Source organism: Urocitellus parryii, chromosome 7 (genome assembly GCF_045843805.1).
Source record: "Urocitellus parryii isolate mUroPar1 chromosome 7, mUroPar1.hap1, whole genome shotgun sequence".
Taxonomy (NCBI): domain Eukaryota; kingdom Metazoa; phylum Chordata; class Mammalia; order Rodentia; family Sciuridae; genus Urocitellus; species Urocitellus parryii.
In genome coordinates this window covers 154,120,221-154,184,609 of record NC_135537.1, presented here as the reverse complement: position 1 = coordinate 154,184,609, position 64,389 = coordinate 154,120,221, and the positions used below count along the sequence as shown (strand labels likewise).

The 64,389-nt window shown below is 39.9% G+C and overlaps 1 protein-coding gene across 3 annotated transcripts; it reads right to left on the bottom strand.

Moving 5' to 3' along the window:
• Positions 1-13,180: 13,180 nt before the first annotated feature.
• On the bottom strand, positions 13,181-42,982 carry Mmd (monocyte to macrophage differentiation associated). 3 transcript variants are annotated; one of them, XM_026407807.2, is made up of 7 exons: positions 42,720-42,982; positions 35,845-35,926; positions 33,105-33,265; positions 29,958-30,032; positions 28,274-28,375; positions 26,470-26,539; positions 13,181-15,057 (listed from the first exon to the last, which is right to left on the bottom strand). In XM_026407807.2, exons 1-7 carry the CDS (start codon positions 42,743-42,745, stop codon positions 14,857-14,859), a joined length of 717 nt encoding a protein of 238 aa, XP_026263592.1. In that variant the 5' UTR covers positions 42,746-42,982; the 3' UTR covers positions 13,181-14,856. The 3 variants fall into 3 exon arrangements, with proteins under 3 accessions (XP_026263592.1, XP_026263593.1, XP_026263594.1); XM_026407808.2 differs by lacking the exon at positions 42,720-42,982 and adding an exon at positions 41,994-42,092; XM_026407809.2 differs by lacking the exon at positions 29,958-30,032.
• Between the last annotated feature and the right edge of the window lie 21,407 nt (positions 42,983-64,389).

Below are 64,389 nucleotides of genomic sequence, written 5' to 3'. Positions count from 1 at the left end.
TAATTCTCAAAATAAATTTGGCTAAAAGCTGCCAGCATTATCCATGTCACCACCTGAATGCTATGCTGTCTAGAAATATCTTCTGCCAGATCAAGAAGTTCATCACTTTTTTGCGGGGGTGGGATACTGGGGATTGAACTGAGGGGCACTCAGCCACTAAGCCACATTCCCATCACTATTTTTTTGTGTGTGTATTTTATTTAAAGACAAGGTCTCACTGAGATGCTTAGTGCCTTGCTTTTTGCTGAGGCTGGCCTTGAAATTTTGATCCTTCTTATTCCATCTCCCCAACCACTGGGATTGCAGGTGTGCACCACCGCACCTGGCCAAGAAGTCCATCACTTTTAAAATCAAAGAAAGTCTCAAGACATGGGTAAAATGCAGACAACTTCTGAGCCAGAACATAATACAAATGGTCTCTAATCCAATTATCAATAGCGTCCTCTTTTCCTCTAAATCCTCTTGAGCCCTGCCTTCACTGTCCATGGTCCTGTTGTCATTCTGGTCTTCTGAACTCGCACCAGAATCGGCCATAAGCTCTACTGACAACAATATAAAGCATTTCCAACTTGCACTGCCAAACATCTCAAAATTTCTCCAGCCAATTCCAAAAAGCTCCAAATGCTGATGAACCACATGGTCAGGTGGGTCACAGTAACAACCCCACTCATGGTACCAATTTCTGTTTTAGTAAGCTTTTTCACTGCTGTGGCTAAAAGATCTGACCAGAACAATTGTAGAGAAGGAAAAGTTTATTTGAGGGCTCATAGTTTCAGAGGTCTCTGTCCATAGGCAGCTAGCTCCATTCCTCAGACTTGAGGTGAGACTGAACATCATGGCAGAAGAGTATGGTGGAGGGAAATAGTTTACATAATGATCAGAAAGCAGACACAGAAAGAGAGAGAGACTCCACTTGCCAGACACCAAATATATATCCTTCAAAGCCATGACCCCACTGACCCACCTCCTGAAGCCACACCCTACCCACCTTCAGCCACCACCCAGTTAATCCCATCATGGGATTAATTCACTGATTGGGTTAAGGCTCTCATAACCAGATAATTTCTCCTCTAAACATCTTGCATTCTCACACATGTGCTTTTTGGAGGACACCTCACATGCAAACTATAACATTTGCTCACCTAACAATAAGATCTATAAGTTAGGTGAGCTTCACATTTCAATAGTATACATTGGCTTATCCATAGCTCGAAGGACTCAATTTTTCATTCTTTTGTTCTCTTTTCTGCATTGATGGTTTTAACGTAAAAGTAACTACTCTCAGAGTATTGAGATGGCTGCCAGCAGCAAGGAGGGCTCTTGCCTCCTTGTTCACAATGTTTATTATGGGGAGGGCACTGACAAAACCAAAGTCACAACCCATGACCTTGACCACACCTACCTCTAGTCTCTTGCCAGTCCCTAAGTCTGAATTATTCCTTTTAACATTTGAAATGTTTATTAGTACTTTGTGTTATTTATTTTTTATGTTTATTTGTTTATAGTCAGTTCCACCTCTGAAATATAAGTTCCATTAGATCATGGGTTTCATCTTGGTCACCATAGGTCCCTAAGTCACTCTTTCTAAGGAAACTAAGTCCCTTCCTCAGTCCATAAGAATGAATCTGCTGCAAAGATTCCTCCATTTCTGCCTCCTTTCTATGCCCATACTGCCTCCTGCCTGAGTCCTGACAATTAGGCAGGGGTGCTGCCAATCAGGGTTTTCCTGGAATAAGAAAACCATAGGTGTCCCTGGGGGAGTGTCAATTGAAAACAGTCTGAGTTGGTATAGTCTGGGTGGCAAACAGGACTGGTGACTAGAAAAGCCTGGGTAGAGATGGAGACAAGACTGATGCAAGAATTGTTCTTTAAGTAAGGAGGAAGAGTGGTGGTAATAGCAAGGTTAGTAGACAAATAGGTGAAAAACAAGAAGGTATGAGGAGAACAGTTCAGGATTAAATTTGAATAGGAGACAGGCATAGCAGAGCTCCTTCTGTCAACATTCCTGAGCAGAGTAACCATGCTTTTACATGTTGATGTTCCATGAGTACTGTAAAACAATAGTCCTTCATATTTCAAGAGCATTTTATAACTTATAGAACTTGCTCTCAGATATTATCTCCTCTCACTGTCACAGCCATTCCATGGTGGTTGGCTTGAGTATTCCCATTCTATAACTGGGAAAACCAAGTTTCAGAGCAACTACCCAAACAACACACAGCTAAGAATATCTGGATGCAGGTATTCCCCTACAAATCCTGAGCTCATTTTCCCTCAGTTGAATTGGAAATTGGGCTAATGTCCTGAGATGGCAATAAATTTAAATCCCTTTAGGCTATGTTTTCTGGTTCTTTCTTTCTTTCTTTCTTTCTTTCTTTCTTTCTTTCTTTCTTTCTTTCTTTCTTTCTTTTTTTGCTGTTGTTTAGAGTTGGGCTGCTGTAAACTTTTATATACATGTGAAATTTTCCATGATAAAAAGGTTTTGCAATTTAAAAGACCAGAGTTAAGTTGCTTGGTCAGCTCCTGGCTCTGCAAAGAGGAGGTCAGGCCCCAAGGAAGTCAGTTGCTGAAAGGTTTGAGCTTCAGAGCTTGAAGATTTGACTTTAAAAAAAGAAGAAGGAACATGTGGGAATAAGGAATACAGAAAATCATATGAATGCTCAAACAGCTAAAAAAATAAAAATAAAATAAAGGCACCAAGAAATGATTTGTTCCCTCCGGGTTTTATATTCTCTTGCCAGGTCTTTTAATTATGTTCCTATTCTTTTTTCCCAAATTTAATTTTCCCCCAGACTTAAATAAAGAACAGATGATGCCTCACAGAGGACTTGGTAAAATAGCCTTTCCAAGTTATTCTGCCTGAATTCAGGTCCTGGCTTGTTCTACAATTCACTGTGTGATCTTGGGTTATTAACCTCGTAGGAGGTTCTTTCTCTCAACTGTATCATAGGATTTAGAACATTTGCCACCCAATGGTCTCCCAAGAAAACTGAGAGAAGGCAGAAAGACAGCCATGAAGGTGCTTGGAAAATTTCCAAAGAGGATGCCTGAGGTTGGGTCCCTATAGGCCAATGCCCTGGCTGATCTAAGCTGACAGAGCCTCAGTGATCCAGGTAGCTGAGAAACAACCTCAGATCTTCTGAATCCCATCATCTTTCTGTTCATCTAAGATGTCTCCTGGTTTGCCTGGTTGTTTTGACACAATTTTCATCTCAAAAAGTGTTGCCAGTTTGCTCTAGTGCATCAGGAAAGAGTATTCTGGAAAGAGATGTGTTCAAGTCCTTGATTGTCCAAGCTAAGGGGCAGAACGCAATCTGAGAGAGCAGATAATCTCAAGGACTGTGAATCATTTTACTTCTGCAATGTGATGATGATAATAAAGCTTTACCTTCTTAATTTTGTCCTGCTCAGGCTCAGCTTTGCAAGATGGAAGGAAGAGGTGGACGTTCTATGGTGGAAAGAAGGTCAGCTGAAGTTAAGCCTGCCTCAAGATTTTCCTCTTTACTGTCATTTTGAAGAACTTCAGTACACATGCTGATGGCTCATTTACAGCCTGGTGTCCCTGTTTCTTGTCTTCTCAGTGCCACTGCGACTGTTGACCACCAAGTCTTCCCTCATTCAAGAATTGAGTCCTACAGGTCAAGAACTTCTAAAGGATCAGCAGTACAAAAATCAGAACTCTTCCTTCACCTTGAGGTCCACTGAGGGAAAGAGGGGAGTAAACTACAGTGTAATTGGTGACTAGCAACATGGGATGTATGAGGAAGAGCCTGTTCTAAGTTTAGGGTGGCCAGAAAAGAGTTTGGGGAGGTAACACTTGAAGTTGAACTTGAAGAATAAGTAGGAACATTTAGGTGGGTGGATAAAGGTGAAAAATGAGCAAAGTCAGGCAGGCAAGGGAAAATATTGGAATATTTGAGGAACAGCAAACAGTTTGATGGGCTATTGAGCAATAAGAGATGAATCCAAACAGGTCATCTGGGGTCAGATCCAGCACTAAGCTTAGCCTGAAGGAGAAAGGGAGCCACTTCAGAGAACTGAATCAGATTCTCATTTTAGAAAGCATGCCCTGGCAGACATGTTCCATAAAAGGTGTGTGAGTATGAAGGAGTGGGGTGGACAGAAGCAGAGACCTGTTGGGACCATCACAATAAACCAACTGAGAATGGTTCAGGACCTTAACCAAGGCAGTGTCCACGGAGAAGGTGAAGATCTAGAGAGAGAACTGAACTGAGAGTACAAGGGACTTGGGGGCTATGGAATGTGGGGAATGCATGTGAGGGAGAGGAAAAGTCTAGAATAAGTTTCGGTTTAGGTGATTGCATGGATATTCAGGCTGTTGGTTTACATAGGCTACATAGCAGGAAGATCAGGTTTGGGGAAAAGAGTGATATATTAGCTTGGAAAATACTGACTTTGAGGTGGAAATGGTGGGACATCTATGTGGAAAAAGTCTGAAAGTAAATGACTTGAAGGATGTGGAAGTCAGAGGAGAGGCTGGGGCTGCAGACCCTCACCATAAATGTCAATGAGATTGCCAAAGGAGATTGGGAGGGGGAGAAGAAGAGAGTACAGGAGAGACACCAATCTGTGTCTCTGTGCAGAAGGAACCAGGTAAGAAGACTGAGGAAGAGGCTAGAAATATACTAGGAAAACCAGAAGGCAGTGGTGTCAGGGAGACCTGGGATGAGGGGAGGTTTAAGAAAGGTGAGGAGACAATGTCATCTAGTTCTTCAGTGGGATACGTATGATGAAGACCAAAGCTGGGGACAAGAGAGAGATGCTGGAGTAAGTCCCAAGCAGCTGATGTGCTGAAGGGAGAGCCTTAGATAGCAGAGTTGTTTTTTCCTGCCCACGTTCCCCGTGGGCAGTGGGAATGGGGTTCCCCTGGGTGGAATGGGCTGGCTGAGAAATAAAACTGCAGAAAAAACCCCACAGAACACACACAAAAAAAATAGTTTCAAAAGCAGGGGCAGGACAGGCAAGCTGAGGGATAGAGCTTCTAGACAAAATGGAGCCCGTGCCTGTTTTTATTTATATCAGAAAACATCCAAGAGGTTCTATAGAATCTTCTTTTCCAGAAAAGGTTAAAGGTGGGCTGCTCAGTTCCAAATAGTTATGCCCAACTCCGGAGCGACTATGAGGGACCTTCCTAGAAGAGTGGACATCACTGTGGGACAGCCACAGAAAGTTCCCAATGCCAGGCCTGTCTCTCCCTGGCTACCATGCCCAGAGGAGATCCTCCTGTATTTCAAAGATGGCTTCCCGCAGTCTTTCTTTCACTAATATAAGATGAAAGGAAGTGTGTATGAGGGCAAACTGCCTGGGACCCCTGGTCCTAACCTCTAGCCAAGGACTGTTTCAAATTCATCAGAGCACCTCTGTGTCAGTCAGCTTTTCAGTGCTGTGGCAAAAGCACCTGACATTAACAACTTAGGGGTGGAAAAGTTTATTTTAGCTCAGTCTATGGTCAGCCTGATCCATTTCTCTGGGCCTCAGGTGAGGCAGAACATCATGAAAGTAAGGTATGGAGGACGAAAGCTGCTTGGCTTGTGGGGGGGGGGAGGGAGGAGGGGCCAGGGATAAGACACAGTCTCCTAGGGCACACCCCAAGTGACCTACTTCCTCCAACTATGGTCTGCCTGTCTGTAGTTTCCACTACCTCCAATAATAGTCCATTTAAATTATTAACCCATCAAATGGATTCATCTACTGATGAGGTTAGGGCTTTCATGAGCCAATCTTTTCCTAAGGGCCCCACCTCTGGACATTACTGCATTGGGCCCAGCCTTCAACACATGAGCCTCGGAGGAATATTCCAGATCCCAACCATCATAACCTCTGATGAAAATATAATTGTGACTAATTGACACACATTCGCTTTCAGGTCCGATGCTAGAGAGAGAGTTTATGCAAATAATCTCACTGCCGCCCTTTGAGCCGGAAACCTAAATGTTACACTCAAGAAGAGGAAGTCAAGGCTCAGCAGGACCAAGGCACCCTCTTGTCTCTTTTCTCTCCTTGTCACCAGATCACACTCCCTAAGACAAATCTGTAGAGAGCCTTTGAGCTCCTCACACTAAACAGAAACAAAGAAGGCATAGGATGCTATCTGCCACCAAGGGAGCTACTCAACAGTTACATCAACAGTCTAGAGACAGGACTCTGCACAAAGATGCTTTCTTTCAAAGAGCAAAGGATAGCCAGGGGGATGGTATAGGGAGGGAGGGAGGTCAGCCAGAAGGACTGCAGTTTCTGCCCCTGTAACTGAGTGGCAAATCTTCCCCACCCCATCCCCCCACAATGACTAGACTGTCCAAGGTTCTTGGGAACACACTGGTTCACTCTGACCTTTAAGATGGATTATCATTTTTAAATGAACACTTTCATAGTATTTTCCTATCCTAGGAGGTTCATGTCTGATTGCTGTCATCTGCATTTTAATAATAAATGAAGAGGCTCAAACATTTGTCATGGACTCTCAGCTATTTAGGAGCTAGGCCTCAATTTGGTGTTCTGAACGGAGATGCTGAGGTCTTTATAATACCTGGGCATGGACGACTCCACAAGAACTCCCACTAATAACTGGCTCCCATGTGAGCCGGCGGGCTCACAGTGGCTTATGAGGCCCTAGGCACTCGGTCATTCAGTACCAAGAAAAATTCAGTTAAAGGAAAAATAACTTGTGCCACTTGTTAAGAGCGGAAAGGCAGACTTTATTCAGGGAGATTCCTGCAACGAATGCTGAAGGCAACAAGGAAAAGTGGGGAAGGATAACCAAGGAGCAGTAGCTGGGTCAGAGGAAAATGACTGTGAAGAGCCAGCAAGGCCAGCACTTCTTGCTGAAGGCAGGCAGGGTGATATTAAGGGGAAGGTGTAGGAATTGGATCCACCATCAAGGGTGGGAAGTTTTCACTAAAATGACCAAGTAGGAGACTTGCTAAAACTGAAATAAACAGATAACAGAGCCAAAGGTCAGGGACTAGGCAGAAAGACTTAGAGAAGCCTGACTCAACTCTGATCAAGGGAGGGAGCTTAATCACCTCCCTGACCTCAGTACTAAGAAGATTCTCCCCTTGCCCAAAATACTCACTTCAGGGCCTTGGCCCCAGGCTCTCTCTAGCTCAGGTCTGGTGTTCCCTGTGGCCTCTGCCTGGAGGCCTTTCCCAGTGGGCACCTGGGGGACCCAGGCCTTTGCCTCTCGCCTCTTTACTCAATACCCCCTTCTTCATGAGGCCGTCCACACACTGCTGCTCATGTGCACACACCTGCCCAGCCCTGGGCATTCTCTGTGCCTCTTTCCTGATTTGTTCTCCTCCCTGGTATTTAGCATTATCTAACACACTGTATATTTTACTTATTACCTGTTTCCTCCTCTCTAGAATGTCCAACCCATGAGACAAGCACTTGTGTCCCCTTTGTTCACCACCTTAACCCCAAAACCTGGAAAAGCATCTGGCACCTGGGAGGAGCACACCTGAACACATTGGTGGTCTGGATAAAGAGTTCCTTCCACAAATATCCTCAGATCTTGATCATCTATGTCAACAGCAAAGGATGATAACTCCCAGTGATAGATGACCCACTCATGATGTCTTGTATTTTCCCCCAATTTTAATACAGTAACACAAGATATTAACATATTAACATAGCTGTCCTTATGCATCATGAAGAAAGGGGTATTCAGAGTTCAGATGAGCCATAAAATATTGGCCTTCTATAAAAATTTTATGGAGGTCCAACGACTGTGAGAGGAAGAAAAAGGAAGTCCAGAAATATTGAGATGAAGAAACCCTTCTGAGATTCGGGTTGCTGCAAAAGAATGCACATGGATACAAGATCACCTTCCTTGCTCCCTAAAATAACAGATGAGTCAATATATGAAACATGAAGCATGGGCTGGGCCCTTAGTGGGAATGTAATCACTATTCACTCTCATTATCATCTCCCCTCCAGAAATCCTGTGCCGCATTCTTCCAAGTGCACCCCATGCCATTCCAGAACCCTGCTGCTTCCTATGCCTGAAACACCCTCTTTCCCCTACCCTGCCTCTGCATGCTGCGCCCTCACTTCTTGTCTCCCTGGCAATGGCTCACTCACCCTTCAAGTCTCAGCTGAAACACTGCTTCTGGAGGGAGAAGATCTACCTTATTCAGTACTGTACCCCCAAATCATAAATGCGACAGCATAGGACTGGGGTGAATGATGGAGGGACCATAGGCACCCCAGGCAACGTATGAAAGGAAGGAAAACATCTCAGCCTAGGCACGTGTTTCTCATTCATCATCCATCCTTTGCCTGGAACAAAAAAGTAAACCTCCTTCTGATGAACTTGACATACTTAAAAGTGCAGCTTCAGAAGAGGGTGAGTCATTCATGCATGAGGGTTATTCATTTGAGGGAAGAGATCACTATGGGTTCCTTTAAATAATAAGCCACTTTTTGCTCTCAGAAGTAAGAGCCAGCTGGCCAAGGTGGGATACATCTGTAATCCTAGCAGCTGAGGAGGAGGAGACAGGAGGATTTCAAGTTTGAGGCCAGCCTCAGCAACTTAGCAAGGCCCTAAGTAACATGGGGTGACTCTGTCTCAAAACAAAACAAAACAAAAAACGAAGTGCTGGAGATATAGCTCAGTCATAAAGCTCCCATGGGTTCAATCCCTGATATTTTTTTTTTTAAAAAAAGAGCAATTTTCAGATTGGTAACTCATTTCAGCAGATGCATCATCAATGCATTGCACAAAGTAAAGCTCCTGTGTTGAAAACCTGGGTGTCTGCAGCACTTTCTGCTTGCCTACACACGCTGCTGTGTTTGCTGGCCACAGGCATCTATGAGATGCCAACAGAGCTACAAAGTTTACAAAGGTATCTGATTCAGATTAAGGGATTGGGGCAGGTTAGCATGTAGGTTGAGCAACAGGCAGTTTTGTCTTTTCTTTCATTCTAGCATCCCCAATTCGTGGACCAGTCCCAGGCACCTAGTTGACACCCAACAAACCTTTGTTGAATGAATGTGTGAATCAGGGCCCCTACAACATCACCGGGAAAGAAACAAGGTATCATAGTACTGTAGTTGGAAAGAATTCTTTAATAAGTCACTAAAGGTCGGTTAGGTGGGTGACTAGCCCAAGAGGCATGCTCAGGTAATAACAGATGGTGACCAAATGGCCCAGAGTGTGGGTCTGGCTAACTGAAGGCCCCTTGTTTTTGTAAGTGGAATACACAGCTCCCATCTGGGCACAAAAGACTCGCTCCAGTTTCCTCTTTTCTCCTTGATATTCAGCTTCTAATCTAAGGAAATACTGAGGTCATTTGCTTGGATGTCAGAAAATTATGGGAAATCTGGGGTGACCACATGCTTCAGTTGCACTATGGCCATTGTTTGATCCAAGGCCATTTTTAAGAGCTAGAAAATGCAGATCTCTTCAGGTGTATCTACATGAAAAATCTCCCCAGGTGGGCTATAGCCCTAATTTTAAAAGCTTGGCCATATGCAAAGGAAGCACTTGAACATTTTCTCTATTGCCAGTCATATACCACAATGTAGAAACCAAACAGTTGTGGTCTATTTTTTAAACATAATGACAATGCTTGAGGAAGTTGGTATACCCCTTTTGCAGACAAGAACTGAGACTCAAAGGTAATACTTAAACTTGCCTAACTAAGCTCACCCAGCCAATTTGTTACAGATTGTCTGATTCTACACTGATTTGCAATGCAGCTCACTGATGGGATTCCAAAAATGATTTAAGAGAATCAAATACTTTTGCTGAGAATGTCTTTCTGGTCTTTCCATTGGCCGACAGACTGCATGCATTAAGTATGGCCTGGAACAGGGCAGCAAATGACCTGTGGGCTCATCTAGGAGATTGGGTAGGCTCCAAAGTATTTTTCCCCACATTTTCTTCCATAAGTCTCACTAGTCTACTTTGACTTAATGACTTCTGACTGCAGCGAAAGTCTGAGTGATAATGAGCTGTGTAGCAGAGTGAGAAAGTGCTCTGTTGTGCTGAGCTGGCTCCTGATGAGAACAGCTTAACTCCCCTTGCAAAGCAGCTCGGGTGCACAATGGCACCGCTTCTTGGAAAAATACCATCACTGATGTATTACAGGGATGTAGGTGGGAATGGCACAGAATGTAAGAACATATTGGCACTGTCTATTTCAAACAGCAAAAGCAGCAGAAAGACATAAATGCAGTAATTCTAACCTTGTTAAAACTGAAAACATTCCCCAGGTCTTCTTGGGAAACTTTATTTTACTTCATGAGGAGGGAGTTGAACCAGCTTCTTTGAGGTCAGGTTTCATTTGGAGATTTTCCTCTTCCACTCTCCATCTAATTGGGCATGTGGTGCCATAACCCAAAGATGCAAAAAAAAAAAAAAAAAAAAAAGGATGTTTGGCATGAGCTATATTTTTAGGTCTTTCTCTGGGTGAATCCATTAATGAACCTTTGACCCAGGAACTGAACTCTTGAGAAGGAAAACAGAACTCAAGGCCTCCTTAGTTTATTTGGGCTTTGCCATTTACCTTGGGCAAAGAACCCAATCTCTGTGCTTGCTTTCTCATCTGTAAAATGGGGATAGGAAAAATCATCTATCTATAATGTTTTTTTGTACTGATTAAACGAGACAGAACCCAATTCATAAGTAATACTCAATTTTTTATTATTATCTTTAAACCCCAATCATAAATATGGTCCCTGTAGCATTATTCATAATAAAAAAACTGAAAAAAATCTAAAATTCCAAATTTAAGTGGAGGATTAAGCAAAACAGTCTGCATATTCAGTTCTGAAAAGTGATGGAGCCATTGAAAATTCTGGCTATGTTGCCTAGAGTGTGAAAGGCTCGGGTCTAATCCTCAGCACAGTACATAAAGGAAAAAGACAATTCTAGGTATAAAACTCTATACAGTATTTTTAAATGCTTATAATAAGTGGGGATAATTAGTACTATGAATTCTATGAATAGGTGGGAAAGGTTGAGAAAACATGTTAGGATGAATGGATTCAGTAATTTTTAATTTTCTTGTCTCTATTTTCCAAAGAATTTCATATAGTTATATGATTTTTTTAGGGTAGAAATATATGATTTAAAGTTATTACTTTTTTACTATAATCTTCACTAAGGCTCAAGGGTTGCAGAACTAAGTGCTATTTCTGTTTATTTTATTATTATGTTCAGAAAAGAAGGAACGAGGGGAAATAGAGTAGGTGAAATAATTTTCCAAGCTTATGAACTGTTGATAGTAGGTTTGATGAAACCTTCAATAAACAAGCTTGACTCTTGCTTATTCAGAGCACACTAATATTCACACCCCAGTTTCCAGTTTCTCATTAGCTTTCCTGTGGTTGCTCCAAATGTTCTGAAAAAGCTGAAGGTCAGGTCCCAGACAGTCAGTTAGAGCCCAGCTCATGATGGACGAGATGAACTTGCTAAAAACCAAAATCTGTCTTTCTCAGTCTCTGTCCTCCACAACACCATGCCTAACCACCCTCCATTCTCTCTCTTTTCATTCAACAAACTGTCCTTACGGTGAGCCCAGCGCTACACTCCAACCTGGAAATGGAGGTGGATGAGACTCAGCCCTGCCTCCCAAGAGTTTGGTTTCAGGACCACAAAAAAAAAAAAAAAAAAGGAAAGACAGTAAACACCATCAATGTAATATTACAGGGGCCATGAAGGAGTATCAGGGCTGTAGAATCAAAGAGGAGGACTAATAACCATGTGTGGGGCTGGGGTCAACAGCACAGCAGAGAGATTTGGCCAAGCAACAGCAGGCGCAAAAGCATGGTTACCAAAGGAAAAAAAAAAAAAAAAAAAAAAAAAAGAGAGGCTGTGAAGTTCACCAGCAGCACTGGTGTCGAGAGGGGTTCAGCTGGGGGAGAGGGCAGTCCACAAGGAATCAGCATGTGAAGAGCAGGCTAAGGCATTCGGCATGAGACTTACAGGCTAACAACAATGGAAGTTCTGAAGCTGGGGAGACACATGCTCAGGTTTTATTTCAGGAAGAAAATGCTGGTGTCAGTGTGGAGGACGAGCTTGTTTGAGGGGTGGCAGGGATAGAAATGAGGGAGTAGCTGCAGTAGTCTGAGGACTGCTAGCCAGGGCTTCTTAAGGCCTTGCAGTGGGAAAGGAGGTGAGGAACCTGATCAGAGTGTGACTAAGGCAGAGGTGACAAGCTTGGTTTACTGCTTGGCTCCTGGGGTTGAGAGAAGAGAAACCAAGGATGGATGGATGGACAGACAGACAATGAACCATGGTGAGCATACATACCATCAACTAAGATGAGAAATTTCAGAGAGACATGTGTGACGGGGGATAAGGAAAGGTAATGACAGGGTAAGTGAGCATGCCTGGGGACACTTATGCAGTTGAGTAGAGAGGTCTGGTCCTTAGAAACAGTTTAGGCTGGACATGCTGATCAGGAAGGTGACAGGGCAGCAGTGTGCTCTAGAACTAGAGGAAGTGATCCTGGTGAACTAGAGGTTGGAGTTCATGGGGATAATATTGCTTCGGGGCATGCAATTCTCAAAATTAGATTGGATGGAGCACTGTCTGAGGGTTTATTGAGGCTCTATGCTATATGAATAGCGTCTTCTTTTCCAGGCCCACACTCAATCAATTTTCAGTTCAAAAGCTTTTTTGTTTTGTTTTGTTTTTTAATTTGTTCTTGCTGACTCTTTTCCAGAGTGATGTACGGTGAACGGGAGGCTCTGGAATGGGACAGACCTGGATTCCTGTCCCAGCTCCCTGATTAAGGATGAAGCCCTTACAATCTCTTTGATCCTAGTTTTTTGCACCAAACACCCAGAGTGGTTAGATTTACAGTATGATGTATGTATGGCTGGTAACAGAAAAGCTTGTGACCTTAGTACTGCAGTGTATCAGATAACTTCAACCAAAAGGCTGCTCTTGGTAAAGAGACATCATCTACAAAACTGTCTTCAGGCCACATTGATAAGAGTGTTGATTAATGTTTGAGCTGGCCCTGGAATTTCAATTATTAACAAGTAGACTAGAGAGTTCTAAATGGGAGGGCATATTCTTCTTTCCATTATGATTTTTAAAAAAGGAAATAGTACACAACTTGTAAATGCCAAGATGAACTGAAGATCTCAAATATGCATTATTATTTTCAGAGTCATCTGATTTAGAGACAGTGGAATAAATCCAAGTAACAATTTTATTCTAATCTACAGCACAATTTTTACATACATTTTAGTGGTTTTTGACAGTGTAACTTTTAAGCAGATTTTTAAATCAATCTACAAAACTTCATATGTTAAAATAAAATACACACAGTAAAACAACAGGCATCCAGATGTTCAGAATCATGCAGATAGAGGTGGTCTGGGTGGTGATGTCATGGGTACCTTGCCTAATTAAGAACTCATCGGCAAACATCAGTTCTATTCCCCAATAATTTACCAAAATCATAGAGTTCTAAACATACACACAAAATAAACTCTCTTTTAAAGCTACGTCAGTACAAAATTTGAATTAATAAGCTAATTACCAATTCAACAATTCCATTGAGCAAGTGCATTGCTAGAAAATAGGCAGTATTGGCACCCGAACTAAGGGCAAGGTTATTTCATTTCTTACAACACCAACAAGAGAGGTTAACCAACAAAGCAACTAACACATTAGCTATAATACAACACACTGAGGAAAAACAAAAATAATATATAAATACTACTCCATTGAGCCAGGATATAACTCATGGACTACAGATACAAGTTTCTACCTGTCAAACAATGCTTTAAATATTTTTATAGTTTTTTAAAAAAAAGTATATCGGGAGATGCAGAGGAAAGGCAGAAATGTGAATTTATAATCTGATTTCACAATTTAAAATGAATATCAAACTGATACTATTAACTAAGTGACAGTGACCTAACCTGTTGGGCACAGAACAGGCAATACCACTCTTCACTGTAATTCATAATGCTCTTGAGAAGTTTTCAGCGGATGGCCAGCCCAACAATACTAGCATAACACATAGAATACTCATCCACTGTTGAAAGAGACCCTGAAGAAAACATGGCAAAGGCATAGAGAAAAGTTGGATCTTTTGAAAAAGTTAATGATATCAAAATGCTTTTCCATCACTGGTAAGCCAAACCGTGTCAAGTGTATGGCCCAAAGCAGCACTGAATTCAGAGTCAGAGGTTGGCAGAAAAGTTTGGAAAACTGCAGTTTTTAAAAATTGGCAATTTTTCCACACTTCATAAAACTATCAGAAGAGGTATAATGTTTGTTCATTTGTGGAATGTTGACTGCTTGCTGCAAAAATTCACAACATGAATGAGGAACCGCAGAGAAGCAGGTCAATGAAGTATTTTTTAAAAATTTACAAAAAACTAAAGTTTCTATTTAAAAAATAACCATGTTATGCCAAGATGAAACATGGTAAAAAGTAGTGTAAGTTCTGTTCATGATTCTTTACACAGTGAATGGGAAAGTGATAAAAATAATTTTTTTTCTTACAAAGGAAGTTTTGTTATTGCACTGACTTTTATAACATGACCTACTAATTTAGAAAAATCATGTAGTAAAATCTGTAAAATTAAAATACAAAATTCTGGTTTGTAAACATCAGTTGGCCAAAGTCTATCCAGAGTCCTTCATGATAGTGGAATGGAATGAATAATGAACTCACTGCTTTATTTGTTTGCTGTGAGGGGGGAAATCCAGAACGCAGCTTTTAACCTTTCACAGTAATTATATTCAAAAGATATAAAGAAAGTCAGTGCATTGCTTTTTTTTTTCCCTGTGCAATTTTCAGCTCTTACCCCACTCCCAAGTGCCACAGTTGAGATAATACTGTTTGGAGACCTAGTCCAGACTGGTCATAAATGTCGAATAAAGTCTGTAGGACTTCGGTATAAGTATTTCCAAATGGCGTAGTAGTGCACGGCAGCTGCTGTGGCCACAAAGAGGTGCCAGATGGCGTGGGCAAAGGGAATGATGCCATCACTCTTGAAGAACACAACTCCCAAGCAATAAATTAAGCCCCCATAGGCAAGTTCCTGAAGTCCTTCGGTGTTATTCTGTCAACAGAGGAAAAAAAAAATAAAAAGGGTTTGATGTTACTCTGATCTGACAAGCTGCAGAGACAACTATAATTCCCCCTAAGGCTCCTGATTTTTCTTGGCAATAAGAAGCTCAGTGTGAAGAGAGTCCTAATCTGTAAACAGAAACCAAACATTAAAAGGTCCCACACACTCGATGGGTACACCCTTTAGAGTGGCAGTCTTGATTTGGTCCATGTCATTACAGGCCCCACATGAAAAAGCAGCACATTCTGCTCATTTATTACATGTTTAAGCAGACTGTAATCACTGCCAGACATACAGGTTCATTGTAATATACAGTGTAATCCTCGGTTCCCATCTTCCCCTTCAAAAGCTCTATGCAGCAGGCCCAAACTCCTTCACTTAAAACATTTACATCTCGGCCAAGGTTTTCATTTCCCTTTGACCTCCTCACACACTGCTCTACACTGATTGCTTTTCTGAGACTTCCCCTGCTTTTGTGAGCTTAGAGCTTCCTTATGGCTGACACAGGAAATCACAGCCCAAGTGACCTTTAAGATTATAGACCATGTAGAACTAGATATTTCCTAACCTCCTAGGGGTCTCCAGGGCTTTTTGTTTTGGGGGTTGGGCATTTTTCTGGCTGAACAGGAAGTCAAAAATCTTGTGTGTTTTAGGTCAAAAATAAGATGTTGGGCTGTTGTGGATTTTCAAACACATAGGCCCAAGATGAAACTGGCTTGTATAAATGAGAAGGAGAGTGAAGAGAAAGTGCTTAGAAGATGATAGGGGAAAAGTCAATTCTCTGGATTCCTGAGGCTCAGGTATAGCAAGGCCTTGGGGAGTAGAAACCTAAGCCAGCTCATGGCAGGATCAGATAGGATAGGTGTGTGGCTGTCCTGGAGGCCTGGGGACTGGTGACAGCAGACTTATGAACCTTGGAGCAGTTCCCTGTGGCCAAATCTGCCAGAAGCTTGGATTCAGACACCTGCTCTATGTGGGTCCTAAAGGCAAGGACAATGACAGATGAGTATGAGCTAAGGACCAAGTGTGAGGCCAGGTGAGCAATCCTATCTTCAAAGTTCACAGGAGCCATTTTTGCAGGATTGAAGATGGGGAAGGCACCAACCCATATTGACTGATATCAGATTTCTTCTTATACTTGGTAAGAAGGGACTTTAGCCAGATTTTTACTTAAGTAAAAACAAAAACAAAATCAATGTATCACACACATCTATAACTTCCTCAAGGTTACAGAGAAACTAATACCCATTATACAAAATTCTGTGTGTATATTAGGAGCACTTTTCTAGGAGAGGGCAAAAGCCTTTGTCAGATTCACAAAGGGACACAGGACCCCCAAGTGGCAAGAGTTACTCATCTAATAAAAGTTGATTTTGAAATATTTAGTTAATAGTTCCTCAAGACACCCCATTTACTTGTATCAACTTTCAAAGACAAGAACATAGGCAACTCTAAAACAAAGTGTTTTCGTCATTATTATTACTACATGCCAGGCGCTTTTTGAAGCACTTCCATGTATTTACTCATTTTGATCTCCACAAAACCCCTAAATTAAGTCTAGTTATAAACTCCACTTTACAAATGAGAAAACTAAAACAGAGAGGTTAAATAATTTGCTCAAAGCTACATAGCTTTAAAATGTCAGAGTCAGAATTTGAACTAAGCTGGTCTGGTTTTTGAACTTTCATTTTGTGGGGGCAGGCAGGGGTATTAATTTCTTGATGACTAATTTACAAAGCAATGCATAGATCTTAAGTGAACGGTATGACTTTTGATAAATGTACACATCCACGTGACCCCAATACCCGCAAAGTTCACTGCCACTCTTTCCAATCCTGTAGGCCTCCAGCTACCAAAGCAAGCACTGTTGCTACACTAACACATACCAAGTCCAATTCTTCCAGAATTTCACATAAGTGGAGTTTTATATACATTTCTGTCTCTAGTTTCTTGTCTGCTCAATGTTTTTCTGAAATCCACACATGTACTAGCATATATCCATGCATCCCTTTTTATTGCTTAGTAGTCCAGTGATTTACTTAACACGATTTGTCTACTAATTATTTCCATTTGGGGGCTACTATGAATAAAACTAACATTTACATTATTGCCCAAGTCTTTTTATAGATGTAAGTTTTCATTTCTGTTGGGTGATATCTGTTGAATCACAGGATTAATATGTTTAATTTTATAAGAAAGAAAACAATTTTCTGAAGTGATTATATCATTTTATACTTTCCCAACAACATATTAAGGGGTTCCAGTTTTCTGTCTTTTTAATTATAGCCATTCCACAAGGTTTGTAGTTGTAGTTCACTGGGGTGTTAATTTTCACTTTCCTGATGACTAATGATACTGAACACCTTTTCAAAGCCTTACTGAATATTTTTTGGGGTGTATATGTATGTGTTTGTGTATGTGTGTATACACACACATACACACACACATAGCATGTGTGTGTGTGAAACGACTGTGCAAGTCTTTTACCGAATTTTCTAGATTATCCTTTCATTATTGATTTGAATATATGTGGGTGTGTGTACATATATTATATAAAAAAATAATTTATGCACACATGCATCCATACATACACACACATTTCTTAAACCATCATCAACACAAGCAACTGAAGTAGTACAGGTCCTTCCTGGTGCTGCTTAGGCTGCTTACCACCAATTGTTAGATTGCCTTTTCATTATTATTCAGTTCAAATACCCATGGGTTTATTTACAAATATTTGGGGATTTTCTATATCTTTTCTGCTGCATGATTTCAATTCTTTGCGATTATATTTTTAGGATGTATTCCTTTGTCAGATATGGAGAACGCAAATATTTCCTCCCAGTGTGTGACGTTTTTCATTTCCTTAATAGTGTCTTCTGATGAGCAATACTTTTAGCAAATAAGCTCAACTTTTTTTTTCTTGGTTATTCTATGACCCAAGAAATTGGTGCCCAACCCCAAACTGTAATGACAAGGTACCCCCATGTTCTTTAAAGTTTCTAGGATTTCTAGAAACTTTATAGTGTTGGCTTTATAATTAGGTCTATGAGACACCTCAAATTAATTTCTGTGTATGGTGTGAAATTGAAGTTCATATTTGTTGAAAAGACTTCCCTTGCCCACTGTACTCTTTTATACACATATTTACTCTTTTATTTCAATTTTGCATCCTACTACTTTGCTACATTTGCTTCTCAGATCCTATAACTTTTTGTAGGTCCTTTAAGATTTCCTATACATGAACAATGCCATCTGTGAATAAAGATGGTTCTATCTATTCTCTTCCACTCTGTGTGCCTTTTAATTCTTTTCTCCCCTTACTGCATGGCTAGAAGCTAAGTTCAATGCTAAACATAAGTAGCAAGAGCAGACATCGTTGCCTGTTCTCAATCATTCAGTCTTTCACCATTAGTTATGTCATTACCTGGCAGGATTTTTATAGAAGAGATTTATGAAGTTTCCAAGTTTTCTGAGAATTTCTTTCAAGCCATGAATACTGAATTTTTCCAAATGCTTTTCCTGCATCTACTGAAATCACCAATGTTTTTCTCCTTGATTCTCTAATTGTGATGAATTTAAAAGACTAATTTTAAGTGATGTATCAATCTTGCATTCCCAGAATAAATCTAACTTGATTATAATGCATTATTCTTCTTATATATCGATAAATCAGATTTACAAATATTTTTTTTTGAAATTTTTTCCTCTTTCATGAAGTTTTCTTTAGCAGTTTTCTTTTCCTGTAATGTCTTTGTCATTTTAGCATTAGGGTGATACCAGCCTTATTTCTACCTTAACTATTTGTTAGAGTGTGTCAGTGAAGTTATCAAGACCTAGGGTTTTCATTGTAGAAAGGGTCTGATTATAGATTCAATTTCTTTAAAGATGAAGTAGGCTAGTCAGATCTTTCGTTTCTTCTTGAGTCTGTTATGGGACAGACTGCCTTTTAATAAATTTGTCCATTTCATCTATATTCACTAGTACTATATTTAGTGGTATACAGTTGTATATAATATCTCCTTATTTTGCTTTTAATATTTATAGGATCTATGTTGATATTCCCTAATTTATTCCTTACAACATTATGTTTTCTCTATTTCTTGATCCATCTATCAAAATATTACCATTTATAATCTTTTCAAAGAAACTACTTTGGTTTCATTAATTTTCTACATTTGATAATTCATTTTCTATCTTACTGATTTCCATTGTCTATTTTTTCTTTCTTTCTTTCTTTTTTTTTTTTTTTACTGCTGGTTTTTTTGAGGTTAACTCACTCTTTCTCCGGAGCTTAAGGTAGAACCTTAGATCAATAATTCTAAAACTTTCTTCTTTTCTAATTGGGTTCATCAGAAACACAGCCAATAGGACATGCGTGTGTGCTTGTATGTGTGTACTGATTTATTTTAAGGAACTGGCATATGTAATTATGGGGGTGGCAAGAGTGAATTCTGCAGGCTTGGTTGGCAGGCTGGAGACCCAAGGAAGAGTTGATGTAGCCCAAAACCAAAGGAAATCTAGAGGCAAAGTCTTTCCTAGGAACCTCAGACTTTTTCCCCTAAGCCCTTTGATTGATTGGCTGAAGCCTACCTACATTATGGAGAATAGTTTTTTACTCAGTGTCCACTGAGTTAAATGTTAATCTCAACTAAAAAGTACCTTCCCAGTAACTAGACTGATACTTGACAAGCATCTGGGTACAACAGTCTAGCCAAATTGACAGATAAAAGCAACCATCACACCAACACAAGCAACTGAAGCAGCACAGGTCTTTCCCGGTGCTGCTTAGGCTGCTTACCACCAATTGTTAGATTGCCTTTTCATTATTACTCAGTTCAAATACCCATGGGTGTATTTACAAATATTTGGGGATTTTCTGTATCTTTTCTGCTGCATGATTTCAATTCTTTGATATTCACTGAGGATTATTTTATGGCCCAATATATTATCTATTTTGATTAAAAGAATTTGTACTGCAGGATTTGGGTGGAGTATTCTGACATTCCAATTAGGTTAACTTGTTGATTATGTTGCTCAAACGTACCGTCCCTATTACTACTTTTGTTCATGTGTTTAATAAATTACTTGTTATTGAGAAAGGAGTATTACAATCTCCAACTGCAACTTTGGGTTTGTTTCTGCCTTACTTGTGTAAGATTTTGTTTCACATATTTTGAAGCTCTATTGTTAACCTACACACCCACTTAGAATTGTTGTGTCACCTTAAAATGAACTGTGTCGTTATAAAATGCCCCTCTCAAACTGGTAATAGTCTCCATCTTGATATCCACTTTGTCTAATATTATATAACCACTTCCACTTTCTCATGATTAGTCTTTCACAAGGTATCTTCTCCTTTCTTTTACTTTTAAAGTGTCTTCATATTTTAAAATGTGTTGCATGTAAAACACACATACCCTGAGTTTTGCTATATTTAAATCCGGTCTGAAAATCTTTGCTTTTTAATTTGAATTTTCATTTAACTGTTGCTATATATAATATACACAATTATTGACATGGCTATACTTCAGCCTCTCATCTTACTATTTGATTTCTGTTCGGTTTCATCCATTCTTTGTCCCCACTCTCCTTTTATCCTGGCTTCTGCTAGAGTAAACTGAGTAAGTCTAGTATTCCATTTCACCTCTTCTCTTGGCTACTCAGCTACAGACCTATTTACTGGGTCTTGGTTGCTGTTGGTGGCTGTTCTATAGATTACAAAATGTATTCTAAACCTATCCCAATACACCTTTATTATTACACCCCCTTCCGCACAAGATCAAACTCATACAGCAGTACACTTCCTTTTTTTCCATCCCACCCTTTAGTTTACCTCAAAATGTTACAACCCCTCACTTACCTTCTGAAGAAATTAAAACATGAAAAACAGTATTTTGTATTCATTTGCAGATCTATCACTTCTGGCTTCTTGATTGATTTTTGGCATGACCATCAGGAGAGTTTCAGTGTGCAGCTGATAGGTTTGTACCCTGTGGCATTTTAATGATACCACCACACTGTATTCCTGCTTCTACTGACTCTGACCATATGCTAGTGGTCAATCTTCTCTGCTTGCTTTTTTCCTTTGGCTGATCTTATGATTTTCTCTATTTTCTCCCCTCATGGTTGTTTTTTAGTGATTTGACTAATGTGCCCAAGTGTAGTTCTCATGTTTATCCTGCTTTGCTTTGCAAATTTGTGGGTTGATTTCATCACATTTGGGAAAATTTCAACTATTATTTCTATTATGCTTCCTTAAGCCACTCATTATTGTCCAACATTTACTAAGGTTCTGTTCAATCACTTCTTTTCCCTCTTGCTCTCTGGTCTGAGTAGTTTCTACTGACCTGGATTCAAGTTCACCAACTTTTTCTTCTACAGTAACCAATCTATTGTTAAACCTCTCCAATAATGTTGTTTTTCTCAAGACAGCACAGTGTTTATGTCTAGAATTTCCATTTGTTTCCTTTTTATAGTCTCCTTTTATTTTCTGAGATTCCTCATCTATTTACTCATTATGTTGTAATGTCCTTGCAAATTTCTACATTTCTGTCATCTTTGGATCTGTTTCTCTTGACCTGATTTCCTTAGGTATGTGTGATTTTCCTGCTTCTCACCTACCTGGTAGTATTTATCTAGATGGTGGATACCAAATTGTTAATGAGTGTAGACTTTGTTGATTTCCTTGGAAGATAGTTGAGACTTGTTCTAGCAGACAGTTTTATTTCCTGAATGATCACTTTTACTTTTTCAAGGTTTGTTCAGGACCATTGTTATGGTAGGTCTAGAGTAGTACTCAATCTAGGGCTACTATAGCTCTGTTCCTAAGCTGTGGCTTTGGCAGGGTCAGCTGAATGCCTGTGATGTTCACAGTGATCTCTCCACTCAGGGCTGGTTAAAACTCCATGTTTCCCAGCACTGTGCACTTTCTGGAATTTCCATTTATCTCATGACCTTCAAAAAGTTATTCTCAGTAAGGGCTGGCAGAGTTTTGCCCTGCACATATTCAGCTTGACAGTTGGTCAAGGAAACTCTTTTGCAGATTTCTGGAGCTTCTCTCAACAGGCCCCACCTTCCAGTTCCCTGCCCCAAAATGCAGCTTTCTCTGCAGCCTGAAATGCCAACTTCTGCTTCTTATGCCCAGACTGCTGCTCTCTGGGCTCCACTTCCTTTTATTGCTATTTGGAAGGTATCCAGGGAAACAAGCGGGGAGAATTCAAAGCTCTTCTCTCAAGGATCACAGTTCTATATGTCTGTGTGCAATGCCAAAAACCAGTTGCTTTCATTCTTTTGTAGTTCTCTATGGCCAAAGGGTTACATCTGATATCCATGACTGACTGGAACCAAAGAATTTGAGTCCTCCCTCACACTGTGCCTTTGTTGGTTCAAATGACTTATACGGTCCTTTCTGCCTACCTCTACAGCATTATCACAAAACTATGCCACCAGCATACCTATACCACCACATATATGTGCACAATCAAGACACCCTGCATGTTCCTAACAACAAACCATTTTCAATTCTTCAAAAATGCTGAAGCTTCTTCCCCCAGTCCAGGCTTCCTTCATTTTGTTCTATCTATAACCCTTGTCTCATCTCTTGGCTTCTACTTATCTTTTCAAATCAGCTTAAATATCTCTGTTATTTCTCTCTTGAGTTCACATAGCAGTCTCAACCTTCCCTAATCAAAGACATTATAAAATTTCATTATAGCTTCTTACTGAATATGAATTATATTTGCCTGCTGGATTCTAAGATATATGAGGGCAGTGTGGGGATTATCCTGTTTGATTATCAAACTTTAGTCACCTACTATTGTAACACTTATGAAAATACCAATTAAAGATTTGGGCTAGGAAAAGTACTGGATAAACCTGTTCTTATAATACCCAGAGGGAATTTACTTGAAATTCTACTCTAATAATTAGTAACCTATCTACATAGACTTTGCTTATATTGCTCTGGGTGTACTGAGTTGCCCTCTAACTATATGGCTGTCATGGCCAATTTAGCCATTTGCTTCCCTCCATTTAAAAATTCTCTGTTGCCAACTAAATTACATGTATTTTTTTGGTGGTAGGTAATTATTAAAGCTATCATAAAACTCATACCTCAAAGAAACATATTTTGTTAGATTTTCCTAAGACATATTACCAGAAAAAACAGAACCACATTTTAATTCTCTAGATATTTTTGTGACCAAGGCAAGCACTGTATATAGTTAGGTGCTTATAATGTGCCTATGATCTCAGGAGTAAAATTACAGGTACACTTATTCTAACCATTGCAGGCTTGGAAGAGAGTTCAAACTAAACATATCGGGGTCTCTTTAATCAATGTCATGGCTAATGGCAAAAATGTACAGCATAAGTCACTGTAGTATTTGAGCTAAAGGCACAAAAAATTAGTTGGATTAAACTATAAGCAATGATATCAAAGTGACAGATATGCATTGATTTCTCAACAGAAATTCAATGTGAAAAGAATTCAAAATATATATGCAATTGACTACTAAAGGTAATGTAATACTTCTCCCCATGAAAGTTCCCAAAAGATATTTTCAAATAAAGTTAAAACAAAAACAAAAATGAAAAAACCCACAACACTTGAAAAGAGAAATATTATCACTTAAAAACAAACAAAACATTAAAAAAGCATTCACCATGATCAAGTTGGTTTCAGGAATACAAAGTTGCATGCCACACTGCAAATCAATGAGTGTAACACAGCAGATGAATAAAAATCAAGGATAAGAACCATAAGATCATCTCAATATATGCAGGACAAGCCTGTGTTAAAGCTTAACATCCCTTCATGATAAAATTCCTGAATAAATTAGGCACAGAAGGATCCTAACTCAACATAATAAGGACAACATGTGACAAACCCATGGCCAACATCACACTAAGTGGGGAAACTGAAAGCATTTCTTCTAAGATCCAAGAAAGCCCACCTTCACCCTTATTTCATATAATACTAGAAGTTTTAGCCAGAACAATTAGACAAGAGAATGAAATAAAAGGTACACAAGTAAGGAACAGGAAAGTCAAATTATCCCTATTTGCTAATGATTCTATATATAGAAAATACTTGCACTGAAAGACTTTTAGACCTGATAAAGAATTTCAGTAAAATAGCAGGATATGAAAATCATTTACAAAAATCAATACTCTTATTATACACCAATAATGAAGTTACTAAGAAAGAAATCAGAAAGAAGTCCCATATATATTAGCCATACACAAAATAACCCTTGGAATAAACCCAATCAAGGATGTGAAAAACCTTTACATCGAATATTGCAAAACACTGAATAAAGATACTGAAGGAGATACTAAAAGATGGAAAGACCACCCACATTCTTGGACTGGAGAATCAATATTGTTGAAATGGTCATTCCACCCAAAGTAATCTACAGATTCAGTGCAATCCCCATCAAAATACCAATGACATTCTTCACAGAATAAACCTAAAAATCCACATGGAAACATAAAAGACCCAGAATAGCCAGAGCAATCCTGAGCAAAGAGAGCAATGCTGAAGGATTTATAATACATGATTTCAAAACATACTACAGAGCCATAGTAACAAAACACAGTACGTTATTGACATAAAGATAGATATGTAGACCAAGAGAAGAAAATCAAGGACCCAGAAATAAATCCATGCATAGTCAACCAACTGATTCTTGACAAAGGTGCCAAAAACTGACGCTGAATAAAGGACAGTCTCTTCAACAAATGATCTGAGAAAATCAGATACTCACAAGAAGATTGAAACTAGACCACTATCTCTCACCCTGTACAATAGTCAACTCAAAATAGACCAAAAACTTTAATGTAAGACCCAAAACTTTAAAACTACTAGGAAAAAAACAGAAGGGAAACACTTCATGATATTGGCACAGGTGATGGTTTTTTTGGGTAGAATTCCAAAGCTCAGGAAAAAAAAAAACTAAGAACCAAAGTGATTATATCAAATTTTAGTTTTAGCACAACTAGGGAGACACTCAAGTATGGACATAACCTAGAGACTGCAAGAAAATCTTTACCAGCTATTCACCTGACTGGATTAATATCTAGATTAATATAAAGAACAAAAAAATTTAACAACAGAAAACAAGTAATCCAATTTAAAAAATGGGCAAGTGACCTGAATTTATTTCTCAAAAAAAGTACAAATGGCCAATAAACATGAAAAAAATGTTCAACATCTTTAGCCATCAGGGAAATGCAAATCAAAACTACACTAAGATTCCACTGAACCTTAGTTAGAAAGGATATTATCAAAAAAATAAAAACTACTGGCAATGATGTAGACAAAAAGGAACTCACATACTGTTGGTGGTAGGAATGTTAAGTTAGTATAGTCCATGTGGAAAATAGTATGGAAGTTCCTCAAAAAACTAAAAACAGAACTATCATATGATCCAGTTATACCGCTTCTGGGTATAACTGGATCTGAAGGAAATGAAATCAGCATAAAAAAAAAAAAAGACACCTGTATATCCATGTTTATTATAGCACTATTTAGAACAGCTAGGACACAGAATCAACCTAGATGCTGTCAACAGATGAATGGATAACAAATATGGTGTGCATGCGTGCGTGCGTGCGTGTGTATTATTCAATCATAGAAAAGAATGAAATCCTATCATTTACAGGAAAATGGATGGAACTGGAGAACATATTGAGTGAAATAAGTCAGGGACTATTAGGGGCTAGGAAGGGTGACACACTGGGGGTTGGAGAGCAGTGAAGAGAAATGGGAGACTGAGAAAAGGTGAAAGAGACAGTAGACATAATCAATGGATGATATATACATGCATGGAAATGTCACAGTGAAACCCATTAATTTGTACCATTTATACATATTAATTAAAAAAGTGAAAGACAAAATAAGCCCAAAGGGATCTAAAGAATATCCAAACTACTGAAGAATATGGCCTTTTAAGGTCCTTCAAATTCTTGAGATTTTAGAAGTCAGTAGTTTATATTTTCTTCAAAGAAACCTCAAAATTTACCCTCTTCCATAGATTCAGGGTTAAGAAGCTAAATAATTCAATCAGAAATATAATGACATACTTCTTTGGGACAAGCGTAAGGTAAATGGTGGGATCAAAAACAGAAAAGAAACAAATAAATACTGAAGATATCAAAAGAAGAAAAACACATCTAAATACATAGCTTCTCCAAGCCTCAGAGAGGACTGAGTGCTAGTGTGTAGCACACTTCATTATTTATTTATTTTTCCTTTTAATCTGTAGTTAAGAGACATGCAGTAGTTAAAACACACACACACACATACACAAAAAACCCACTATGTATCATATTTATAATCATATTACAAGCCCCAGAAATTTAAAAGGAAATAACTAAAATTATGAAGTCTTTTCTTACCATTGACGTCACCACCAAGGCAGGAGAAAATCCCATTGTGAGATAGAAGAAGAGCTCAACCACTTTATACCTGCAAAAAAAGAGAAATGCTTTTGAATTTAAGCATTTCTTTGTTACATAGAGTATTAACATAAACGATTTTCCTTTTTTATTTTAAAAGAGAAGTGTAAACTTTTAACCACTTAAGTGATATATATCCCTCAGAAGAAGACCACTAGGCCTCTACCTAACATACCATCAGGGAGTAACAATGACCTAGCATTTCCTCTAGGATTGAATAGGCAGCAAACATTACATGCTACTTAGAACACGTGTCAAAAGTTACCAAATTGAATTCAATCCACCTTACATCTTTCCCTTTCCAACCCTAGAGTGTCTGTCTTCATTACCATCCACACTTAAGAGAACATCAAACTATGAAGGCAGATGGGGATGCAGTTTGGGACCTAGTTTATCAAGGGCAAAGAAACAACAGCCCCAAGGAAAGAGATGCATTTTGTCTGTGTCTTCATTTTGTATTTGTACAAACTCCAATTCTCTAGCCTAATAATTATCAGATTAGGCTACAGAATACCTGAAAATTCCAAGGAACTCAATGTATTAAAATTCAACTTACATGTCTATCTAATCATAAAAGACTGGAGTCTCTTCAAAGGCAGGGACTGAGTTTATTTATGTTTCCATCTACAGGGTCTAGAACAGTGCTGGATGCAATTTAAGTGCTCAATAATGTCTGCCAAACTAAATGGTCAAGGGTGATTCACTTCGTTCTTAGTGTTTAATACTCAAAACCTGTTGTGAAGTAACCATATCAGGAGAAGAAGGAGCTTGGCAGTTTGGTGTACATCAGAAGGCCTTCCTTCCTTTACTTCCTATTTTATCTGAATATATGATTTAAGAGTTTGAGCCCAAGAAGCAAAGTGTACCCTTGGATTTATATATATCACATATACCCACTTGGCATTATGGTCAAAAGAGATTTTGAGTGAATTTCAAAATCAGAGAGACATTAGTGAGAAGTACCACTTTCTCCTGAAAGGAGAAAATAAGACAATACTCTCTGACAAACACAAATTATATTCTGAAAGCCCTTCTGCCAACCATGGAGATAAAGAATTTAATAAACTATAAAATAAATGACAATGATATCATGGTTATGAGATTCTCAAATTCAAGCATCTTAAATAATAAAAAGAGCTATGGATCAGAAACTGGAACACCTGGGTCCTAATTTCCAGTGAGTCCCTTATGACAAATTTCAATAAGCCTTTCTTTTTATATTGTTCAATGAGCTCTAAATAAGGAACTGTCAAGTGTGTCCCAAGGCCATAATAGTAAGAGTTTAGATATCCTTCCAAATGGCCCTTTTTTTATGGAAGCCTATTTGGAACACCCAGTAGGTTCCTATGTTGGTAGGTATTATGCTGGGCACTTAATATCTGTTACCTTCAATCTTCATAGAAACCTTACAAAAGGCTATTTTTCTTACCTCAAGACTGTAAATTACAGAGGACAAGGCTAGTTGGCCTTAGAATGAGAAATGAGGTCCCACTGATTCCAAAATGCTTGGCCATATTGTCCCTCATCCACATCATATCATACACATGTCATTCATATCTTTCCATGGCAATCTGTTCACCAATAATGAATACCAAATGGTTCTAAAGATTTATTAAAAACAATATAGTCTATTTATGTATTTCTACTATTTTGAAGTACAAATATAAAGAAAATTGTATTGAAATGCAGGTAAAATTTAGGCAGTTAATTTTAAAATTATCAAACGTAAATTATTTTCTCTTACTTTTCATGGTAGAGAAATACATAAATGGTTCCTCCAGCTGCCATGAGCCAGATAAACCAACGCATATGAGATGCCAGGGGTCCAAGTTCACGGAGATTTAACCTACAAACGTAAACATGACAACAAAGAACAGAAGGGATAAATGAAGGAAATTCACAGAACTTGTGTTTTCCTCTAATCACTGAAAACTGAGAAAATAATTAGGATAAGAGCAGGAAGAGAAGGTATCAGAACAATAAGGAGGCAGATGGGCAATCTGGGTAAAATTAATAACTTAAAAAAGATAAAATTCTCGGTCAACCTTTAAGACTTAAAATAAGTTCTAGCATGATTTAAAAAGAGAACCAACTAAGAACAGACAAGCAGAAGTGACTCCCAGCACACCTGTCACGCCTGAATTTGCCTAGGAGTGCAGACTGGGGTAAAGGATACTTGTCTTTTTATTTCTGAGCATGTTTTGGGGAGTGAATTGCTTACAAAGCTTAATGAGAAACCTGAACAAATTTCTGAGCCAGAATCACATACCCATAGCAGATACCTAATACACAGACAACATGTCTCCATTACCTAGCTCTCTGCCAAGATGAAACATGAGAAGAATTATCCCAACATGTGTGATGGAAGATATTCTGTTAGAATTTAACTATGGACCATTGTGAGGTCTGAATTTTAAAATGTTTCGAGTTCATCTGTAATAGTGTCATATTAAGAATATGAAAAAAATGCTCTAATTGTCTATGACTATAAAATTAATATTTTCAAATGGAAAAGGTGCCCTTGCATAGCTAAACTAAATGTGAATAAACTGCCTACTTTGATACCTGATTCCTCAGCTTATACTTAAATTTTTTTTTACTTATTTACTTATTTTAAATTGAAATGTACTTCACAAAAGCATTCAAGCATTCTTGCTCCAATATGAATCAGACCTATAATTTAGTAAGATGTATTGGAGAGAGCTAGCACTTATTTTTATACTAACAGATAATTATGCTTCTTTGGAACAAGTGAGGCTACATTAGCCAGAATCTAGAAGTCTGCTTTTCTAATGACTATAGCAATTGATGGCATAATAAGAACTTCTGAGTGTTTAAAATTGAACCATGTCTTGATAAGGGAAAACTAATGTTTCTTTAATTATGTGCTTCAAAGCAACATAAGATTGCATTTGATCTGTACCAACAGGAAAGTAAGATCAAGGAAATGGAAGAGAATACGAGGTATTTTAAATAGTTAACTAATTTGGCTAGTTCACTTACTCAGATAGCAAAGAAATGAGAATGTGCTGCATAAATCTCAAAAGGAAGCTTGCTTTTCTCATATATATTTACAGCACTGTTTACTTGAACAATTCAAGTTCTGAAAAGCAGCAGAGGTATATGGAAAGAATATAGAGGGCAAAGTTTATGTTTAAAAATGAACATGCTACCTATAATTAAGTTCATAGCATTCACGTCCTCTTAGACAATTCAATTCTAAGATATTCATTCTAAACAGCAATATTTCTCACTTCAAAACTACAATCTGACCCAAGTAATCAAATAGGAAAAAATGCATATATTTATGTCCTTCAGGGGGAAATGGGATATATGCATGAGAGCTGGGGGCAGGGAGAGGAGGAATAGAAGAGAAATGAGGAATTCCAATCATAAAAATATTGCCTTCAAGAATAGTTTTATCTTACCATGGAGCATAAGATGCTGCAATGAAGAAATAAATTACCATTCTATCACACATGTGAAAACAATGCTCCACTGTCCTGGTAAGGAAGAAAACACAAGTTAGCCACATTTAAAAAAAAAAATGTTTAGACTGAAAGTATGGGTTATCATTGCACTATGTTGCGATTTCCATTCCTGTTCTAGTCTCTCATGACATTTATAACTTGCTCTTGTTTTTTTTTTTTTTAATATTATGAAGCCACAAATAAAAAGCTTTATATTGACTTTCAGGTTGTTCACACAATACATATTCTTACCATGTATAAGACAGAAATAGAGCCCCATGATAATTAGGAAGTCTAAAGTGATTAAAAGAAATGAAATCTGTCTTTTCTGATATTGTCCATTTCTTTCAGAGCCTATCTAACAGAGAAATGAAATTCCTTGACAGCAGATCACCTCCTAGTTCTTCCCACAGCACAGGGCATGAGGTCCTGATGTTCAGCAAACACTCCCTGAACTCAGGCTACACTCTTCGTATCTGTTTAGAATGTCTTTTAAAAAGCTTTCATTTTTAAATACCGCAGAGTAGACAAGAGGATGTAATAAAGGCAATGCAGTAATTTAGGAAAAGCCATAACAAAAACACAAAACACTGCATTTGCTACAAGAGGGTGGCCACTCAGATTTCTAAGCAAGTTCCTCTTTCCAAAATCGAAGTCAGGAAATGTATGCACCAAGATCTGCCTCATGGATGTCTACTCAAAATGGCTTAAGCAGAATCTGTCCTTTACTGAAGTGATTTAAAAGTATAAATGCACAGCATCACCTTGTATCTCTCTTCAGTGTGCAGGAGGTTCTAAGACAATCTGAAGGAGCACTAGCATTAGGCTTGACCTCCCCCTACACAGTATTGACCCAACAGACTGATCAGGACCTGTGTTAGTGAGTGAGAATACATCTGTGAGGAGGAATGGTTTTTAGTTTAGTGGCCGGAAGCTACAACTCACCCCCAATGTAACTCAGGTCACAGATCTAAAGAAGCAAGCACTAGATCAATGCTTCTCAAATTTGACTACTATGTATTACAATCACCCGGGGAGCTTTAAATTGTAGCCATGGACTCCAGCCCACACAATTCTACTTTAAGGCTAGAAATGTGATAGAGGGTCCAAGGAAAGGGAGTATCTGTTTTGAAACTTTTTTTTTTTTTCCCATTTTCCCTAACCTTCTGGAATGACTGCAACTCCTAGCAAGGTTCAGGGCCTTTTTTATTCTGCTTTCTAGATTGTCAAGACATTGTTAGAATAGGGAGCCACACCTGGAACTTAATCAAGATCTGCCACCCACTTCTCTCTCACTATTCTCACAAGTAAAATGAAAGTAATTTCTTTTTTACATAGAATGTGAAGCATTAAATGTGATAATGTAGGCCATGTAAAATATTTTGCACATAGTAGCACCTAGCACATATTAATATTTCCCTTCTCTTTTCCACTGAAATTAAGGCATTATTTGGATATTTAAAATATTTAATGCAGAGCAAAAAATCCAAATGTGGCTTTTGATTGTACCAGTGCTACATCAAGGTTCAAGAGAGTCTGGTTTCGTTACACTTTCCTTGTCCCTGGCAAGGAGGCCCTGAATACTGAAGTAGGTATCTACAACTCTTTATTGATTCAGAAATCTAGACATCAAAGCCAAGTCTGCTGAGGCAACCACAAGCATTGGAATATGCCAAGATGATAATGAAGTGCTCTGCTTCCAGACTGGCCTCCGCAACAGTGTGCCCTGAGGAGCCAGGGTGGGTACTTTTGTGGTTGTCTTATGAGCATGTTCCAAAGAACCCTTGAAATTCATTGCTGTGGTTTTATTTTAATCCCAGGGAACTGTCACCTTATAGGAAAGGGTAGCAGACAGCAAACTATATGCAGTATTGTGAACGATACGGAGAAAGAAAAAAAAAAGTGCTTAGGGGTCAAAGGTCTTGGGATGATCCAATTCTGCTGGTTTCACTGAGCTAGACAAGTCAGGTTACTTCTTTAAGTCTCAGTTTGCCCAACTAAAATTAAGGAGTTTGGATTAGATGATCTCTAAATATCCTTCCAGCTCTGTTACTCTCGATTCTACATGTGACAAAATCAGTAGTCATCTCCAAAATCCTGCTTGTAAATGAAACATCTTTTCAATACTAGATTTTTTGAATATTTTGAGATAATTTTTTTGAAATTCTATAAAACCAAAAAGTACTTTCAAGTATTACTTTAAATCTCTCTTAGACTGCTCTGAATCCTCCTTTTCCAAGAAAAAAAAATTACCCTCTTGGTTTTAATCTACTAAAAAGCTATTTCACAAGCAACCCACCCCCATCTGAATGTGCTGCTCCTTCTAAAGTTGCTCAAATGATTCCTTTACTGAGAAGGAATGTTTCTGTCTTCTTGTTGGTAGGCCAATGGCCACAGCAATGTTTGCAAAGTGCCTGACAGCTAACAATAGCAAAATACTTAAATGCTATACATGGAACTTCTTTCTAAAAGCTCAACTTCACAAAATGGTAAACCCAAACTGTCATATATCTCCTTACATCACATAGTCCTATGGTCTTTTGTAATTTTCCAATCATTTTCATATACATTATCTTATTCATCTATCACAATAACTTGTGAGTCAGGTATTATAACTCTCATTTTAGCAGTGAAGAAACTGAAGCTCCTTGAGGTCGAGTGACTTACCCAAGATTAAGGGGCAGGACTAGGACTCAAAACCCACTTGCTGACTCCAAAGTCAATGTGCTTTGTCACTAACCCATGGCTATTGCTTCTTACAGTAAGTATCCTTGGTGTGCTAGATAGAATTACAAAATTGCTCTAAGGATTATAAGTTGTTAACTCTTGGGGAACCAGTGAGTTATTATTTGTGGTTATTAGCAAAGGTTTGCTTTCTTAGATGCTAAGAGGGAGAGGAATCCTCAAGCTCTGTCCAACCCAAAGAAAGTGTTCTGATTACAGAACAGCACTTTTTTAGACCCTCCAACATCTACTGCTGCCCTCCTGCAACAAGAAGATGTCCACTCTTTGCCCCATGTGACTAAAAACATGCCAGTTTGGGAGGATGACAATACACTGAGTCAACTAGTTTGGCCTATTTAAATAGCATTTTATCCACTGTACCTTAAGTGACTCTTTTTCCATGATACAATGTGAAATACTGTGGAAACGATGAAGAGGGCACAAAGGCCCATTCCATAAATCCATGCTGTTATCTTTTCCCAGCAGTCATCAGACAGCCGATGGAGGAGGGCACTGCCCACAATGGCCGGAACAATGAGGAACTGGAGGAAAGGTAATGAGAAGTAAACATCCTAGCCATCAGACTTTTGCTAAAAATAGAGGCTTAGCAAAATAATTTTCTAACAAACATTTTCCTTTCTTGAATAATCATGAGAGCACAATGAAGTGGTTAGCTGTTGCACTGGAAGCACACTGTTCCCAGGGACTGTGCCAACCAAGGTGTACACCAATAGGCAGGCAAAGATGCAACATTACTCAACTGTTGCAAAATAGATGTTCTTTATCCTGATTTCATTAAAGAAGGGCACATTTCATTCTACTCTCTAATCTGATTTGGAGTAGGTATTTAAAATATTCAAATGCACTAGGTGCATTGGTGCATGCCTTTAATCCCAGCAACTCAGGAGGCTGAGGCCCCAGTTCAAGGCCAGCCTGGACAATTTAAAAAAGTAAAAATAAAAAGGGCTGAGGATGCAGCTCACTGGCAGAACACCCCTAGGTTCAATCAGTACTTCAAAAAATAAATAAAATAAAATAAATACAGTGTTCAAATGCCACTCATATGCCTAGATTTCTCATGGAGGTCCAGATTTTAAAATATTCTGTTCTATTGCCTCCATGGGCTACTGAAATTCCAATGTTTCAGTAAAGGGTCAATGAATGAATCAAGTCAATGACTAATATTATGCATATAACACCACACACACACAAAATCAATTATTCAGGTCATGTCCTGATTTTTAGTTTGAATCTGTTCATTCTATCCATTTGGGAGTTACTGCAGAATGACAGTAATTTTGCAGCATTTCATTTTTAATACTTTTGCTTTTAAGTAAACAAGAACAATCTGCTTTTAAGGCTCAACTACTCAAAAAATTTTAAGAAGCCAGAATCTTAGAATTTTGATCTCTGTGAGGAAGAAAGGAGAAGAAAGGAGAAATACCAAGAAATGATATTGACCAAATAATATTGTTATATCATGTGCATGTATGAATATGTAACAACAAATCCCACCATGTGTATAATTATAATGCATGAATAAAAAATATGGAAAAACAGAGAGAAAAAAAAGAATTTTACTCTATGCTAATTTAGTTATATGAGTGTAGCTGTGACTAGTAAGCATTTTATAATACAGAGAAACTCCCAGTAAAAATTTCCAGAAATTCCCAAACACTTTATTAATTATTAAAATAAGCACACCTAATAAAGAACAAATATTTTGGCACTCTTTTTGTCTTTTTTGGTCTTATTTTTTTTTGGTCCCCAACATCTACTGTTGCCTTCCTGCAACATAATATGAAATCTTGAGAGTTGGGACTGGTACAAATTTTCAGATGCCAAAGATTTTATTGGCCCAGAGCAAAATTAGAATAAGGGCAACGACATAAAGATGCTCATAAACAAAGTTACTTGATTTAAAGAAACATCCTTTGAGACATGAGCATTTTACTTTTTATGTTAAAGTGTCCTCTCTTTAATAAAATGATGACAAGAGAAGGTTGTTCTTTAATCTGTTTTAGACACTCCACTGGTTTCTGAAATCCAATTATCTGTATATTAAGATTACATTTTCTGTTCTAAAGACGATATGAGGTTTTGTCAGTTTTTCTTTAATTTCAGCTTACATAAGTGTTCCTTCACTTGTGACATATTCAGAAGTATAAGGATTTTTAGGTCTGTTCTAAGTAAGTATTATTCCTAAAGGTGAGCTGTATATCTCAATACCCAGACCATTACACTGTACCAGCACTGTCTACGACAATTAAAGTAGCTGCTTGTAAACACTTGTCTTTAGAGGAATCATTTGGCCATTTTCTATATTGCATTTCTAGACTATCTCCCAGCCACTGTTTTCCCCTCAAAAGCCTCACAAAATTCAACTGGCAAAGGGAATAATAAATCAAAGATAAAATGAAATTTATAATGACATAAGGAAATGACAACTATGTGACATTAACAGGAAAACTATGGAAATATATACATACCCACAAATACTGCATGCACACACAAAAGAAATGTATCAAAGTGTTAACAGTTTGTTTTTGAGTCATTTTGTTTTTAAAATATTTTTCAGTATTTTTAGAGTTTCTTATACTATGTATATTTTGCTCTTTTAAAGGAAAAAATTAAAAGCTTGGTGATCAAATCCAGCTTTGTCTTCAGCAATACAGAATAATATCGCTCTGAGAAATAGTGGTCACTGTGGAGATGGATGTAGGTGCCTCATTTCACTGAGTAAAAAAAGCATCTTTTTTTTTTTTTTTTTTTTAACAAATTGTGAACTCTCCTTGCCAAATGGGCATGGCTGGATTGTCTTGAAAAGGCAATTCCAAGGGTGACAGTCTTCATAACCAAGGTGTGTTTTTGGCTGTCCTATAACTAGGAGATTTACTTATTACTATTCTTTTAAAGATGATTTTACTGGGAAAAGGAAGTTGAGGATAGAGCAGACAGCAGGTTAGAATACACAAAGCATTCTCCATGCTGATTTCTGGGTAGCTAAGGTCACAGAGGTGAGTAAACCCCACTAATCATGCCGAGGTTATTAGAGCTGATTACCCTTCTTCCCACCAGAACCCTATGGGCAGAACAGCAATTACAGAAAACATGTACTCACTGCATGTGTGTAACAGTTAGCAGCATGTTCATAGCAAGTTGGTTTGTAGCGGCCATTGGCTGGAGCTGGATGGTTCATGAAACTGTAGAAACAAAAAGCCATCATGTGAATAAAGCTTAAAGCAATGAGAAGAACAATGAGGTAGGCCTGCAATGACTGTTTATTCTAAATGAAGAGGTCACTGGTGAAAATACATAGTTACAGGAAGAAAATCAGAAGCCATTAAAAAAATGCAAACTGGGGTAATACCAATGATCCTAAAGCAAATACCCAGGTCTACTGAATGAAGTTTTCTTTTAGTTTACTCAAAAGATAAACCTTCTACCAACCAAAACAAAAACCATATTCAACACTTCAACTGGTATCCCTAATGAGCCAAAAAAAGTCATAACCAAATGGTTAATATTAAATATTAATAGAAAAAAAACAAGGGAATTTTCTGGACTTCAGTTGTTGTCATTAAATGAAACGATATATGTTGTATTTGAAAGGTTTCTGTTTTCTCTCCCAGAATGTATACAGCTTTATATATGCAGATCTTTATAAAGCCTACATCCCACAATTAAAGGCTTTCCCAACTAGTTTCCCCATATTGTGTTACCTGTTCTGGCAGCAGACGGTTTAAATGATACCTGGCTTCCTCTAGGCCACCTAAACAAGCAGGTATATTTTCACCTTCATTCTTCCTGAATTAAAGGAGTTTGCTTCAAAAACCAAACACATGACTAGTACCTGATATCCTGGCTACAAAATTTATATATCTCACAAATTAGCATATGGATGTAAATATTTAAACCTGTTACCAATACAGATACATGCTGGAATTCCATACTTCCTGTGTACCCAGACACTATCATAATCAGCAACAGAATGAAAACCTAAATACACAAGACCAAGAGATGACAGTGCTCATCTATTTCAGTGTGCAGATGAGGATGCCCCTAAATCTGCACTCACCCAGGTTTCATGGTGGATCCAGAATTACTCTGACCACTCCCAAGAGGAGAAAAAAAAAATTGTCTGAACAAAGAAGTAGATGCAAAGCAGAAATAAAGAGGGGTCAAAGAGCCCTGGCCAGCACTTAGGTCTCAGAGGTCAACAGGTTTCATACAATAAAATTGTCTTTTTGTATGAGCTAGTTTGGAGGAGGGGAAAAATTTTTGCCACTAACAAGTTTTGACTAGTCACACATTATTTGTTGACATGATGAAAACCCAGACCAGGCTGACCAAATGGCAGAGCCATATTATCAAAAACTGGCTAAAACATGGTAGCAAGCCATTCTAAACAGGGCCCAGTTGGTGATCAAAAGACTGGCCAATATTTTCTCCCTGATTAAGAAGGGCCTTAAATCCTTAAATCAAATAAATAAAAACCAAATGGCAGTTCTGTCAACCCCATACACACAGTTCAGGTGGAATATCTACTATGGGATGAATTTGGGACAGTGAAGATCTTGAACCATCAATGGGTTAGATATTTAATTAGTAAAATATCTACTTATTGATGTTGTCCACCTGGTGACTTGAAAACTATTTTTAAAAAATCTACAGCAAGCACTTCTGAATTTATCCAAACTATTCTCATACATAGAGAAATGACTTCAAGCAATCATCTTTTCTCCCATGATAATTCTTTAAATAATTTTGCTAATTTCCTAAGGGATGATGGTGTTGCTATACAGCTCTTATTAGTAAAAAGAAAAATAATTACGCTCTTGGGAAGAATGCTTTCAGTGTCTGAAGCATTGAAGGACCTACCACATCATTACCCTGAGACATAACAACAGAGCTACAAGTAGCACAGCCTAGTGGGAGTTTCAATGGGTAAAAAGTGAGGGTCCAAAATGGCTGAAGTTAGATTAAATTGAAAATGCTCCATGTAGGGTGCAGTAAGTAGGATCTGTCTACCCACCAAGAGGCTGCAGCCTAAGATAGCAATTTATATCTCTGGCAGCCCAATCTAAAAATAGACAGGCCATTACACAGCATCAGGGATAGATTTTCACATTTTCTCCTATAAGCAAAGAAGCTGGTAGCCATGTTTTTGGCAGTGTGGTCCCTGCTCACCTGGAAAAATTCAGGTTAAAAATAAAGTAGGAAGTTGTAGAGAAAAAAAGCCCCTGTCTAGTGACTTAAGGGAGTCTCTTTTGATGGACAGGGACAAGATTAGGGCAATAAGGAAAAGTAAGAAGCAAGTATCTTGAGAGTGTTTCACTGTCTGGGACTCAGAGGGATAGACAGCACAATTGTTCTGCTAGAAAAATTTAATAGAATTTTTCCATTTCTCTCTGATCTACCAGCATGCCATCAAGCCTCCTCCTCAGTGTTCTGAAGAAATTACTTCTAAGACCTAAATGGAAAAGCAGATGTAAAATGCAAATAAACTCCCACACATGTGCCTAATCTCTTCCTCCAAAAAAGAACAGAGAAAGGTTCAAGTGTTATGGAGAATAGGCACCCATTTACAGAAGACATCTCTGCTAAAGTAGAGTAACTTAATGGTTACCCAGTGCTTAGAAAAGGGTAACCAGCATGCTGGGAAGGGTCTGAGGGAAGGTGATTTAGTCAGAGGGATGGGAACCACACTTAATACATTATTAGTTAAGTAGGGTTTTTTAATTCATTGCCTCACTTTGTCTTTCAACATTCTCTCTTGCCTCTCCCTTGCCCAGTGTCCTTATGTGGCCATCCCATGTGACAGAATGCAAAACTACAGAGGGAAAGAACAATTAGGGATCCGGAACAAGCCTTAGCAATCCACCAGCAGATCTCAGAGGCCTATGATCAAATCCTACAAGCTGTATTTGATTCCTCTGTGTTCCTTTCTCCAAGTGCAACATCATTACCTTCAAAATACATTCCAGGTCAGTACTTCTCTCTACAACTCCACAATTCCTACCTTCAATCAAGACACCAACATCTGAAGTCTGTGAAAATATAGCCTCTTAACTGGCCTTGCTGCCTGTCCTCACCCAGACTCTTCTTTAATACAGCAACCACAGAGTCTAACTCGCAGATCACATCACAACCCTATCCCAACTTAAAACCTATCTTTTGGTAACACTATAACATGTCCCTGATCCACAAGCCCTGGGCAGTGTAGTTTTCACTTCTCCAATCTCAAGGTACTCCCTTCCTGCAGCTACACCCTCCAGCTACAACACCTTTCTGTTCTTTCAACAGGTCAAGGTCTTGTCTATCTCAGGGCACTGGTTGTTTATTTCTGCAGGAAAACTCTTCCCCAGCAGGCTCAGTTCTCTTCTCATCCTTCAAGCTTAGCTCAGATGTCACCTGCTCAGAGATTTTTCCAGACCTTCCTACCTAAAGTGTCACTTCAGCCCTTCCCAACAACCACAGACTTTATCATAATTCGTAAGATTTTTTAAAACTTGTTTTTCGTTTCCTCTTTCCCCACTGTGGCATCAATCCCATGAAGGCTGTCTTGTTCACCATGTCATTTCCAATTCCAAGGACAATGCCCAGCTTATTAATGAAGTTTAATTTTAAAAAAATGCTCAATGAATAAATGAATAGAAAGACATTTCAACTACTGCTCAACTATTTTAACACAATTTAGTTTTCCTGGGGGTTCAGAAGGTTCTGTAAGAGAAATAGGCAGTTCTATAGTCAATGCAACTTGGAATCTCAAAAAATGAAAACAAAGATGGAGACAACAGATCCTCCAAGGGCCCCTTCAACATCACTTAGGCCAACCCTGGGCACAGCACCTTACTATTTATTAGCTCCCCTTTGGAACTGAGCATAATTGTTCAGGAAGTGTATAATGCCAATGTGACTTCATTATTAAATAAAGGGAGAAGGCATACCTAAGGAGACCACCCCAATCCTATGATTCAATGCTCTAAAAACATGCAAAACAGGCACCCATAGAAGACTTCTAACACTGCAAGATAAGATACTTTCCCATATGTTCAATCTTGAAGCTAACCATTATTCACAAGGCTGGGATGAGGAAGAGAACATTCATATCTCAGAGACATTGTGGTGTGGACACAGAAAAAGAAAGGATGAGCTATCCACAAGGGTGGTAGGGAGAGAGACACAAAACTGAACTCCTAGGTCTGCCCCTTCTTAACTGCCTATAGGCAAGTTCTCTGTTGTTCTTTAAACCTATTTGTTCTTTTATTAAGTGGGTATAAAATTCTGTCTTCAAGGGTTATGGTTGATGAAATGGGTAAACTATAAGTACCTAGACAGTGCCTTGGCACCAACAGGCACTCAATTAATGTTAGCAGTTATTATCATTAGTCAGATGTTGTGAATGGGGAGGAATGACTATATATGTATGATTTGGCATACTGGGATTCTCAACTGGGAAACCAATAAAATAAGCAAGAAAATATTGTGTCCCACTGTAATCTTTCACATCCTCAGTTTTTTGAGAAACCACAATTGCATAAATCCCTCCAGTTAGGATAGCAGTCTGTTTCCTTACAGCCCTCCTTCATAGGAATGGCAGAACTCTGGATGCTGACCCAAAGCCACAATAACCACCAAGTTTCATTTTGAACAAAGCAGCAAGGTGTTCTTGTAATTTAGGCATAGCTACAAACTGTGGCCTAATGAAATGTATTTACTGCAATCCAGTGCTTTTCAATTGGGTCTAAATGATCTATCAGGAAAAGGAGCGAAGTATGTGAAACACAGCATGTCCCTTCCTACAATTCCTGTGTAATTTACGTACCTGCAACTATAGTGAATCCTCAGAAAGATGTGTAACGAACACAGCTTCCAGAAAACGTAGACTAGTATTCTCAACATTTTAATGTGTAAACCACAAAAATCAGGACTTTCTAGTTATATCACCTTTTATTTGCAAGTTTTATTTTCAAGTTCAAATTGATGCTTACAAATAGCTTTCCAATCTAGCCTATCATAAACAAGAAATTACAGAATCACTCAATTCTTCAATCAAAATCAATGTAGATCTAGATGTCATAAAGAAACTGTTAATATCCACAGTGCACAATAATATGCATCTGCTGAGAAAATTACTATCTATACTACACCAAAAGAAAATGCCTGTATTTTCAATTTTTAAATGGATAGAAGAATCTAAAATCACATTACAGTGATGCTAATAAAAACTAGACAGATTACTGTCCAGCAAAAAGAAGGTAGTGCAATCAGCTGAGAAGGCAGGATCCTAAGTGAAATTGGTTGGGCCTTTTTTCCCCTTTCATTTCTTTTAGGACTGTTTGAATGTTTTTGCAACAAAAAATAAAACAGGCTTTTTTGTTCTTTCTTTAAAATAGAAGAATTCAAAGGGGCAACAGAGAAATACGAACTTAATCAAATAGGGAAGGGGTAGTTTCACAGAATAGAGCCACTGTTCTCTGAAAACAGGAAGAACACAGATGTGCAGACAAGTAAAACCAAATCAAACAAACCACATGCATAGAGCTTCACAAAGCATGCCTGAACCACTGTTACATTCTCCCTTATCCCCTATAGTCCCCAATTCTGATATAAGGTTTTAAAGCCAGAACACTTTTGTTCCCTTTTGCCCTTAGAAACATTGATATGAAGTTCCCATTTGGGAAATGGTGCCTGGCTTTGTACACCCTGAGTGATGAGCAATATTCAGAAGCCAAATCTTCAAGTTGGTCCCCTTCCTGATGGCACAGACTACTACAACTCATGGGGGTCGGGGGTTATTGGCTCCTTTACCTTTTGGGACTAGGAAAAGAACAAGATAAGTATAATTCGTAAGTCGGCAGTGAAGGAAGATACTGGAAGCAAGAAAAAGGTGCACTTGAAAATTGTAAAATTAAGGCAGTGCCTAAAAACTCAACAATAACCTCTTTGGAAGATTTCAGGTATGTCTTATTTTAAGTTCCCCATCATAGCCTGCTGAGCTAGCTGGCTGGTGGTGAAGGTTTGGGAATAGGGATGGCTGCCTTGTTCAGACAAAGGGATGGAGAGTTACTACAAACACAGGAGGGGTGAACTTTCACCCACTTAAACGAAACAGAAAAGCCCAGAGCTTCCTCTGGGAACTATGGGCCAGCGGCCTCCATCCACTGCTGTAGGGCAGAGACCTGCAGAAGTGAAGGCCGCGGTGCGCACCCCCCACCCCTCGCGGTCTGGCGTCCCCACCAGCTCTTCAGTGAAGAAGCAGCCGACCTGCCTTCCGGTGGCGCCTCCTGGGTTCCTCCTCCTCCTCTTGGTTTCCCAACCCAAGCGTCTCAACAGCAGGTCTCTGCACTCCACTCGAAAGCTCTGCACTTGCTCCTTCGCTGAGTCCAAAATAGCACGGCTCTGGCACTCCCAAGCCTGACAACCCAGCGAGGCCCCGACGTGGTCAGAGAAGGCTGGGCCGGATGAGCATGCCTCAGTTTCCCTGTTGCTGGGGCCATTCACAGACAAAGCATCCAAACCGCCCAGGCCACTCTCCCCGGCTTTATAACACGTCAGGACTCAGTAGCAACCCTCATTCCGTGCGCCCCGGGAGACCCCACCCCGGGGGATAAAAGGATGGAGGCCAAAGCCTGGGCGGGAGGACTGGGGGGGGCGGCACTGAGGCTGGGGCTCGGGTCCTCAGGGCTAGCAAGAGCTCTGCTTGGATGGGGATCGGGCAGGCAAAACCAGACAATTCCTGGGAACCAGGGCAAGAGCGGGCTCCGGATGTGCAGATCGCGAGGGGCCACCCAGGTCAGGCGCGAGCTCCGCGGAGGAAGGGGATCGCCCAGGGACCGAAGGGCAGGGAATCCCTTGGGAGCCGAACCAAGCCAGGGCGCGGGATCCACCGGGATGCACCCAGGTGAGGAGCCAGGACCCACGCGCGAAGGGGCGGAATGTGGGGACCCGTTCCCAGCATTAGCGGCGCGGCGGGCGCGCCAGTCTTCTCACCGCTGGAATCGATTCTTGAACCGCATTGATCCTCCGCTCCTCCTCGGGGGCCGGGAGCTCCGTCTCGTCAGCACCGGCGGCGGGGCGCGCGGCCCTCATGGGTTTGGGCTGCTCCAGAGGCCGCCTGCGTGCCCGGTGGAGCCGCTGGGCCGGAGTGGGCCACGCTGGGGGTCGGGACAGGGCCGGGGCCAGATCGGGCGGCTGGGGGCGGGAGGGAGGCCGCTTAAACGGCCCCGGCACCTCCCGCCTCCCGCCTCCCGCCTCCCCAGGTCCTCCGCCCCCGGGTGCCCGCGCCCCGCCCCACCGCCCAGCTCCACCCCCGCCCGCTCCGCCCTTCTGCGTGCGCCCGCGGCCGCCAGCGCGTCACGGCACCGAGCGGCCAATCAGCGCCCGGAGCGGCGCGGCGGCTACGCTGCCATTCATTTCTGAGGAGCTCGGGCGGCGGGGCGGGGCCTTACTGAGGCGGAGGCGTGGCGAAGGGAAAGGGGAGGGGCGATGGAAGGGCGGCGCTCTTCCATACAGCGTTGAGATGCAGCAAGAATGGAGGTGGAGGAGGGGGAGAGGAATTATAAAAGGATTTGGACTAAGACTCTGAAAAGCAATTATGAAAAACATAGCAAACAAGGACCTCTGATCACATTCTATTCTTATCTCGGTATCATTCATCCCTCCTTCGTCATTCATTTCTCCATCTTTCTATTCCTTTATTTCTTCATTATTTTGAGTGTCAACTAGCTATTGTGAGAGATCCAAGGCAGATTTTTTAAACCTTTGCTTGTCTGTCATATGAAAGGATTGAAACCTTTAGGAATAATCTAACACTGAGATTCAATGAGAACCATGAAAGGAGGGATCTTCTACAGGGATTCTTTTATGTTATCCTCCCATTTATCTTTTGATATTTTATCCAAGCAGTTTCTAAACCATCTAAAATATAATGCTGAATCAGGGTCTTGTAGCTAAAGCTTTTTAACTCAGAAAGTGGGCTTTCTGGAAGAGAGGTTCAAATGGATGAAGGAAATAGAAAAATGAATGAGTGATTTACTGAGTCTTCCTGGGACCACTTCTGGAATTTAGATGTGCTCCCCTCAGTTAATCTGTCCATATCATTCCCTACTCCTCAAAATGGAAACTCTCCAGAGAGCATGAAGTCAGCTTGTTAGAGGGGGTTTACTCTGCTTGCAATGAAGCATTGGAAAGCTGGAGGAGGATTCTTCCACCCATAATTTTAATTTTACCCATAATTTCCTTTTCTTTAAATCTGAAGACCAGAATCTAGAGGGATGTTTTCTATGGTGGTTGCATTATTTTTTTTTTTCAGGAACATTTCTGGATAGGCATTATCTTCCTCACATTCACACATAAGGAAACTGAGGCTTTTAGAGGTTAAGAAACTTGTCAAATGCAAAACTCATACTATCTTCCTCTAGCAATCTTTTCAGTATGCTTACCTGCCTCTTCCTATGTTTTAAAGTAGTATATGTCTCTTTAAATATACACACACTTTCTCTCTCTCTTTTTTTCCATACTAAGCCATGAAAATGAAGATGGACTGAAAAAGTCTATCATTTGACTACTTAGGAATACTAAATTAAGTTATAGGGAAGGGAAGGTAACAAAGGAAAGAACTAATAAAGACAGATGAAAAATAACCATATGAAATAGCATAAGAAGGGTTATAAAAAAGGAACCTCAACTGTAACAAATATACCAGTCTGTCGGAAGATGTTGATAATGGAGGAGGCCATGCATTTTGAGGGGGGAGATTTATGGGAAATCTCTATACTTTTGCTGTGGACTTACAATGGCTCAAAAAAAAAAAAAAAGCCTTAGAAAAGAAAGTACTGGTATATGCTGCAACATGGATGAACTTTGAAAACACAATCTTAAATGAAAGAAACCAGTTACAAAAGACCACATATTATATGGTTGCATTTATATAAAATGTCTAGAATAGACAAATCCATAGAGACAGAAAATAGATTAGTGGTTGTCTCAGCAAGAGAGTGGGAAGGTATTGGGGAGGAAATGCTAAGAGGTATAAAGTTTCTTTTGGTAACTAAAGAAAATGTTCTAGAAGTATGGTGAGGGATACACACTCTGTGAACACAGTGTAAGCAATTAATTGTACACTTTAAATGAATGGTTTGGTATATGAATTGGTGTGGTTTGGTATCTAAATGGGGCTGGTTTGGTATCTGAATAAGGCTATTAAAAACTATTTTGAAAAACATCCGTTTCTGTAAAAAGATAAAAATCAAAACAGATTAAAATGGCTGGAGCAGGAAAACTATATTACTTATACTTTTATTAAAAATTTTCAAGAAGCTCAGACTTAGTAGGTACTCAACAAATACATGAATTTGAGAAAACATAATAGCTGAAAGCAACAACAATACTATGAACCAACAGATGCCAGGTCACATCCCTGAGAGTAGGTAATGGATGTGCAGAGATGTGTGATCAGAGTGTGGTGAGGCTAATTAGGGGAGAGAGGGAGAGAAAGAAGTCTGAGGAAGGAGTTTGAATGAAATGCCAGCATGATTTGGCATAGCCTTTCACAAAAATAGATTAAATAGGATAGAATAAAACACCTTGACCTACAATTGTCTCTTCTGCAGAATCATAGGAATTATTAAAGGAAAGTGGCATATTTAACAAATATGATCAAAGTTTTAAATTAGCCTGATCATTCACGAAGCCTATCTTCCATGGTAAATGCAGGTCTCAAAAAATAAAAATAAAACACAATAAAAATAGCATCCTTTGAACACCTGCCACACTTTTTAAAATTTTTTTTTTTAAACTGAAGTTTCCCTTTGCATCTCCTTCCGAGAAGGAACCCAGTTGTGTTTGCGAAAAAGATACACCAGATTCAGATTCAATTTAGAGATTAGGGGGGTGGGAGCAGAAGAAAATGGAAAGTTGTTGGTTCTAGTTTTTTTTTTTTTTTTAATCAGCAGGATGTGACATATTTCTTGAGCTCAGAGAGGCAGTTGTTCTTTCTGAGAACCTGTAGGCACACATTTGCACACAAAAAGCCTATGCCTAGATAGAAGGGATTTTTGACAGAGCAGACTTAAGGTTCAGAGGTAACCTTGGGGAGAATACTCACTCTGCTCACTGAGGGACACAGAGACCCTGGATAAGATGCCAGCCACACTAGGAAGCACCAGGGACGCCCTCCCCTTGATGTGACGTGATCAACAAATCAGCAAATAGCAGACCTGCTCCAGACTTTGACTCTCAATGTCCTGGAAAGGTGACTAAACTTCAGTGATTGGCTTTCAGTCTGTCTCTTTGCAAAGATGGCCGAGTAAATCAGTTATTCAAAGGTAGATGCTTCCTGTCTTTTCCCCATTCCTGAAGAGAATATCTTTTCCTATTTGATCTTTTGTCTGCATTTCCTTACCTGCTGGGAATGCTTGTCTCTGGATCCCCAGCTCCTAGACTTTCACGATAAAATAATGGGAGAAAACAATGGGAAGGAGGAAAAATCCAAGGGGGAAAAAAAGGGAAGAACTTGAGAAAATAAGATGTATTGCTCTATATGATGAAGATGAGTGAAAAAAGAAATCCATTATCTGGGGGGATGTTGGTCAAGGTGTTTTGAGAGGTGGAGAGGGATTTAGCAAAGTAAGAGGATTCTCAGAATAAGGAATTTGAGTAGAATGAGAAGAAAATGAAAGGAACCGGGAGAAGTTTTATTAAGCGTGTTAATAGATATGCTAATGTTTTCTAGCAAATACAATTTTGGGTCCCATTTAAAATTATGGTTATTATCAACTGTTTGGATGTATTGATTCAGCAGTGACTCAGAGATGAGATGGCATGGAAAGGGGAGGTACAATGGTTACATGGATTAATTTCTTTGAGTGCCTAACATGGTCCTAGAACTTCTGTATCCATTATTTCATTTTATTCATTAAACCTTCCTGTGAGGTAGATAATATCATGCTTATTTAATAAATGAAGAAGAGAATGCTTACAGAGTTTTTTTTGTTTTTTGTTTTTTTGCAAAATGCTTCAATTTGTATATGGAAGTAAAAAAGTTAAGATATAGACATGAGCCCAGGTTTTCTGACCCCAAGCTCAATCAATGCTTTTCCTGTCCTTGCTTCATCTCAGTATACGACTGTGTCATTCCTCATGGCACAAAGCAGCATTCTTCTCTCAGTGGACAATCAATAAGTGGCATTCTGTTGGCTATAGTGGTTGTTTCCCCTCAAAAAAAAAAAAAAGATTATTCTTTGAATGTAGGACACTTTGCCTGCCTCGTGACTTTCTTACTGAGCATGGAAAGAGGGTTAGGATGCTCAGCCCTTTCTTTAAAAGAATCGGTGAGAATAGGGATGGGAATACCAGAAAGTGCAAAGTAGACACCCCAAACCCACATCCAACGAAAAAGAAGCTGATGGCAGTCGTTGTCACCATGTGGTTCAGAGACAACAAGATCACCCAGATGTCAGTCTGTTTAAAATTGATGTCTGAGCTTTTGCTTAGTCAAAATAAAAAAGTAATATTTAACAGAATGTAGATGGCCTTCCATTAGGGTCATTTAGTCCCGATGCACCTTACTTCTTTAGGTAGAGGTGGTAGGAACCACTGTGGATACACACCTGTCGAGTTCTTTTATTGTGCCACAGTCAACCGAGAGGGGAAAGAGTTGAGAGATTCTTAGTGCCTCTCTATGGTCTCAGTCATCCTATGTGGTCATGATAAATAAGCAGAAGTAGCAAAATGAGGCATAACTTCCCTTAAAAATGGAATAGCAGAGTATATTGATGGAAATGCTCAGTACTATTTTTAACTTGCCTGCACTGAAAGCTGATGTGCTGGAACATGCTTACTATTGTAGAGGGTCCAGATACAGTAGTTTATCATCATTCATTTATAATTCAAATCCAACTGGGCCTTTTTGAACAAGCCTTGCACCTCCATTGCTGATATATACTTGACTCTATTTCTGGGCTCTGCATATGCAGATTCGACCCATGGTGGATAGAAAATATATATTTTGTTAAATTCCAGAAAATTCTTAAGAGCAAAACTTGACTCACTGCACTGAGTACTATACTGAATTAACACAAGTGAAGAGATGTGATAGGCAGGCACTGTATTAGATATTGTGGCTACTCTAGAGACCAATGTAAGTATGCAGAAGGATGCACAGTCTATATGCAAATACTGTGCCTTTTTCTATAATGACCTTGAGTATCCTCAGAGTTTGCATTCTGAGATCTTGTAGGAGAGGGCAGGTCTTGGAACCAATCCTCTGTGGATACTGAAGGACAACTGAACTTGGAAGCAACATGAACCTAAAAGATACTTTGAAAGCACCAATGTTGCTGTTACCAAAGTCTCTTGTGAATATGGAAAAGGGAATTATTTTTCCTATCACACATTTATTCGATGAACACTTGTTGAAAGTCTCATGAGCATATAGGTCCAAGAAACAAAGTCAAATAAGATAGACTCTCCTCAATGACCTTCAGGTGTTGGGAGAAATAATCGCCCATCAATCACTGTGTAGTGTGTTGTGTGCTATGGTGATGGAGTATTTATTGTTCAGGACATTTTAGAGGTACATAATACAAATCACTGGTGATATTAAGGTGGGGCAGCAGGAGTGGGGGTGGTAAAAGAGATGACATTGGGACTTTGTCCCCAGTGATTAGTTGGGAGAGAGCAAGTAAGCAAGGCAAGAGGGATAACAAAGTTAGGATTCAGGGAAAAGAGAATATAGCACATGCGAAAGCCCGATGGGTCTGAAGGTCTGCAATTCCACATGACACAAGCAAAAGGCCTTGTGCAGAAGTGTAGCTGATGAAGATGGAGGCAAGAATGTTCCCAATTGAAGAAAGGCTCAATGTGCTAAATTAAGGAAATTTGCAGATTACACTGAAAGCAGGAAAGACCCATTGAGAAACTTGAAACACACAAATGAGGTCATCAGTTTTTTATTTAATCCATCTCCCTGATAAAATTTGTATGGAGAATGGCTGGAAGGATACAGAAGAGATTGTTGATTGTCTAGAACAGCTCTAGCAGTAGAGCTTCCAATGATGATTGACATGTTCTCTAAGCCACTAAGCTGCCTCTTGTGGCTACTGAACCCTTGAAATGTTCTCAGAGGAGCACACTTTTTACTGTTACTTAGTTTCAATAAACTTAAGATTAAATAGCCACATGTGATGAGTGGCTACCATATTGGATAGTGCAGTTCTATATTATTTTTCTCTTCGTTGTTGCACTGATAGACACCCCAGTTTGTTAGTTGGGCACATGACTTACCAGAATAAAGACCACATTTTCTAGCCTGCCTTCTAGCTGAGTTTGTCCATATGACTAAGTTCTAGACAATAGGATGTGAGCTGACATGCAATCTATGGATCATGCCTTTATAAGTGAAAATTCCCTTTCTTAATCTTCTTTCTCCATAGGTTGAAATGTGGACATTGAACAGTGGCATTTGGACTAGATGTCAAAGGTAACTCTCTGGCACAGCAGAGCAGCAAAACTCCTGGGCCCTAATGACTTTGGCCCAGAGTTTCCATGCCAGTTCATGCTTTTAAATGACAAAAATAAATTTTTATCTACTTTATACCACTCTTATTTTGGGCTTCTGTGACATACATCTTATCCTAACAAATGCTGTAAGTGAAATTGGAAGGATAGGGACTATTTACAAAAGAATTTCAATAGTCCAGGCAAGAAGTGATGACTATTAGAACTAAAGTCACATCAACTCAAGGGCAGAAAAAGGGAATAATCTGTTGGGCCCCATGGTACACATCTGTAAACCCAGCAGCTGGGGAGGCTGAGGCAGGAGGATCGCAAGTTCAAAGCCAGCCTCAGCAATGGCGAGGCACTAAGCAATTCAGTGAGACCCTGTCTCTAAATAAAATAAAAAATAGGGCTGGAGATGTGGCTCAGTGGTTGAGTGCTCCTGAGTTGAATCCCTGGTACCCCCTGCCTCCCCAAAAGGGAATAATCTGAGTGTGTCAGTTAGCTTTCCATTATTGTGACGAAACGCTTGAGTTATCTCAAGCTCATAAGGAGGAAAGGTTAGTTTTGGCTCATGGTTTCAGAAGTTTCAGTCCATGGTCACTTGGCTCCAATGTCTTTGGGTCTATAGTGAGATAGTATATCATGGTAGGAACTGCATGTATAGAGGAAACTTTGTACCTTGTGGCCAACCAAAAGCAAAGACCTAACTTTTTTCTACTAGGCCTCATTATTCAAAGGGTCCACCATCTCCAAGTTGTACCACAGACTGGTGACCAAGTCTTCAACACAGGAACTTTGAAGGGTAGAGGAAGATGAAGTCATTCTTTACATAAAACCTAAGGCTATGACGATACTTCAGAGCCAAGGAGGAAGACAGTTCCACCTATTACTGCTTCTGTGTGCATAGCCTGTAACTCACAATTTAGTACCATTTAAAAATAGAAATCTAATGAGCAAAGAGAAATAAAAATAGGCCACATGCTGTTCCCCAGATCCAGCTCAGCTCTGCAGCAATGAAGTATAATTAAATCAGTGTAGTACCCTGACCTATTCTGAAACTGGAAATTTTTTCTTTTTCTTTTTTTGGATTCTTCAAAGGAAGGGCAAGCTAAGAGTTAACATGCAAATTGTAGGATAACTTAAATATGTATATTTTTTTTCTGCCAGCAAACCACCAAATCCCATGTCAACAAAAATATCGGCAAGTTGTAAGAGACTCCTTAATTAAAAAATAAGATTCGTTTAAAAATATAGCACACACCCATTGCTTGCCAACAATTTTACAATAGTATTTCAGGCAAATTAAGTAAGTTTCCTTTACTATTTTTATACTTAAAATTTGCATCGGAAGCCCTTTCTTCACATAGAATTCAATTAAAAAAAAAAAACAACTCTCGTTAGAGTTTGATTGCACGGGATCTTAGAGGGTTTTGGTATGAATAAATGAATGATGATATATTAAATGCAAGTGATTCTTCCAGGCATTTTAAAGATCAGAACTACATAGAACTCTTGGCATGTAGGAACTTATCCAAAGCCCTGTACTGAGAAACTTGACCAACCCTAGCATGGCTTCCCAAGGTGGCATCCTTGGGACAATTCAGTCTCCTTTCCAGTTCCAGGCTGTCAGAAGAATTGACTATTTGTTCTAGCCAACAACTGATCCTCTTACCTCCCTTTCCTAAAGCTGTACTAGGTTGTGCTTCCTTTACCTTTGACATGTATGTGTACAACTCAGGAGTGCGTCTCTCAGGGACCTGATAGGGCCCGTCTCTGTGTGAGACTAGAATACTGACTCTCATCATTGCCCACTGGCACACACAGCTGACCTACCTTCGTTCACACTGGTCATCCCTCTGTAATTTTTCAATTCCCTGGCTTTGCTTGAGCCCAGAATATTCCCTCTTTGCTACTTCTTGATTCTCCCTTTAAAATGCCTAGTCACCCCTGCACAAACCAAAATGGAGCTCTACTCTTTCTCTTACTGTCAGCAGTTTCCCGATAAAATCTATTTTCGCCACTTTAACTGAAGTCCAGCTTTGCGGACCTATTTCAGAGGCATGAGCCAGGTCCATTCATCTAAGATCTCTGTGACATGGCTTTATCATTGTTATTTGGGAGAGGAGGAAATTGATCTACCAAGAAATTAAATAACTTTCCCAGTATCACATTTACAGCTCCTTAGTCTCTTGAGTCATAGAATTACATAATTATTCTGCTGCAAGAAAACTTAGGATTCATTTTGTCCAGGCTTCTCATTTGACAGGGGATTCTGAGAACTGGAGATAATGCCATCTGTTATAAAAGTCAGAGACCCCTAGATATTTTGATGATTTTGATGAGATAGGAATCCTTCCTGAAGTTGCTCTGATATTTATAAAATAGGCAAGGCATGGTTTATTTACAAATAAATCCACTCAACATTCAATTACATTTAAAACTTCTGAGTCATTTAAATTTAGTGTATCAAGAAACCATACAGTTGGCTCTCAATCTGCTTTCTCTTTGGCCCAGTTGTTGGTGGCAAGCTCATGCTCCTATAGTCAAGGAAGATTCTCTTAGGCAGGAAATCATAATCCTTTTTTTTTTTTAAGAGAGAGAGAGAGAAAATTTTTTAATATTTATTTTTTAGTTTTCGGTGGACACAACATCTTTGTTTTATTTTTATGTGGTGCTGAGGATCAAACCCTGCGCTCTGCGCATGCCAGGCGAGCATGCTACCTCTTGAGCCACATTCCTAGCCCCAGGAAATCATAATCCTTGTTGAGGGTAGGGGCTGAGGAGGGAGGCCTGCTGAGTTCAAGGGCAAAGAGAAGGTAGGATTTGGTCAAGCAGAGAGATAAGAGAACAGAGACCCAATCCAGAATTTCCACTGACCAATAAACAGAGATGTGAAAAACAGATCTGCCTTTGGATGGAGAGACTCCATTATCTAAAGGTGACTCACTAGTGTGGTCAAAGGATTGTGGGTGTTTTGTGGCCATACCTGTGACTCTCTAAACAGAGACACAGGCCACAAGGAGAGATAACATTGGCTTTTTCTTTACTGATCCCCAGCTCCTCTGATAACAGTGTTTTTGCACACAAGCCCTAAAGAATGTTGACATAGCTCTTTCACATATTCTGTCTTAGCTAAGCTGTAGCCCAAACTCTTGGCTGCAGGAAGGGCATTTTATAAAGAAAGCTGCTGAGGCTCAGACACACGAAGGACCAGTTCAAGGTGGCCCAGTGACCATGGCAGAGCTACAACCCCAATAAAGGCTGCTGAATCTGAATACTTTGCAGAATGTGATGGTCTGCAGATCAGAGATGTCCTGAGTTGAGGACCATGCGATGAACGTGACTTTGGGGTCCACAATACATAGGAAGGCACAGGCTCTCAACAAGTGCACTCAGGGTTCTTTTTTTTTTTTTTTTACAAAGCAGCTTCACATATTTCGATGATGAAAGAGTCAGTTTATCATAAGCGGTGAGGTTCACAAAATCCTAAGGCAGGAAACACCAAATTGCCAAATCCTGGGAATTTTACAGCTGACAGGAAACGGGGCTGTTCCATGACTCTCTGTGATGGCTCAATCTTCCCTTTACATTCCATCCTTTGCTCTTCCCCAGAGTTGTTGTTGTTTGGTTTTCCTCTGTGTGCTGGATGCTTCTGCTTCTTCATTGACTAATCAAAGTGACCATCAAAGTGCTGTGCTTGGTGGGGGGTTGGGGTGGGGTTGTGCCTTGACCTGCCTGGGAAAACACTGTAGCACGGCAGCTAAGAAATGGTCTGCAGACAGATTACTTGGGCTGGACTCCTGATTTATCACTTAACTTTTTTTTTTCTTTTCCGGTTTCCTCATCTGTGAAATGGGGTGAATAACAGCTTTGGAGGGGCAAAAGGAACTTCTTCTCTGCCCTCTGAAGGTTTTGATGATGGGTTTAGCTAACATAAACTGACAACAGACAGAGTCACAGGAGAAAAGTCGTCCAAATGCATTAAGCAGGCAGGGAATATTACCAGAAGGTGAGTTCCCAGCAACCTAGGAAGCTCATGTTCCCTCTTCAGAGGAGGGAGCGAGTGGGGGGATATAGAAAATTTATAGGGAGAATAACTTTTCAGGGAGACAAATGAACTTGAAGAACAAGCAATAATCTGGGACAAAATGCATCTGGGATTTGGGGACACTTCAACAACTCTTCTTTCCTATAAGTTAATCTTCCGGAGAATCTGACATACAAGTATGTAGGGGAACTTCAGAGAAAAATCTTCTCTAGAGGGACCTTGGTTCTGATACAGCTTTTTATTTTATTGTTTTAGTTCAAAATACTCAGTATGTCCAAGGGCCGTATTGTGTGACTTGACACAGCCTAAACTCCGTAGGATATACTGAAGAGATAAAAAATGATATCCTTCCATATTCAGCATAGTGACAGGCACGGAGTATATGCTCAGTTAATATGGCTATTATCTTTGCTATCATTGTTATAACTCTTGGTGTTCACAGCTCCTACCTGAATATCTTCAGGCCCCAATTTAAAATTCCCTGTGGAAAGAGCCATTGTTAGAGCTCATTTGGTCTCACAAGGGCACAGGTAGCCAGGCCTTATAAACTGGCTGTCAAGGTCCCATCATCTCAAACTGGGAGTGTGCCGTGGTACAAGTAGGTGACTCATCCACAACTTCACTGAGAGATGTGAATACACGAAAGTTGTTATGAAAGGGGGCCTGGGTGTGGCTAGCAATCCAGCAGTGCCTGTTACAAATTGTGTGTAAGAATTTGTTCTCTGACATTAGCTATCTAATTTTAGTAAGGGTTTACAGCCCCTAAGTTATAGCCCCCAAACTGGATTAGATAGGGAAATTCATCCTAATCTCTTTTCCAACTGCATGCTTCCTTACATCCCAGGGATGCCTATGCTTAGCCCAACTGAGTTTATCAAATGCCAGTATCATGCACAGTATGGAGGTGATGATGTTGGGGTCTGGTAAGAAGACAGGACTTAAAGATGAATAAGGAACAAGTTCTGTCTTTCAAAGTATTTACAATCTGATAAGAATCGAAAGATAATTCTAAACCAAGAGAATGTTATGTTATGTAGCTATGCAAGCATAAAGTATAAAGGTACCGCAGAGAGGGATAGATACACTCAGTCTAGTGGGGCTTGAAAGAAAGTCTTCATGGGCAAAGTGTTTTGGTCTAGGTGGTGAATGGGTGGAAAGACCCTGACCAGCTGAGATGAGTGAAAAGTATATTACATACAGTTTGAGTGAAGACCATGAGTAAGTTTGCAGAGGCAAGAAGATATGGTGCCCACTTGGACCCAAAGAAGTGGTCTGACTTGGTTCAAGTGTAGGTTATTCACTTAATGGGGAAGAGTTTTTAATTTATTTATTTTAATTTTTAGTACTGGGGATTAAATCCAGGGGCCCTCTACCATGGAGATATATTCTCAGCTGTTTCTAGTTTTTTCTTTGAGACAGGCTGTCACTAAGTTTCCCAGGCTGGCCTCGAACTTGCAATCATCCCGCCTCAGATTCCTGTGTAGCTTGTTTTACAGGTGTGCACCACATACCCCTCTGGGAAGAGTGTATTATATGTATAGAAACAGTGGCATCACATTACATGAAGGACTTTGATGCTAAGTAAAGAGTAGGTGCCTAATTTTATAAACAAGGAGAATCAAAAAAGGAAACTAATAAAATACCTGCTAATTATTTTTTATGTTCTTATTTTTTTTAGCTGCATGTGTTATAAAAGCATGCTAGTCTAAGTGTACCTTCCTAGAAGTTCAGAATTATATAACTCATTTGCTGAAGCTCACTACATCCCAAGCTCTTTTTTAAATTCTTTTTTTTTTTTTTTTTTTTTTTTTTTTGTGAGACAGGGTTTCACTAAGTTGCTGAGGCTGGCCTTGAACTTAAGATCCTCCCACCTCAGCCTCCAAAGTAGCTAAAATTACAGGTGTGTGCTACTGTGCCAGGTTTCAGGTGGTTCCTAAGTACTTAGCATGTATTATGTTCTCATAATAATCCTTAGTGCCCTCATTTACCAGTGATAAGGCTGGTATTGTGCAGAAATCAACCTAAAGCCACTCCCTGGAGTGGGATAAAGCTAATGTCTAAACCTAGCCATAGCACTGTGTCATATGGCTATGAAATCCTTTTGCAACAATACCTAAACTAGCTCACACAATTCTGGGCTTCAAGAAAAAGAGTTTATTTATTGCAAGCTCTGCAGGAAATGATGCTTTTGCTAAATCATAATGAAAGAGAAGGGGGAGATCTAGTACTTATGGCTTAATTACTTATGGTCTTTCTCTGTACCCGAGAGGTCAAAAATTCAGCCTTGATCCACACTAGGGATACGAGAGAAGATTCATTGCTCAATCAAAGACCAGAGAGCAATTCCCTAAAGGACTTTAGACACTGAATAATTTATATAGTGATTCATTCCCTTCTTTTATGAAGCTTTCACTTTCAAACCAAAAGAACATCAGGAAACACAGGTGTTTTCTTAGAATCAAAGGGTATTAGAACGGGGAAGACTTTAAACTGTTGCTCAACTCAGCGTCCCCACTACACATTCAATTCTTGGGTCCCCCATAACCACATTTTCCCCTGCCTCAGCATTTCTCAACCCTTCTATTCCATGCTGCACACTCAAGGGATGACATCCACGTGTGTGATACGTTACCTCTGGAGGTGAGATAAGGTGAGATAAGAGCTTGCGGGTTTTGTACAATTCCTGGCACACTCACCTCTTGTGCCACGCCTTCTTCTTCCACTCAAAGTTAATCAATAATGTAAGTAATGAAGAGGGATGCCATTTCAGAGACAGCCTTGATTGCATCCTAATGTGTGTGTGTTTGAAAGCCATCCACTTGCAAAGGTTGGCAATTTAATCAATGTTGGCCGAAATGACTAATAACATGCCACTCAGCTGTTCTTGAGAGGTAGGTTTTGTGGATGAAAAGGGCTGCTCTCACCTGTGGTCTAGATCCTGCCACTGGGAAAGAGGAGTTCCTCATTTCTGATGAAAACTCATGACAACTTTGGACAGTTTTTACCATCAGCAAATTCCTTCTTTTATTCAGTTGAAAAAAAAAAAGTCTCTAATTGCAACTGGCCTGCAACACCACTGGCAGATCCATTTGTGGCCTGCTCTGCATGTTCCCCTAACCTATTTGAAAATTTCACAATTCTCTTGGAGTCTTTTACTCCATTACATGTCCCATGCTCAGCAGGTGGCCTCCTCTGGCCATACCAAGTGCTCACATAGTGTTTCCTGGATGAATATCTTTTCCTATACACATCAGTTGGCATGGATACACCAGTGCTGGACTCAACTCTAACAAAACTCCCTTCTTGTCCCAATCTCAGAGGAAGGGACTAGTCCCTTCCAGAAGGCTCATTTTGTCCACTTGGGCTTTAAATCTGGTCCTGTTCGGCTAATTCAAAGAGCTGGTTACTTTGCATATAAGAGACAGTGTCATTCCTCTTGGGTAGAAATATTTTCTCTCCTCCAAAGAGAACTTCATTCTGAACAATTGTTCCATTTTAGAAATCTAAGTAGTGAATTTAATCCTTCTCAAAGAAACTCCTAAATCATTTATTTGCTGGGCAGTGTTCTTAATTTAGAGACCTATTGGAAGTACCTGGGGAGCTTTCAGGCCACATCTCAGAATAATGAAATCACAATTTTGTGGGTGGGAGGTTGGGGGAAGAGGGAACCAGGTGTTGATATTTTTCAAGCTCTCCTGGCAATTCCAGAAGGTTTAAACTCTACCCTTGCTCCTCAAAATATGGGACTTGGGCCATCAACATTGTCATGTGAGCATTGGTTCAAAATGTAGAATCTCAGGCTCCATCTTTTGAAGCAGAATCTGTGTCTGAATTTCTAAGTGAGTTCTAAGCACATGAAAGTCATTTAGATCAGACTCTAGAGCAGGAGGCTAGGAAATTGAAATCCAGAAGCCATGGCCATCTCACTCCCTGCTTTTGACAACGAAGTTTCATTGAAGAGAGTCACACCCACTCTTCACATAGTGTCTACAAATGTTTTGGGATTACAATGGCAGAGCTGAGTAGTTGTAACAGGCCTCCTAGCTGACAAAGCCTAAAATATTTAGGAAGGGTAGCAGAATGTGTCACCCCCAAATATGACATAAGGGTGACCTAGAGAAAAGGGCACCTGGAGCAGAGGCAAGAAGGGCCTTCTAATCTTCCCTGTCTACCCACTCCCAAAAATGGAGATTAAAACTTCCACATGAAAGATGCCCTCCCCGTACCAAGAGAAGAGAGACACTCTTTTGTGAAAAGTCACAGCCCAGAGAATTTTATACAAACACTGTTATGATTTAGATGTGGCATTCCCCAAAATCTTAAGTGTGAGACAATGCAATAAGGTTTGGAGGAGAAATGATTGGGTCACAACCTTAACATAATCAGTTAATCAATCCCTGATGGGATTAACTGGGTGGTATCTGAAAGCAGGTAGATTGTTGGCTGGAGGAGGTGGGGGGATATTGGGGGCATGGCTATGCATCTGGAGAGTGAAGTCTCTCTCCATCTTTTTTTCCCCCCCTCTCTCTGCTTCCTGATCACCATGTGAGCTGCTTCCCTCTGCTACACTCTTCCACCATGTCGTCCTGCCTCGCCTCGAGTCCCAAGGAATGCAGCCTGCTGTCTATGGTTGGAGACCTCTGAAATCGTGAGCCCCTGAATAAACCTTTTATCCTCTACAGTTGTGCTGGTCGGGTCCTTTAGTCACAGCAGTGAAAAAGCTGACTAAAACAAACACCCTTGTTAAAATACTCCTTTTACCTGGGCACAATGGCACATGCCTTTAATCTTAGCTACCTGGGAAGCCGAGGCAGGAGGATTGTGAGTTCAAGGCCCGCCTGGAAAAGTCAGGCTCATCTCCAGAGTAATAATGAATGGATGAATGAATGAAAAACTTCTTATCCTCTTTTAGTTTTCCCTCATAATTTGGTTCCGTTTCCACAATTGTTCCATCTAATACAATAGCAGGTAGGTTTTGGTATTTTTTGAGTCCTTATTTCTTTATAAGGGTTCCCATGTTATACAAAACTTTTATTGAATTCTTGTGTTTTCCTCCTGTTAATCTGTGTCATGTCAATTTAATTCTAAGGTCCAGCCAGAGTCCTGGAAAGGTAACATGTCCCATCCCTTACATTTACCTACACTTACTATCTGGTCCTTCTAGATAGTTTGCCGACCACTGCTTTAGAGGATGCAATGGCCAGGTCCAGCCAAGAAAGTATCTCTCTGCTTTCTTTCTTTTTTTTTTTTTTTTTTCAGGGCATGGGCAGAAGAGAGAACAAGATGTATCTTTTGGCACACAGGCCTTTTATATCCATTTATGAGGGTCATCCTGTCAAAGCAAGCCTGTTGTTTTTGAGTTTCTAATAGAATTAATTCTGGATATATTCTCAGAGGAACAGATGGGTTGGCACAAGTTCTCCCTCAGAATCACGCTCAGACACAAGCAGACACCTCATGTCGTTTAAATGATGTTGCAGAATCATTTGGCTAATGCAATATTGCAAAGTCTCTACTGGAAAAACAAGATGACATGAATCAGGAAGATGAGCTCCAGTGCCTGGCAACCACCAGTCTTCCACTCCACTCCCCTTCAGAGATAAGAAGTTTCTTTTTTTTTCCCCCTTCCCTGTCTATCAGCTTGATTGCATCTTTTAAAAAAAGTGTGTGTCCTTCCTATTAATTAACCACTGGCCTCCAGTTAAGAAGTCAGAACTCACTCCTTTTGCTCAGTAATGGGGAACATGGAGCTGGCCTCCTCTAAGAGCAACACTTTTGCAAGGCTGCTGGCACAGCCTCGGGTCAATCTTTCCTCTGTAATCACAGAACAGAGAGACATTAACCAGCTCATGACTATATTGATCTGTGGCCTTGTCCCAGCGGCCACTGTATAGCTTTGCTTTTCAAACCCAAATGTACCTAGAAATCACTTGAGGATCTTGTTAAATTTGCTGATTCTGATTTTGTAGTATGGGGGCTCAGCTGAAGATGTGGCCTTTCTAACATGGTCCCAGATAATGTTGACAATCCTAGGATCAAGTCTGGAAAAGAGAGCAAGGAACAGCAAAGCGTGGCCTATGGCCAAATCCAGCCTGATGCTTTTTCTGTAAATAAAGTGTTACTGGATGACAGCGCTCTTACGGGTCTGACATGCTGTCTGTGGTTGCTTTCATGCTGTGATGGAGGAGTTGAGTAGTCATGACAGAGACTACCTGGACTCCCAGTCTTAAAATATTTACTGTCTACCCAATTACAGAAAAAGTTTGCAGTGCTAATTCTCCAAGGGCAGTCCAAGGACAGCCTGCATCAGCATCATTTGGAGGTTTGGTAAAATGCTGATTCCCAGTGTCACCTGCAACCCATTCCTAGGACCATTGGGGGTAGCCCTGGCAAGCCCATGGTTAGGAGATGCTGAGGAGACACACCTGGAGGAGAAGGCACACCTTGTCTTATTGAGGGACCTGGTCATTGATGGGGAAGGCATCTTCCTGGCATTGGATGCTTTTCTTTAAGGAACTCACTCGGAGATTGACCAAATTGTGGTATGTGCCTGTATGACTAGGTCCCAATGTATCCTAAGATTATGTATAAATCAGAATGTACCAATTAAAAATTAATTTTAGTCAAGATAATTGTACTGTCATGTGTAACTAATTTAAACAAATTAAAAAAATAAAAATAAATTAATTTTAAGAATTTAGAAAGAAACATTCATACTTAGATGCATACACCAGAGTTTGCCTGAGTCCTTGGAGCTGTGCAAAACTTTCTTTCCTGCTATTCAAAATCAGGACAGAGCAATTAATTAATTAATTATCTTAATTTGAAGAAAATTCCAAGGACAGAGCTTTGACTACATCATACACACACACACACACACACACACACACACACACACAGAGAGAGAGAGAGAGAGAGAGAGAGGGGAGAGACTACATCTGTTTCAGTTATTTAGTCAATAAATATTTAGTAAGTGACTGCTCTTTGCAAACAATGCTGGATGCAAGTGATATAGAGAAGAATAAGACAATGTCAGTACCTACAAGGAATCTAATGTCTACTTCTGAGACTCAGAAATCCGTAAGTACAACAATGGAAGTTATGATAGAAGGATGATGATTTCAAGCTGGAAGGGTAAGGAATCTAGCTACACACTGCCCAGGATGGTCTTCCTTGAGTCCACTCTTGCCTCCACACTGGAGGATGAAGTAAGTCATTTCCTTGCCTTAAACTTTTCAGTAGCTACCTAACACAAGCAGCATAAATTCCTATAAACTTTAAGGCCCCTGTACTCTGGCCCCTCCCAATTCTGACCTCATCTCTTTATACCCTAATCCTTACTCACTACCCTTTGATGATACTGGTCATTTACTTCTTGAACAAACAAATTTCTATCCTTCCTAGAATCTTTGTACTTGTTTTCCTCTTTTCCCCAATCTTCTCATGATTCGCTCATATTGGACTTTTTGGTATCAAATTAAATGCTATATCCTTCAGGGAGGCCTCTCCTGATCATTCAGTTGAAAGCAGCACCAACAAAGGCCAGCTATACCAATTGCACTACCTAGTTGAAAACAGAGATGCAGGGTATCTTGTTAGAAAGGCAGAATAAAAACACCACTAAATGTACAAAAATAGAAAGCCTTTTTTTCCCCTTCCTTTTAGGCATCTCTCTTAGATTGTGATGATGTTTTGCTATTGAACATGATTCTCTGTAAAGAGAAATGAACATTTTAGATGACTTCCATGAGCTTCACCATTCATTTTTATGTTGTACAATGCTCGTTTAAAATATGAATATAATGCACAAATGTGAAATCGTAAAAATGAGACAATTTCTGTTTTCAAATTCAAACAAAACAAAACAAACAAACAAAACAGTCAGGATGGAAGGTAGACTATTAAAACCAGTGCCAGTGCGGTGTCAGAGGACTTCCCAGGAAATTTGTTGGCAAGAGGTTTATAGGGAATTCTCCTGGGTGAACAGGAAGAGGGAGGAAGGGATAAGAAGAAGTGGAGGGGAAGGCGATGGGAAAACAGGAGGATGGAAAAGAATGTTATATAGGCTACAAGATAGTCTCAAGGGAGGCCTTAGCCAACCCCAAGCTGAGATAGCCCTTCAGACACGTCTCCAAACAGCAGGAGGGAGCCGGATCTCTGGAACCCTGCTTTATTTATAGCTTGTCTAAGAATGAGGTGTGCCCCGGGGCCAAGTGGCTCTCTTCAGTCCAGGCAATTTTGGCAGAGGACTAGGAGCTGAGGGCTGTCCTTCTATAGCATTCCCAGTAATTAAGGGAACAAGGGCTTCCATGACTCCAAAGTGGGATCTTGGGAAGTGCCCAATAACCACCATGTCATTTTCATTAATGGCGATAATCATTTATCAGGTTCAATCATTGGTCAGGTACCAAGCAACATGCTTGCTTGTTTCACCCTCAGTAACCTTATGAAGTCAGAATCATTATCTTCATTTTTTAAGACAGCCAAACAGAGACTCAGGGAGGTCAAGTAAATTTCCTAGGGCCCCACCGTAAGTAAGTGACCAGGTGGTGATTTCATTCTAGGTTTGCTGACTCCAAAGATCACAATTTTCCATTCCACCAGTATTTCCCAGTGTGCATTCCTCAGAACAGATGTTAACAGTGTTACATAAAAGAAAGGGAAAAAGGAACGGTATGGTCAGATCGATTTTGGGAGATCTTGCCTTAAACATTAACAGGAGTCTTTACAGCTGCCTTCTTCAGAAGCCTTAACATGCCCACCCACAGTGCCACTTTCTGATAGACACTCATGTGTGTTACTTCCCAATCTTATTTAAAAATGGAATTGCTTTGTACCAGAACATGGTGCTTTGAGACATGGTGCACAACTTTACCCAGTTTCCTCTCGAAGTCTTCCCCCCCCCCCCCAGGGGAAGATGGGAGAATTTGCCTTTCAAGTGTACAGTCCTTTGGCAACTTCCCAACACTCCTCCTCTCCTCCCTTGCCAGGATGGGAATTTTCACAGGGCTTTCTTACATAAGGAATGGAATGTAGCGTTTACACTTTGTTACCTTTGGTCCTGATTTAGAAATACCCGAGGGAGGGGGGGGTGTCCTGGGTGGAGAGTGGGGGCCTGGGCACTCAGCCTTCTGAGCAGGCTTACCCTCTCAAGCTGGAGCGAGATCTTTCGACGACGACGTCAGCAACCAATCTTGGCAAGGGATTAGGCTCCCAATCTCCTGGGCTGCTGTTCCTGCTCAGGGACTCCCTCCATTGCGGGGGTGGGGGGTGGGGGTGGCTCTTTAGGTTTAGTGCTGTTATGTTGAAGTTCATACATTACTTCACCTATTTTCGAAACTTAACAACCACCACAAATGATCCTGGCAACCTTCAATTTCTTCCAGAAGAAGTTTTCAATGCCTCTATTGAAAATAATTTTTAGTAGCTTTAGTTTTGCTGTAAAACAAAAGTTAAAAAAGAAAATCACAAGCAAAAGTTGCTAAAAAAAAAAAGCAAAACAAAACAGAAAAGGTTTTCCTTAGTGAGAAAATGCTGAGGAGCCACTGCCCCCGGATGGGTAGGAGGTGAGTAGGCAGCTGGGAGGGCAGCCTACTCATTGCTGGTTAGTGCCCAGTTTAGGTGAGGTCTTTTGTGGTGTGCCTCAAACCAAATTTCTACCTGAAATCAGGGTAATCAAAGGCCTTCATGGGACTTTTGGAAATCAGAGCCAGGGCTGGTTTTCTATGCCTCAGCTGGAAGATTAGAATCCCTGTCAACTCAATCCGCTGGACGGCATTGACCTCCATGAGTCCCGCTGACCTGGAGATGGGTAGGCTGTTTGGCTGGTATGATTCTGGGGACTGAACAGACTCAGGTGAAATTCATATACATTCCCTTCACCCATCTGACTTTTGAGAGCCTGTGGGTAGTTTACTGTTTATGGTGCATTTCTGGCTGTTTGTAGCATATGCAATTCTGGGATTCAAGAAGGCGAAGAGGATCTGGGCTTAGCATGTCAGTCTTGGCCATTTCTGGCCCAAGGGAAAGATTTGCCTTTTAAAACCCTCTCCTAAAGTCACACCATTCGAATGTTGAACCCCCTCTGTTTCAGGGTTTCTGAAGTTGGCTATCAGATGGAGACTCCTGGGGTGAAAAGAAGCCAGAAGGATGCTTTGAAAATAGAACCAAAACACTTTAGAAGGGAAGAGATTTGCCCAGCCATAAGACACTTTCTTTAAAAATTCTACAATTGAACCAAACAGAAGAGTTTGGTGGTGAAACTGATTATTCTAAGTGCTGGTTACAGCAAGTCTAAGTTGAAAAGGATTTTTAGTTTCTGTAGCTAAAACCTTCTCTTCATTTCACAGGAGCCCAGAGGTACTTTCCCTTTAGGTCCCCAGCTACTAGCTGCAGAGATGAAATCAACGCCCAAAGAGATTGAGACCATTTGTCGGCTTCCCCTTCCTGCTGCCAAGACAGAACTGAATTGAGTTGACCCCTAAATTAGAAACCAGACAATATTCTGGCAGGGTTGAGGTCATTTTATTACACAATTTCCTATGAGGTGGAGTCTTAATGACTGCAGTGGGTGCATTAATGAATATTTAAAGGACGAAAAGAGAAGGCTTGAGTTTCAGGGACAAGGAGAGCACTAACTAATCTAGAATTCAGGTGAAGGTTTTCATTCCAACCTTGCATCTTGCACCTGTTGTTGGCATTCTTCATAGGAAATTATTCACTGCAGGCCTGATAGAAATTGACCTCCATATGATCTCATGTTTGTCTCTTGAGGAGATCTATATTGTATGACTGAATATTTTGAATAGCAATACAAAATGACCAGAAATGACAGTTTGTGACCCAGGGCAGATTTTTTTTTTTTAGTTTCTTCATTGCTAAAGTGAGAAAAATATTAATATTTATCTCATGGAGTTGTATACATTAAATGAGCTGCTCAGATAAAGTTAACCTGGCACATAGCACCAACTCCATAAACATAAGCTATTATTATCACCAAGGAGTCTTATATGGTACTTAATCTTTCTTAAGTTGTCCTTTGCTAAATATGCACTGGAAATGAGACCAAACATCAGAGTCAATCTCTGTGTAATTGGTGGTGGTGGTAGAGGG

Bases quoted from the DNA above. Each gene is read 5' to 3' on its own strand.
- Mmd (XM_026407807.2), bottom strand. From the start codon at position 42,745: ATGCGGTTCAAGAATCGATTCCAGCG. The intron at 35,927-42,719 runs GTGAGAAGACTG...TTGTTTCTACAG, and splicing joins TTCAAGAATCGATTCCAGCG to TTTCATGAACCATCCAGCTC. The intron at 30,033-33,104 runs GTACAGTGGATA...CTTCCTTACCAG, and splicing joins TGGAAAAAGAGTCACTTAAG to GACAGTGGAGCATTGTTTTC.